This window comes from Vanellus vanellus, assembly GCF_965231255.1.
Source record: "Vanellus vanellus genome assembly, chromosome: Z".
NCBI lineage: Eukaryota > Metazoa > Chordata > Aves > Charadriiformes > Charadriidae > Vanellus > Vanellus vanellus.
Window position 1 is genome coordinate 8,010,403 of NC_138908.1, and position 72,089 is coordinate 8,082,491.

At 41.5% G+C, this 72,089-nt stretch overlaps 2 protein-coding genes across 3 annotated transcripts in view; both read right to left on the reverse strand.

The window, feature by feature from the left end:
- Window positions 1-4,353: 4,353 nt before the first annotated feature.
- Window positions 4,354-31,801, reverse strand: CKMT2 (creatine kinase, mitochondrial 2). 2 transcript variants are annotated; one of them, XM_082497697.1, is made up of 11 exons: window positions 31,747-31,801; window positions 25,882-25,955; window positions 21,417-21,589; window positions 19,933-20,131; window positions 18,655-18,750; window positions 17,661-17,882; window positions 15,183-15,268; window positions 11,547-11,670; window positions 8,924-9,058; window positions 8,443-8,568; window positions 4,354-4,583 (listed from the first exon to the last, which is right to left on the reverse strand). In XM_082497697.1, exons 3-11 carry the CDS (start codon window positions 21,566-21,568, stop codon window positions 4,464-4,466), a joined length of 1,260 nt encoding a protein of 419 aa, XP_082353823.1. In that variant the 5' UTR covers window positions 21,569-21,589; window positions 25,882-25,955; window positions 31,747-31,801; the 3' UTR covers window positions 4,354-4,463. The 2 variants fall into 2 exon arrangements, with proteins under 2 accessions (XP_082353823.1, XP_082353824.1); XM_082497698.1 differs by lacking the exon at window positions 31,747-31,801 and adding an exon at window positions 26,145-26,363.
- Window positions 31,802-42,725: 10,924 nt separating this feature from the next.
- RASGRF2 (Ras protein specific guanine nucleotide releasing factor 2) overlaps window positions 42,726-72,089 on the reverse strand; it is a gene marked incomplete at both ends in the record, with an annotated part of 128,115 nt that continues 98,751 nt past the window's right edge. Inside the window, 10 exons of the mRNA XM_082497146.1 lie at window positions 42,726-42,818; window positions 43,535-43,603; window positions 44,369-44,486; window positions 46,411-46,490; window positions 48,416-48,613; window positions 49,241-49,325; window positions 49,933-50,036; window positions 50,708-50,768; window positions 57,685-57,797; window positions 69,506-69,612. Coding sequence (XP_082353272.1) covers window positions 42,726-42,818; window positions 43,535-43,603; window positions 44,369-44,486; window positions 46,411-46,490; window positions 48,416-48,613; window positions 49,241-49,325; window positions 49,933-50,036; window positions 50,708-50,768; window positions 57,685-57,797; window positions 69,506-69,612 — 1,028 coding nt within the window. The remainder of the gene's footprint in view (window positions 42,819-43,534; window positions 43,604-44,368; window positions 44,487-46,410; window positions 46,491-48,415; window positions 48,614-49,240; window positions 49,326-49,932; window positions 50,037-50,707; window positions 50,769-57,684; window positions 57,798-69,505; window positions 69,613-72,089) is intronic.

A 72,089-nucleotide genomic window follows, 5' to 3' on the forward strand; every position in this document is an offset into this window, starting at 1 on the left:
CAAACAAAAAATCCTTCTTTAAGTATGTCAGTGAGAAAAGAAAGACTAGAGAAAATGTGGGCACTCTCCGGAAGGAAAGACAAGAACTGGTTACCCGGGACAGAGACAGAGCTGAGGTACTCAATGACTTCTTTGCCTCAGTCTTCACTGGCAAGGACTGCAGCCGCACTGCCCATGATGCAGAATGCAAAGGCGAGGATTGGGAAAATGGAGAACCGCCCACTGTAGGTGAAGATCAAGTGTGAGAATACCTGAGGAACCTGAAGGTGCACAAGTCCATGGGACCTGATGAGATACATCTGCAGGTCCTGAGGGAAGTGGCAGATCAAGTCGCTAAGCCACTAGCCATCATATTTGAGAAGTGGTGGCGGTCTGGCGAGGTTCCTGCCGACTGGAAAAGGGGAAACATAACCCCTATTTTCAAAAAGGGAAATAAGGAAGACCCAGGGAACTACAGGCCAGTCAGTCTCACCTCTGTGCCTGGCAAGATCATGGAGCAGATCCTCCTGGAAACTCTGCTGAGGCACATAGAAAACAAGGCGGTGATTGGTGACAGCGACCATGGCTTCACCAAGGGCAAGTCATGCCGGACAAATTTGGTGGCCTTCTACAAAGGGGTTACAGTGGCAGTGGATAAGGGAAGATCAACTGATGTCATCTACATGGACTTGTGGAAAGCGTTTGACACCGTCCCACATGATATCCTAGTGTCTAAATTGAAGAGACATGGATTCGACAAATGGACCACTCGGAGGACGCAGAACTGGCTGGACGGTCACACTCAAAGAGTTGAGGTCAACAGCTCAATGTTCAAGTGGAGAGAGCAGTGACGAGTGGCGTTCCTCAGGGGTCGGTACTGGGACCTGCACTGTTCAACATCTTTGTTGGCAACATGAACAGTGGGGTCGAGTGCACCCTCAGCAGGTTTGCCGATGACACCAAGCTGTTTGGCAAGGTAGACACGCTGGAGGGGAGGGATGCCATCCAGAGGGACCTGGACAGGCTGGAGAGGTGGGCCCAAGCCAACCTCATGCAGTTCAACAAGGCCAAGTGCAAGGTCCTGCATCTGGGTCGGGACAATCTCAAGCACAAATACAGACTTAGTGGGGAATGGCTGGAGAGCAGCCCTGAGGAGAAGGACCTGGGGGTGCTGATTGATGAAAAGCTCAACATGAGCCAGCAATGTGCAATCACAGCCTAAAAGGCATACCGTATCCTGGGCCGCATCAGAAGAAGTGTGGCCGGCAGGTCAAAAGAGGTGATTCTGCCCCTCTACTCCACTCTCGTGAGACCCCACCTGGAGTACTGCATCCAGCTCTGGAGTCCCCAACATAAGAAGGACATGGACCTGCTGGAGTGTGTCCAGAGGACAGCCACAAGGATGATCCGAGGGCTGGAGCACCTCTTCTATGAGGAGAGGCTGAAAGAGTTGGGCTGTTCAGCCTGGAGAAGAGAAGGCACCAGGGAGATCTTGTTGCGGCCTTCCAGTCCCTAAAGGGGACCTACAGGAGAGCTGGGGAAGGACATTTTACTAGGGCATGTAGCGATAGGATGAGGGGGAATGGCTTTAAACTGGAAGAGGGCAGGTTTAAATTAAACATTAGGAAGAAATCTTTTACTTTGAGGGTTGTAAGGTACTGGAACAGGTTGCCCATAGAGGTTGTTGACGCCCCATCCCTGGAGGTGTTCAAGGCCAGGCTGGACGTGGCCTTTGACATCCTGATCTAGTGGGAAGTGTCCTTGCCTATGGCAGGGGAGTTGGAACTCGATGATCTTCAAGGTCCTTTCCAACTCCAAACTATTCTATGATTCAACCATTTTAATTGGAATTTCCATCGTCCCAGCTTGTGTCTGTTGGCTCTTGTTCTATCACTGTGCAGCTCCAGAAGAGTCTTTAGCTTTTCTTTTCTACATCTTCTGATGTAAATAACAGTTGTGGATATCAGTAAGATCTCCCCTTAGCCTTCTCCAGATTGAACAAACCCAGTTCCCTCAGCTTCACATCATACATCATGCTCCAGCCCCTGTGGTGCTCTTGATGTCCCTGTCTAGGACTTGCTGCAGTTTGTCACTCTTTCCTGTACCGCGGAAGCCCAAAACTGGACGTGGTACTCCAGATGAAGTCGCACAAGTACCAAACGGAGGGGTGATAGTCTTGTCCCTCAAGCTGTTGGCTACATTAATATCTAACACAGCTCAGTATGGGCATACTGCTGACCCATGTTCAACTTGCTGTCCACCAGGACCCTAAGTCTTTGCAAAGCTGCTTTCCACCCAGTTGTCCTGCAGTTTGCGTGGAGTTGCTGCATCCCAGGTGCAGGACTTTGCCTCTGCCTCCATTGAACTTCATGAGGTTTCTGTCAGCCCATTTCTACAGCCGAATGCACTGTGGAGAGCAGACCTGCTCTCCAAGGTACCAGCTGCTCTCTTTCTTTTAACACCAGCAGTGGACTAGTTGACCGTGTAACACACTCTGTCATCCAGGTCATTATTAAAGGTATTAAAACAGTATCATCAGCTCCAATATCAACCCCTCAGGAACGCCATTAGTAAACGGCTGCCAGCTGGACTTTGTATCACTGCCTGTCAGCAGTTTCAAGTCAGCAGGAGGAAAGCAAGTAGAGGCTATAATCTGAGCGCTTTTGGCCCACAGTCAAATTTTGTGTTGATCTGAGAGTTTTGGAGATCTAACAGTTAAGTCTTTCCAGTCTTACTTGCTTGCCTTCTATGTGAAATCAGCAGAAGTCTCTTTCCCTCCCCCAGAATTACTATTATTACCCACCATTTAGAAAGCCGGTAACAAAATGCTAGGGAATGTAGCCAGCATAGATGAGAAAGAAACAGCAATCATATGGAAGCTCCAACCTACTTTAGACGCAACAGCTCTCCTTCTGGGCAAGAAATGAGCACACCATGCTGCTGATTTTCAAGAGCTGCTAATTCACCATCTAGCTCTCAATTAGCTTCCAATTGCGATTTTAAAATCTGTAACTGGCTATGGCGTATCTATCCAGTCACATCTCTTCAGATATGACTCACTGAAAAACCTTCTCAAGGAGCTTTGCATCAGGCTGGCATTGTACAGATGTCAGCTGAGAGGCTTCTGATGAAGAATGCTTTGTTAGGGAAGTTTCTACCACATGAGAACTAAAGTAGGACTAACACATGTTTTCTCAATGTTTTCTCAGAGCTTACACTGCATGAGTTTTATAAACTAAACTAGCATTTCTCAAGGCGCTACAATGGGCTCCAAACCTCCAGTGTGGACGCTACTGGACTGCATGTCCTAGACATATCCATACCTACAGTAGCAATGGGCACCTCAGCCATGTAATTTTGCTGTCTACACAGACCTGGAATGTTTTCTCCTGATACTACTCCCTGCTCAACAGCAACACAGACAGTGCATTCATCAGAAGACATTTTGACTTTTTTTTTTCAGGAGAACTGGTGTTTTGAATGTGGTTACTGTGAAACATTGAATATGTTTCAATATGCAAAAAAGAAGGAATCAACGGGACTGTTAGCGTCTGCTGTCTTTTCTTTCCACCAAGCTGCTCACCACATGGAATAGTGGTGAGCACAGAGGTCCTACTGAGAGTGGTGGTACATCCCAAGGCACTTAAAGGAGTGATGGTTACCTGGAACCTGAAAGTTGCAGGAGAAGACTGGGACAGGCAGATTTATGTTGGATACAGACTATCAGCAAACTGATTTGCCTGATGATTTGTGGGGCAACTTGCAGCAGCCCAAGGCCACAGGCCAGAAATGATGACTAAGGGAACCAGCTGAGAAGTCACCTGGTGATTTCTCCAGGAGTGAAAAAGTCTGAGGTTTTGGGATGGCATGGTAAAGAATTTTGTGTGCAGACCAGGCCCGAACAGAGAAGAGACAGTTCCCATGCAGAGATACGGTTGAGTTCCTGATGACAGGTCAAGTGGTGAACCTCAGAGACTGAACGCATGTGCAGCTGCCTACTCCAGTTACCAATTGAACTCACCATGGTGCCCAAGGGTTGCTGAAAAAGCAATGAGCACTTCACAGCACCTGCCCCTGAGGCTGGCAGATATTGGCTGCCTGGACAGTCTCTGGAGAGAAGTATATCTGTGAATGAAAATAGAGTGCTTGTAGGAGACTTCGTAGGTATGGCCATAAGTGCAAATGCAGGGTAGAATTAGCAATTTGTGCTTTTTGCATTACTGAGGTAGTACTTTTCTTACCAGCAACCAAGGAAGAAAGGGAAGAAGTCCCCACAAAGGAGCCTACCAAGGTGGTTGTATTGGGTGCATCCTACTAAAGCTGCAAGGAGACTAGTTTCTGCCAGTGCAGCCAGGCATCCAAGGAGGCACCAGGTATCAGGTAGTGTTTTATTACACAAGATATTTATACAGAGATATACAGGGGTGCCTTTCTGTCAGAATGGCAGCCATATTTGCCATTGGTTGCCACCATCAGCAGCAAGATCACTTCCTGCCAAACTGAGGCAGCGGTGGTGGCACTTTGATGTCTTGACCTCTTTCCAGTTTCTTCTCACAGTCAACTAGATAATTGACCCCGTCAATGACAATCTGGACTAGCTCCACCTGCAACAAGAAGAAGAAAATAGTGGTAATAGAATCTTTAGCTAATGCTGTTAATAGAGGAAGGGAAAATCAGCTAGTACTGCAACGACAGCAGGTAAAGCTGTAAGTAAGGAGGGTCATGGCATAGAGATCACACACCCTCTGGCACAGGGAGTATGGGTCATCCTGGTCCAGCGGAAACTCACAGCAATTACCATCTCCTGTTTGCCCTGAGTTTGGGCTGCCAGCAACAGAAATTTTCACATAGGTCCCTAAAGTTATTTCCAACAAATTCTGCTCCTACTCATATTCCTATAGGAACAAAGCAAACAAACAAAAGTCCTTATAGAAAATGTTTAGGCCTGAGTTGAGAGACCTGTTTCAAATGTGACCACCGTGAGCGTGAGGATCCTCCCCAGATGTTTGCTGAAAAGTAAGGCCTGGTACAGCCAGGGGTGCCCATCTGTTGTGTTCCCCACACTCCTGTACAAGCATGAAGAAACCAGAACAGCAGTGCTGTGAGTGCTCAGTGTCACCAAGCAGTTCACGCTGAAGCAGCTAATGCTGTCATTGCATCTTCCCCGCTCCCAAGCCCATACCGTCACTGTGCTTGTAGGAGCATTTATGTGAGCACAGAGTCAGACAGAAACTGACTGGGATGGCGGTGCCAGGAGAGGAAGACAGAGGCTCATTGCCCTGATTCGCACCAGCCCTGAATGCTGCTGGAGGCACGGGGTAGGAGTCCTTCACATGGCTGGGGCTGGGAGGACGGCAGGACTACCTGTTTGGCCATAGCCATTTAGACTGCCTGAGAAAGCTCGTCAAACCAGTCTTGTATGTCTTCACAGGCATGACCTTATGTTCCCCTGCAGATGACCATGAACCCTGCTGTGGCGATTCGTTAGCTGTGGGGAAAGATGTCTTACTCATTCTGCCAAGCACGCTGGCTTTGCTGAGGCAGTTTTGCCAAGCCCAGGACCAACATCTCTGAAGCAGAGGCACGCATCCTGAACTCATGCTGGCTCTACATCATCCATCACTCCTTTGTTTTCAGCTCTTGATTTACACTGGCAGGGGTGGGATGAGCTCCAGGCCCAGAGCAGCACCGAAAATTGCAATTCTATATGGCAGGGGGTAGCGCTGTCTTTGTAACCTTTTTCAAAATTGCTGAAGAATACAAGGTGCCTTGTCCCCAGCAGACTTTTTCCATAGGCGGTGACATGCAAGGGCCACAGGTCCTGTGGTATTATTAGCCAGCAAGCTATAGCACTGATTATTCTTAATCTTCATGAAATGGTTCATTAGCAACCTTTAATGACTGGCTTGTTAAAACTGAATGTGAAGACTAAATCCCATTGTCTCTTTATTGTGACAGTCCCTGATTTTCAGGGGATTTGTTTTTACTATAAAGCATTTCAGTGGCTTAGCAGTTTATTTTATTGTCTTTTACAGACCAGCTGTGTTGGGAAATCAGAAGTCTGAATTTGCAGCCGCCAGAAGACAAGGAATTTCATATTAAGTTTGCATTGACCAGTAACTGAAACAAAGCAAAAATACAAACAATTTTATCTTGCACCTTTGGGAACATGATTCAGTTCTGCAAACACATTTACCACATAATGGAAAAATATGCCTTATAATAAAACATTTCTATCCCTTTGAGCTTGTTTTGTCTTATCTAGATTTCAAAATCGTCAAGGTAGGGATTGTATCTTATCTGTTGGCTTAATACTTGGAATCCTTGCTGTACAAGGCGTCACTGACCTCAGTAGAAGTCTTCATAAAAGCAGAAATTTGTAGGCTTAGGCCATCTGTCAATAGAACTCATTAATTTATCATGTCATGTAATCATTTTGTATTATTTGTGTTATTTTAGTATGAAGCCCACATCATGATGTTTCAGGTATCAATAAATATCTTTGTCACATACTGGTTTTGCAAATGATACAGCTTAATAGTTTTTCACTCTTATTTATTTTGGTCTAGATCCAAAGGAACATGGCTGCCTACATCAAATTCCAAAATTTAAAATTTCCAACCCCCTGTCCAAATGCCCATTGGTTGTGAAAACATTCAATCACTTGCCCAAATAGGAAAACACAGAAGACCTGACTTGGCTCTGTCTCTGTGGCAGAAAACCCAAGGTGAGCGAGGAAGGGAAGCCAGCTGGCTGGCTGTGGACCAATTTGAATCTAGTTGTAATCCAGGTGCTTCATCCCAGGGCTATATTCATGTTATGAAAGCCTACCAAGAATCAGGCTGAATTCAGGTGTTGGGCTGCAATACCAGGACCAAACCGCATCCGTATCTGAGCTGCCAAAGCCTCTCAGTGCTGTGCTGTTCTGGATAAACACACCTGGACAGCATGCTTTTCTTTCCAATCGAGTTTTAACTGGCAGCAGAGCCTCCACAGTAATTAAAATTTTGCTGCTGGGCAAGCAGGCAGCACTTCAAATCCTGACATGTTCAAGCAGGTTGGCATCTGAGCGCAAATCATGTATTGCATTGCTAGTGGAGAAAAAGGGTCCTCAGGAGACATCAATCCCACCAGGGCTGCCCAGCTGACCATAGCTGAGAGGTTACAACACGCACCTGGAGGGTGAAAGATGTGTGACAGAAGGTTTGAACCCCTGTTTCCTATCTACTAGCATTGTGCTCAAATCACTGGATTTACAGGGTCTTGCAAGGTAAATTTTTGTCTCGGTTGTTCTTGACGTGGCCAAGGGTCAACACAATCCTGGTCTTGGTGAGGAAAGGGAAGCTGTAGCAGTGCCACAGGACTTACAGCCCATGACCTGGAGTAAGGGTTTGGCTCAGGCAGAGCTAGTGGGAGGAGGCTAAAACTCTTTGACACAGCTGTTTTTCCCCCATCCTCCGGTAGATTTGCTCTTAGGAGCTGTTCTGCTTTATAAAATACTTAAATATGAAACTGGAATGAGGTCTGGGACCCAAGCCTCCCAGGAGACCAGCAGCACCACCAGACCGTAGGGTCATTTGCACTCTGGAACAACAGATACTCATTCAAACTGAAAGAGCTTCAAAACAAATGTCTGGGACGAACCCATCTCATCATAGCCTACAGCCCAACAGGGAGGGCTCAGAGCTGACAGTTAAATCTTTTCCCTGATTTAGACCTAGCTCTCCCACGTCCTCTGCTCAGTGCCACACAGGACACGTGAAGATGGCACCAACTCCTCCTCCTCCTCAATTATTCTGGAGTGAATACGGCCTTGTCCTGCTGTGGAGAAAGTGCATGACTGAACAATAAAAGGAACACAACACCTTAAACCAGTCTTGCTTTCAGTGCCTCGTTCCCTGGGTGTGTTAGGACTTGGTCTCTCCTTCTTTCCCCAGCATTTTGCAGCAAATACAGCAGGTACCACCCAATGTGTAGTAGCTAGCTCAGTGCCCGCTGTACCACGTACTAATGTGTCTAATGTCCAGCCCTGCAGAGACCGACAGACACTGATTTCATATCTGGGTAGTCCAGCAGACAGGCAGGTGTAAGAGTTTGCGCTGTGATGCCAAGAAACATCATCCTGAGGGATGTCTGTTACCAAACCCAAACCTTTCTAGCACCTGTGTGCTCTCAACAGAGATCCTCAGCACATGGTGCAAGCAAGTCACATTTGTGGAACTTGCTCAGGGTTGTTTTTTTTTCATTGCTATAAGGGGAATATTTGTCAAGCACTTTCTGTACATTGCTATTTTTCTTTGAGTAAACATTTCCATCGGACCGGGTTCATCAGGAGTAAAAACTGCCATGGCTCCACTGATGTCAGTGGAGCAAACCCATCCGGAGGGAAACTGACTCAGATCAGCACAGCCCTAAGCTAAAAAGCAAGGGGGAGAGGCAGGGAGGGGAGGAAGAACGGGTTACCTCTGAGCGACCCATGCGGTCCAGGTTGGAGATATCATACACATCTGCAACAGCTGCGGTGTCCACTCCGCCAGTGCCACGCTTTTGCAGACGCAGGTTCTCAAGGATTTTTTGAAACCTGGGATCCTGCAGAATAAACAGGTTTGAGCTTATTGACTTTTACCGTGCATATGTGCCGAATCGTTGCAATGCTATTATCCAAGACTTAATAGCATCTGCAGAAAGACAGGCAGAAATGGATAGTTTTCTCAGTCCTTGGATTACAACCTGTCTTGGTTGCTGTCTGCTGAGTAGATTAATTTACATAACAAATACAATAATTTGCAGAATAAAAGTGTGCTCAATTAGTCATGCATTATCCCTGGGACCTTGTTACACATCATGGTAACACGCAGTCACTGTAAGCTGTCATTTTTCATTTGTTCCCTTATAAATCAGAAGAAATTACTTATGTCACTGGCCTTTTAAATGACTTATGTACCTTGCTAAGCCTGGGCAGTTTAACATGGACTCCAGCACGTAAACCAGTTCCCAGGTTGGAAGGACAGGTCAGAACATATCCAAGACGCTCATTCCACATGAACTCCCAGCCCCGTTCTTTAATTAATCTTTCCACCTATGAGGGCAAGAAAAAAAAAAAAAAAAAAAAAGAAATCAAAAAGAAAAGAACAGCATACAAATATCTTATTTTAAGATGTGTGCTTGTAGCTGAGATTCTTTTCACCATCTATCTGTCTTGATGATGAGCTTCACTAACACCAGTGGAGTTGCATAAATTTACATCCGAGTACAGTCTGGTTTGGACCTGATGCAAACATTTGCACTCATCGGGTACCAAGATCCCCAGTGCATATTACAAACATTTCTTCATTGTTTTCTCATTACCACTATCTTGGAGACTCTTTGTCACTTTGTCACAAAGCTCCCTGTCATGGTGGTTTGGTATAGCCTTAGCCCATGAAGCCATATCTTCACATACGAATTACGGCTTTTGCCATGCATTTCTAACCTTGGTATTTTTGGAGCGAGGTTGCAACAGACAAGCCCAAAGGACTCAAACACTACAAAGCAAACAAAAGGAGCTGAAGTTGAGTTTTGTGTAACTTTCAAGGTGGTGCCATGACTCTTGGGGGAGGATAATTGACTTCTAAATGCCTAATATTAATAGCCACACTTCCATTATAAGAAGACAGCGTACCTTGTATATAATGCTTTTTATTAGTAGATCTCTGACCAGAGTAGAAAGGAGAGTGAAACAATTATCTCCAGAAAAATCACAAGTGTCTATTGACCTTTTGAATAAGCTGGTGCTCTGTTCACTCATCTACACTTCCTAGACTTACTTCTGTGACCAAAATACAATTTCAGTTCAGTTATGTTCTCCTCCAGAGAAGAATCAGATACATAAACCAGCTCATGCTCACAAGACCTCTGCAAACATAGGTGAATACTAGCGTTCTGCCAAAAGATACAGAATAAAAGACTCTCCTGACATCACTCATATATTGTGTGAGGACACAAGAATTGATGTTGGGAAAGTAGACCTGATTTCGTGCCTCAGACTCCTGCTCTGGTTGCAGGAGACCGCTTCCCACGGCCAGGTCCATAGGTCCACTTCAGTTGAATTGAGCTAAGTGCAGGAGCAGATGCAAAGCTGGGAACAGCATCCCCAAGCCACGTCACCTGGGCCACCACCCATGTACACTGTTCAGTCTCATGGCTATACCATGGAAACCTAACAGGTCCTAGTTAACCATCCCGATGCCAAAGAAGCACACATTGGGTGCTTTTGTTTTCCTGTGTTCCCAAACACACTACATACTCCAATTCCCTATGGATGCTCTGATCTTACCTTCCTCTACTTCTCAGGGACTACTTCCACAATCAGAGGTTGTAGTTCCCTGCTGTCCCTACTTGGCCTTGTTTTGTTTTTTTTTTTTTTTTTTTGCCTGGGGCTCTGAAGTGATATGGAAGGGGTGCGCAGCTGTCTTGGCTCTACAGTTGCTGGGGGTTGCTGAGACAGGGGTGTCTCTAGAAAGCCAGAGAAACTGTTTTGCCAAGGTGAGAGGAATGAAACAAGTGGTCCAAGACTGGTCCAATATGCATTTCCATACCCAGGAAGAAAAGCGGTGTGATGGAGACAAATGCTGTTCCATCATAGTTCAGATAAAGTAAGTGTGCCAAGGACCACAATGAGGAGAAATACTTGTTTTATGCAGCCCAAGTATTCTTACAGTCTTGGAGACAGTTTCAAGCCCATTTCAGCCTTCCATAGCTTAACCTCTAGGCTTTCCTGTACTATGGCAATCTGTCCAGGAGCAATTTGGATGAGAATAGTGGAGAACAGTGTTTGGCCATGCCGCCTGTCACACTACGCCTTGCTATGTTGGCCGTGGGACACAGTAAAGTCCTCTTTCTCTGTTAAAGTTTGTTTGTTTGTTTGTTTTTCTGTGCCAGAGCAGTACACGGAGCCAACCTGAGCTGTACCTGTGTTGTCTAGACAAAACTGTTTTAACCCAGGTGCCGCCTCATGAAGGCTTTTTTATCTTTGTGAATAGCTAAAGCAAGAATAAAATCCTGAAGCCCTGGCTATCAGTTCTTAGTATTTTAATCACAAAACTCCATATCTCCCCACAGTGAGTTGCAGTGAGCCAAGGGTTTCTATGCCCTGAGTCCTGTGGACGACCTCAGCAGCATCAACTCCGCTCCCAGCATCAGGGGTAAGAACCAGGAGGCTGGGCAAAACAAATTCTTCATTTAAGCAAATCAAGCAATCCAAATAAAATGCTTGATTTATGAATTCCCACATCCTGCAGGCACAAAATGACAAAAAAAAAAAAGAAAAGGATATTTCTTTAGCCAGCCTGTGCTTCTGATTTTAATGGAAAAGCTACAGAGACATTTTGTTTATTTTTCCCTGCAACTCAGCTAACAATTTGCCCATGTTTCCTTCTTTAACTGCATTAGTGTGGGTTGCTATGTGGACTGGTGTTACTACATTTTGTTGCTCCCAGAGATGTCAGCTCAGTATGAACCACAGTAAGCAGTGCTGACAACAGCCCACCAATAAACAAACAGGAATAACAAAATCATTGAGATACTACCTCTTTTAAACCACGGCAAAATCTTTCAAACACCCGTTTCATGTTGCCGCCCTTCTCCATGGAGATCACCCTGGTGTGGTCCTCTTCATTAATCCAGATGAGAAATGTCTTGTCATTGTTATGCCTGGTTGAGAGGGGAAAAAAAGAGTATCTTTAAAAAGACAAGCCCTGAAAAATAATTCTCAGTATCCTTAGTTTTATCACTGTTTTTCAGGGCTGTGGAGAGGCTAAGCGTGGAAAAATAACATTGTTCTGTGGAGCTTGGGACTTGAGCTGCTTCTTGGACCCCTCACGCCAATGGCATTATGCAGGTTTCTCAGGCACAGCAAAAAGACCACTTTTTCTGGTAACATCATGCTGCCATGGTGTCGAGCAAGGAAAAACATGTCCTCTAGCCCAAGCACAGCCAGGAGGTGCAGCAAAGGGAGAAGCCAAGCTCTGCATCCTGTCACCAGAGATGGTTTTTATTGTTTAGAAAACTGTGCAGCTAGGAAAAAAACCCAAACATGCACATGCTGCTGGGGGGGGCAAACAGTATGTCCTTACTGAATTGTATTCTTCTCTAAATCAAATCCCAGTGCTCTCTGTACCACTTGGTAGCACCAGATTGCCGCATCAGTCAAGTTCGATATCTGAGGACAGCAGCTGCACGTTGCTTCCAGACAGCGCATTAGTGATGCTGGCTTGTCAGTCAAGATAAAAATGCCTGAAGAAACCCACTCTTGCTTCAAACAGATCGGTTGTGGCTAGGTTTATTAAGTGCTGGGTCAAACTTGAGGTCACTTTGCCTGGCTTTTTCTCCACTTTCTCTGTCTTCTACTACAGCCTTTCTACAGCACGTAGAAGGTGATTGATGGGATTAGACTCATTGGTACAAACAGTGGAATATTACCAGGTTTGTAACACATGAAATTTGAAAGTTCAAGTTCACTGAAAGTCTGGCTTTCAGCTGGGCTTTTGCTGCACCTCCTTTCTTGTTGCACTTGGAGTTTGCCGATACAACGCTGAGGAGGTGTAAACATCCTGTGCCCTGACATTACGGCCACCCGAGGTCCAGTGACCTCATCATCAGTCACGTACAAATGTTCAGGGGAGGGTTTTCCAAATAGTCTGAGGTTGGCCTGACTCAGCTGCCTCTTCAATTAATTGAGTCTCCTCATTGCTTTAAGGACCGCGGAGGGAGGCCACGCTGAGTGCAGTTAAACCGTGCCATTGCCCCTAGTGAGGTCGGTGGGAATAGTCCTGCAGCCCGTAAAAAGCACAGGATCACAATCATTATAAGCAAAATAATTTCCAGAAAGTGTACTCTTTTTGACAACAATTTCTTGCATGAGAAAGGCAGGTTTTCCAAATATGGCTTACTGAAATACTTTGCAATCATATTATTTTTTTTTCCACTCTGCCTGGTATTTCACATGTAAAACAAGCCAAGTCCCAGGTCTGGTTTATTCAGGAGATCCATTAAAAGTATTTATATTGTTGGTACTTCTCCTGTTTGTTTGTGGAGACAATGAATGGGATGCCCAAATTTATAGAGTCACAGAATCATAGAATAGCTGAGGTTGGAAGGGACCTTTAAGATCATCAAGTCCAACCATTAAGCTGCCCTGACAAAACCACTTCTAAACCATGTCCTCAAGTACCACATCTACCCTTTTTTTAAACACCTCCAGGGATGGCGACTCCACCACCTCCCTGGGCAGCCTGTTCCAATGTTTAATAACCCTTTCAGTGAAAACATTTTTCCTAATATCCAATCTAAACCTCATCTGACATAACTTGGATTCATTTCCTCTCTTCCTATCACTTGTCACCAGGGAGAAGAGGTCAGCCCCCACCTCTATACAACCTCCTTTCAGGTAGTTGTAGAGGGTGATAAGGTCTCCTCAGCCTCTTCTTCTCCCGGCTAAACAACCTCAGTTGTTCCTCATAAGACTTGTGCTCTAGGCCCCTCACCAGCTTTGTTGTCCTTCTCTGGACACGGTCCAACACCTCAATGTCTTTCTTGTAGTGAGGGGCCCAAAACTGAACACAGTACTTGAGGTGGGGCCTCATCAGTGCTGAGTACAGGGGGATGATCACTCTCCTCCTAGTCCTGCTGGCCACACTATTCCTGATGCAGGCCAGGATGGTGTTGGCCTTCTTGGCTGCCTGGGCACACTGCTGGCTCATGCTCAGCCGGCTGTCCACCAACACCCCCAGGTCCTTTTCTGCTGTGCAGCTTTCCAGCCACTCCGCCCCCAGTCTGTAGCGCCTCATGGGGTTGTTGTGACCCAAGTGCAGGACCCGACACTTGGCCTTGTTGAACCTCACACCATTGGCCTAGGCCCATTGGTGCAGCCTGCCCAGAACCCTCTGCAGAGCCATCCTACCCTCAAGCAGATCAACACGCCCCCCTAGCTTAGTGTCATCTGCAAACTTACTGAGGGTGCATTTGATCTCCTCATCCAGATCATTGATAAAGATATTAAAGAGGACAGGTCCCAGCACCAAGCCCTGGGGGACACCACTTGTGACTGGATGCCAACTGGATTTAACTCCATTCACCATATGCTTTTCTTCTTCCTCAGATTTAAACAGGAACTAATCTGAAGCTTGTTGAAATAAAAAAATCCTCACAGATTTCCAGCAGGTCATCAGGTTTCACATGTGATAAGGTTTCGCAGCGCCTGCTCCCCAGCAGAAATAATATTTAGCTCATCACAGTGATACTGGCTATGCTTCTGAACATGAGCCACTATTATCAGACACTGCTTGCAGAACAGTTGGGGTTTTTTTCCCACACAAAATACCATGCTTAATGGAAGTCCTGAACCTGCCTAGGGCAAGGAGGTAGGCTAGGTGACTCCTCAGAATCCTTTTTAGCCTACTTTTTCAGAATTAAATTATCTGGCAACGCCTAGAAGTATACCAGAATGGATGCAGATGCCATGCACTGCACAGTCTCCCCGTCCTCTGCTAGCGGGTGTGTGCACTGATCTCAGATCTGTTAACCCTTTCTTTCCACAGAAAATATTGTATTTGGGCACAAAATATGTCAAGTGTGTTGTGAAAGTAGAAACAAACCTAGAATAAAAAAGGAAATTAATCTCCTTCTGCGTGTCCTCTTTGTCAAGCTCATTTGGAAAGAAAAGGTTGCTTTCAGCTCTGGGAATTAAAATAACAGTCTGTCTCTTGACAGTGGGGAGGGGGACAGGAATTTGCAATGCAGTGTCCTGCAGCTGTACAGCTGGTGGTTCCCAGCTGACAGCATGGCTACAGTCTAGTGTTAGAGCTCCTTTTGTAACCTCGGCTCTGCCGACTGCGTGGTGACTCACGGGCTCTTCCCCAAATCAAATTTTTATCTAGAAATAGAAAAATGGTGATAAAAACCCAAAGAAAGAGCCATGCCTGTGATGCTGTGTTCTATGGTTAATATTAGTGATGGCTTCTTGAATGCAAAGGTCTCACCCATTCTGCTGTTCATTACTGGATTTTGGTTTCTTTTTTAAATTAAGCAAGATTTTTTTTTTTTAAAGTCAAACTGAACATGCTGTGAGTATGGGGACAGAGTGGCTGCAAGGTTAGGACAAGCAAGGAGATTTGTAACACAATCTTTAAAACACGACACAAGCTTCTGCATGTCACACAACATACCAGATTCCTCTGGCATCTGGCCAGTCGCGTGCCATCCCAGCACATGTTAGCAAAGGGGACACTGGCTTATCAAAGAGAAAATGATCCTGGAAACAAAAATGGGGCCAAAGGGAGAGAGAAAGAGAGAGAGAGAGAGAGAAAACAAAACAAAATTCAAGTTTATTCAAGGAAGCAGTATAAGGCTGGCTGATACATTTTATGTGAGGGCAATCAATGTACAAGTAAATCACATAGTAGATCTTGTGAATCTGGTTCCTTCTTCTGAAAACTGAAAGCAGTTTACCTGGGTGATTTTCTTGGGTCTTGCAGATTCTCACTGACATTGGTAATATGACCATGCTTTGCCAAAAATGTTTTTCAAAGGTAGGGAGGAATGGGAGGTGGAGACCTAACACCACATACACACACCAAAGGGTACTGTGGAGGGACCTGACTCTTAGCACCAGAGAAGTTTTCTGAATACAGACATATTTCAAGGTAGGAAAAGGCAACAAGTCCTTAAGGATTGGGAAAAAAAAAAAAAAGCTAGTTCTGAAAAGATATTTCTCCATCACAGAGATTTAGCAATTTATTCTAAGCATGAAGTCAAGGTCGGAATTAAATCAGTGCTAAGCTTGACCTTTTGGAATCACAGACTTGTTCTGTTCCTTAAAAGAGATGCTATTTCTGATTTTAAAAATGTAGTGTTTGCTGTGCCACCAACTTGCCATATTCCAGATAATTTAATTTTTTTTTTAAACTGAGCTGCTTTTTCCCCAAAGCAAATGAGTATTTGATTTTCATGTGTGTACTGAAAAATTATTACTTCTTAATTTCTCAAACACTGCTATATCAAATGCTGTGTGGGGGGTATGGGGGGATGTTTATTGCTTAGTTTCCTTTTAAAATCTAGAGTTTAATTAAGAATTGTGAGGCAAGCTATCCAGAATAAATACGACTTGGTAGACAGGTTCATATGCTTTACTTTTTTATCCCCTTAGTGGAGAATTTCCGGTTTTCATCTTTGAATACCCTCTGGCGGACATGATACCACCAGAACCCCAACCATGCAGGAAAAAAAGGTATAGATTTCTCTTTGCTCATCACAGGGACACAATATTTCCTTCCTCAGCTTGCTCCACTTGACGTTTTTGCTTGAAAGAAAAATTCTCCTTTTTGCGAGAAAACACCTGAGCACTATTAGTTTCTCTTAGGTACATATGGCCCAAATCTTCAAAGTACCAAACACTTTCTGTGCTGAATGCCATTCAGCTAGCACTGATTTGTTCTTACTGAGATAAAATGGTGCTTATTGAAGGCTGGAAGAAAGCCTGATACCAGAGTTTTAAGGTCCTAAAGTACTGGAGTAGGTAAGCAATGATATTAAAGATGGAATCTGAGGTTACGACATTCAATGTCCTGATGTATATAAATTTGCATTACCGTAAAAACAAACAAAACAATGTAAAATGCTGTATCAGTGAAGCCTATTCCACTTCCCATAGGATTTAGCTTTAAGCTGTGAAGGAATTATATTCTCCATAATCCTATTTCCAACTCTGCTTTCTGAGGAGCTTTCTCCTACTGAAAGAGGCAATGAAATAAAAACCTACAACAGGTCATCAACATCTTGTCAATAAACATATCACCAAGGACATTCAATTAAAAAAGTTACTGACCTTACATAAATTCTTAACTCCTGGTTAATCCAGACTGTGACACCTAGTTCCAGGGTTATAAATAGTTATGTTACTTCATCAGCTCCCTTTTGGTTGATGTTATGGATTAATGTGCCATGAATATATCTAACAGGGTACAGCCATTCCTTTGGATATTTAAAATGCTCATTCAAGGTTTGTTTGACATGTCACATGCTGTGACAAAATCCATGATGAAAATCCTTCTGTTTCCATCTGTGTGACAATGAAAACTCTTGTTATGGGCCTGATCCTTCAAGTCCTTAAACACAATTACAGGACTGAGAAAAGGTCACCTGGGTGCAGTTGGCTACAGCCATTTTGGGGAAATTAGAATTAGTGTGGTTTTTACATAAAGAAATTACAGCCAAAGCTCCCCGCCCCGACAGTCTGGAAGACAGATAATATGTAATGCTTGTCTCAATGTGATATTTTTAGTTAGAATGGTTATTAATATAGAAAATATCAATCTTTGCTCAAGAAATTACCAAGAAAAAGTCCTGAATTTGCTCCATTATTTGTCCAAAGAGGTGGAAGCAGCCATGTATATTTGATTGGACACAGGTCCTGCTATCCAGAATATAACTCCACAATTTGGACCTGCACAGTGATGTTCTTCACCAAAATATAGACCCTGGAAGATTTGCCGTTACATAAAAAATATTGACAGGCCATTAACTGTTGGGTTAATGCTGTGATTATCCTCATTAGCTACACAGGAAAGCAGGTACCCCAGAGAAAGCTGAAGATTAAGATAAATGTGAGTAAATGAAGGTGGTGTCAGCACCGGAGTTATACTTACATCAATAAGCTGCTGCTGATCCCTCTCGGACATATTTGTCAAGCTGTAGTACTTTCCAGAGAGGTCTCCTTTCAGCCCAGCGAGCGCAGTGACCACAACATTTTCCACCTCTCTCCTCTCTGCCCTGGTGCAGGCGGGAGGAAGGCTGAGGCCCCGGATGCTGCGGCCAGTACGCACCCGGGATGAGAGGACGTAGCGCTCATCAAATTGACCGTGGGAGATCTGAAAGAAGAACATTTCATTAGTTCACACACAGTCCTCCATGTTGTACTCCACCATTAAAAAAACCCAAATCCCATCATGCAAAAAGAGGAAATGTTTCTACTCAAAACAGAGGGGCATCTTTCTGCCCAGGCATGATGGCCTCTCCATGAGATCACAAATACTCAGGATACAAGGAGCCCCTCAGAGTTTCAGACGTAAGGAGTTTTGGGGTTTTTTTGAGAACAAGTTTCTTTGGCTGAATGAATGTGGCAGAGTAACCAGCCAGTCCTTCATGGTCCCAAGATATAAAGTAATCTGTGTGATTTTTGGAAATACGGATATGGGAGATGCAGGGGGCCAGGTACAGGAGATCCTTTGAAAGACGAAAGCCCAAGAAGATGTTAAATGACAGTGTAGCTGAACTATGAAGGAAATGTCAAGCAGCAGGTAAGGTCTGATCACACGTATGTGGGTGCAGTGGAGTCAACTCCTGCTTTCATTCCAACCTTTTAGACACACAGCTATCTGTAAGCTCATGAACAGACCCACAGTGCCAAGTGAGACTGTGGCCCAAATGCTTACTACAGTTGGAACTGATCCCCCTGGTAGGAACAAGGTAGGAATGCAGCTGTCTTGCTGTTAGGGCCATGAGTGGCATCCCACTTTCCTTCACCCTAAAATTACTCTCTTTGGAATTGGATCAGGAAAAAGAAAAGTATTATATACAATACCATCACTATAAGAAGCAGCCCTGAGCCTTTATTGTCTCACCATTTTATTTCAATCCTACCTTGGATGCATCCAGGTCCGTGTGGTGCTTCATTGTCCTTGGATCATAGCCGTTATGTCTCGCTTTAATGACAGGGTCAAAAATCTCAGCAAACACCTATGGAGTCAAGAGAATCTAGAAAGAGTCTGCAGCATCATAGAAATGCTTAAATGCATCAGCTTCAGCCACAGGAGAAGTCCCATGGCACAGGCTCCTGAGTGACAGATGTAAAGGGGTCTTTGCAAGTGCAGAGAGGGGTAAATATGAGAAGAGACCATGCTTTTGACCTAGACAGTGCTCTGCAGCAGTTTCTCATCTTCACAACAAAAAGAAGATGCAATTGCATCTTACTTAAGTTACAAGCTTACTCTAGTTACCACAGACAGGTACTGGATGTGGTGGCAACCAGGTTAGGTTTCAGGATGTATTACCAACAGAACATGCACTCAGAGTCCCCCGTCAGCTTGCCACTTGTTTTTAGGTCATGCAGGAGTACCCTATGTCTTCAGTGCCATGGGGTACTAGTCCTTGTTAGAGCCACTTGACGCAGGTGTGTCAACACCAATCACAACCACACCTTCATGCGGATGAGAAGCAGTGGCGCATCTAAATGAGTAAACCAAATGACAGGAGCTGATAGTCCAGAATGCCAGATGTCTCAGTCCATCCTTAGCAGCTCAGTGTTTGGGATCTTCTTAGGAGACTGTATAATAACAGGTACCATTGTACAGTAGACTGAAGGAAGCAGACCGCAGAGGTCAGTAAAAATAAGAATTTTCTTCTTTTTTCCTCTTCTCCTCATTCCAGAGTTAAATAAACCTGTCCATCCTAATGCTGTCTGTCTTCAGATTTCATCGTGATCCAAAAGCTGTGGCTTAATGATGTCTGGCACTTCTCAGAAGGCATTTTTGTTTCACTTCTGCCTCTGCTGTTCCACAATGTAATTTCCATATTACCTTTATTTTGTGTGTCTCAGGGTTGCATAGCTTTGCTGTAAACTAGGTTTAGTCGTAGGAAGGAGGGCATCTGCTGGAGGCAGGTAGCAGCTGCTCCTGAGCAGGTGCATTTTATTAACTTCAATTGCAGCAGAGCGGGCACCTGCAGTAACACCTCATATTCATGCATTTCCTAATGTGGAAGAGTAGGGAAAACACCATCTTTATGCACATGGCCTGCCCCTTATGTACTGTCTGGGATACAATGCATACCCTACCAGGAATCTGTCTTCATCTAAGGACCTCTTGCGAAGGACACTGCGAAAACTGAACAAAATACAACAGTATTGTGGAGATGTCTTACCTCATAGGATTCTTCGTCACCTGCAACCATGCCTACGGTTTTAATGAAAGGATGGCCAGGATTGTCAACCCCGGTTTGGATGCACTGGTCCAGGGTGTAGCCATTGGGAGTCATCTTGTCCCTCAGCCGAGAATAAATGCCCGGTGTGAGGCACTCAGCCATGCAGTTGTTATGTTTGCGGAGATCAGGATAGTCGGCGCTGAAGAGAAGAAGAATCCCAAGCAATTAATGCATCACCTTGGGAGAGTAATCCTTGCTAGTTTATGAAGCTATTAAAGGGATCATGAGATACAGAGTGCTCACCACAGTTTAAAAGTATAATTAGTTCTTGGTCTATCTGTTGCATTAAATTTTAGGAAGGGTGGAAGATTCAGGTCACTGAAAGTACCCCACGTTGCACACTGGTGGGCCACCTCACTGACAGGCAATTGCAGCTTTCTGCTACTTGGGGCCATCAGGAAAATGAATCCCACTGAGCTCTGAAAGTATGCTAAGCCCCATTAAGTCACTTCTGAGACACTCTTATTCAGAAATAAAAGAGCTCTAACATTGTTTTTTTCAAGTAGGAAGGGAAATAAGCTTAGCTGAAGAAGTTCTGTGTAATTTGGGGCCCAGGTGCTCTTACAGCTTAGTGGACATCAGTGGGACTGACAGATCTATGGCAGCTGGGAAGATCGTTCTTCTGCAATATCTGATTTTGCTTTAATGGCATTGTTATTTACAGAACGTTGCATCTTGTACTAAGCCAGGGAAAATAAAGATGTTATGCTTTAGCAAGGCATTTTTGCAGACCATATCTACCCTATATTGGTGATGATTTGCTTTATGCACAAGTCCATTATTTCTGTAAAAATATATTTTAACTACTTAAAAAAAAAAAGTCTGTCAAAGCCTGATCTGTATTGTTGTCCGCAAGTATGGCCAGCAAAGTCAATCTACAGACAAGAAGGTCTGTAAATGGTTTCTGATCATCAGCCAGCCAGTTTGTAACAGAATTAGTAGTACTTCAGGTACAGCAGTTATATGGGAGATCTCTTTACTGCTGGCATAATTAAAATATTTTCACATTTCATAATGGTAGAGTCTGTACAATCAGCGAGTCCAACAGGTTGAGCTGAAAAGTGTTCAACAGCTACAGCTGATAAGATAAAATAAGGACTAATTCAGTGTTCTGGCTAAAATTTGAAACATTTCTTAGGCTTGTAATTGTTTGGCAATGCGCTTTTTGAGTGTTGATGCTATCTCACATCCCTGCTTCTTTCTGGTCTTGAAGGCCATTGTTGGTTCTACCTAAAACTGGGGTTATTAATAAAGGGTGCTGTTTTTCAGGTCACACAGCCCATGGACAGACGCACAGGTGGTGTGACTGCACCAGGGTTCTGTAGTTTTGATAGGGGTCTTCTTCCTACAAAGAGTTAAACGTTGCTCCTAGCTCAGTTAACAGGGCGCTGTGCTCAGCTGACTGCCTAAACCCAAGTCCTTACCTTGGAGGGAAGAGTTTCCGTTTTTCCTGAACAGCAGCCTTCACATTTTGCTGGTTGAGGAGGTACCCGGTGGTTAGCACCCCTGTACCTGCGGCTGCAAAGAGTGCAGTGGTTGCACGGCCAGCCAGGAGGCGACAGAAGGTGCTAGCCATTCCTCTCGGAGGATGCGATGCCTGGAAGAGAAGACAGCCCAATGTCAACCCATAAGTCCTCATACTGTCCAAATGAAGAGTAAACCCTCATTTTAATGGTAGCCCTGTAAAAGAAGAAATTTATTTTTAGTATTGGTTTGCATTTACATAGCGTGTTCAGAAAAATGGTTAGTATGTATGTGTATTATTTCTATACCTGTACCTTAGGTAGAATTGGAAATCAGTTGAGTTTTTTGGTGTTGTATTGAGTACACAATTCATGGAATCACAGAGTTTTCAGAGTTGGAAGGGACCTCTAGAGATCATCTAGTCCAACTCCCCTGCTAAAGCAGGAGTGCCCAGAGCACATTACTCAGGACTGCATCCAGGCGGGTCTTGAAAATCTCCAGAGAAGGGGACTCCACAACCTCCCTGGGCAGCCTGTTCCAGTGCTCTGTCACCCTCACCGTAAAGACGTTTTTCCGTGTATTTGAACGGAACTTCCTGTGTTCTAACTTGTGCCCATTACCTCTCATCTTGTCACTGGGAACCACTGAAAAGAGCCTGGCTCCATCCTCCTTCAACCCACCCTTTAGATACTTGTACGCCATAATAAGGTCTCCCCTCAGCCTTCTCTTCTCCAGGCAGTCCCAGTCCCAGCTCTCTCAGCCTTTCCTCATAAGGCAGATGCTCCAAGCCCTTAATCATCTTAGTTGCCCTTCACTGGACTCGCTCGAGCAGATCCCTGTCCCTCTTGAACTGGGGAGCCCAAAACTGGACACAGTATTCCAGTTGTGGCCTCACCAGTGCAGAGTAGAGGGGGAGAATGACCTCCTTCAACCTACTGGCCACACTCTTCCCTATGCAGCCCAGGATTCCATTGGCCTTTTTGGCAACAAGGGCACATTGCTGGGTCATGGATAATTTACTGTCTACTAGGACCCCCAGATCCTTCTCCTCAAAGCTACTTCCCAGCAGGTCCGCCCTTAACCTGTACTGGTGCTTTATGTTGTTCTTCCCCAGGTGCAGGACCTTGCACTTAAAACCCTTCTAAACCCAACACCCTGAATATTGTAATTGTTTTAACTACTTAGGGCCATAATTGAATCTTTTAGCAACAACATCTTCATAGCAACAACACATTACGGAGACATCTTTTCAGTACCAAAAAGGTACAGTTACATGTGGTAGGATAAGGCATTAGCTAGGTTGTTCCCTTCAGTGCTATCACCTACAGAAATTCTTTCATCCATTTCCATGGTAGCTGGACCTTTTAAGCACTTTTTGCTTTTCTTTCTGTATGAATAAACTTGGGGTAGGCGTCAACTCATCATCCGTCTCACACCATGGGAACAGAGATAGGCTAGCATGTTCATAGTGGAGCTATGGGTTTGGGATTACGTCTGGAGTACAGGAGATCTATAAGTCTAGGAGAGAAAATGGTATGTTCTGTGAAAGCCTGAAGAAGACAATGCACATTTTTTTCTTCCAAGAATCAGAATTTGACTAGTATAGCTGGTGACTATGAGTTCTTCAGGAAGGTATAACTCCTGTTTAAATAAAGGACACAAATTCCAATCTATGTCATTGACAAAAGCTTATTCTTAAAACTAAATTCTGATAAATCATGTTTGGGAAATGGACATGGAAGAGTTACAAGAAAACATTAACTTCCCCCAGGATATGCTGCTTCAGTTGTTTTTTCAAAGTTTTAATAAATGTAATTGTTTATGTAATCTCTACACCATTATTTGGAGGATAAACTAAATACCTCAAAGCATTTGATTTTGTTTCCAGAGAACAGAGTGTGCTAACGTCCAATAATTTTTATGTAGATCTGGGCTAGTTAGCCCCAAACCCTGTAATTTTTTGCCTTTTCCACTCCTGTCTAAAGACAAAGGCAATGTTGAGTCTATATCTTCTCACTCGGTAAAAAGATCTTCTCATCCACTTGCATGGTTTTCTGTTGCAAAGCAGTGTCTTCTTTGTACTTTAGTCACCTATGTAAGGTGAGAAACACAGCTGTGTTTCAAGTTTGAGAGTCATTTGTTTCATGTCCTGTATCTTGTTTAAATGATTTTGTACCTGAATTTTGTTATTCTATCTCCTCCATGCCTTCAATATGCAATATACATTTATCTAATTTTTCTTACAGAGAAAGGTGATGCCTGGTTGACAGAAATGCCAATCTTTTTTTCACTGAAAGAATTAACTTAAAATAGAAATGGGGAGAGACCACACAGGAAGGAATTTTTTTTTTTTCCCCTCATTAGGAATACACTGTGATTTCCTTAGCTATTCGGAGTCCTCGAGAATTAGTTGCAGAGCACTAGAGTATAATAAAATACATGCTGACACGAGGCTGGGACAGGAGGCAGATCATTGACTGTAGCCTTATCTTGTCTCTAGGAGTTGGTCCCTTCCATCCATGAATTTGTTTAGGTGAGTTGCAGGACAGGCTTTTATGACTGCAACAGGATTCATCCCTTCCAAAATGCAGTGGGAGAATGTTTGACTGTAAATCAAAATCAAATATGAGGTTTGTGATGGAGGTTTTTGTGCTGCTTTCTCTTCTGTGTATTTAACAGATGGTTCTTGTGCCTTTTCACAGTATAGCATCCCCATCCTACACTCTGGAAATATTTGCTTATGACTAATCTGCACAGAACTATTATTGTTATACCAAAGTGTCTTAGAAACAATACATGTATTTTCATAGCAGCTCTATGTATTTATAGTTCTGCTTCACAGATGCCATCTTTACTGCAAGGAATTGGCTGGCAGTCAAAATCCTGTCCTTAAAATGAGAAGCTGTATCAAAATCCCACTGCAGACAATGACATTATGACTTCAACAACCCCAGGCACTCATCAGCATCTCCATCAGCCTGGATTTTTTGGGAGCTTCTAAATCCCGTGTCACTTTAAGGGGCAAATCTGGTCCATACATGAGATTAAATGAGAGGATTGTGGGCAGTATGTATTTAGAAAGAAGTGTGAGGCACAACAGGATAATTATAATGCTTCAGAAATAACCAGAGCAGTGCACCAATTGACTACATTGTGTACTGCAGGCTAACAGGTAAAGCTAACAGCCTCAGGCAGGTCATTATATTTAGCCATGTCACATATATGCTGGCAAGGCTGCAGTGTGCTGTTTGCTGTTTTCACATAACCGCCATTCCTTGTACTAATGCAATGTGACATGGAAGTCCCATCCTTTGTAGCAGCAGCTATTGATTGACTGGCTGCATATTTTTCTACCTTTAAGCCCTTTCCAATGATCAAGGATGCACAACAGATAGAAGCAACATCCCAGCTGGAAAGTTGCTCTCTGGATCAGCGTGATGTGGTGGTCTAGGACTGGAAGGTAAGCAGAGTGTGCTTTTTGCTAGGCACTTGGCATTAATTTGATCTGTAGGAGCTGAGAAGTACATGGGAGATCTGCGAGGGTGAAGGATGCTAGAAGCTGCTCTCCGTGATTTCTTTGGGGGACAAACCATGCTCGCCAAAGTTGTTAAAAGCTAAAGGTTGTTTAGCTTCTGATTCAGTGCTTCTTGTGTCCTTCGCTTTGCCCTTGCAACAGCTTTTGGGTAAAAGAGCGCCCGATCCTGGAGCAGCTGAGCAGAGCAAACCACCTGCAGAATGGGGTGCGTGAAAAATACCCTGGGCGGCTGTGGGTAGCTTGGCATCCTTGGCTGTCAGGCTGAATGGCACTGTGTGCCTGAGGTATTGGGCTGTAACAGAAATCACAGCCTGTGAACAGAAGAGAAATAAACCACCTGGAAAAAGAAATAGATGAACCTGGGGGAAAAAGAACCAGTTTGAAAAGGCAAAGTGATTTCCTTTGTAACTCAAACAGTGAAGACTTTGTGCCATGGCTGATCTGCAAAATACGAGGATGTTGTACCTCACTCCTTCTACTGAATGAGGATGAGTACCCCCTCCTCACTCTTATTTGTGCCTGTCTTTGACTGGATGTGCAATGCAGACCTTTAGTCCCTAAAGCAGACCCTCTCAGCATGGACAGATTCATTGTCCCCTTCTCCCTTGTTCAGGCAGCATCAGCAGTTTTCTCACCATTTCAGGTCTGATACGCTAAACGGGTCTGTACCTTTGGGACAGACTAACTGACTTGGACACCTGATGAAAGGCAGATTTTATGGTCATAAAACTGTTTTCCTTTTTGAGTTTTAATAAAGTCCCATAACACAAGTATTTTTCTCATTGGCAATGTTATCTTCCATTGTGGCTGCATGCCTTGAACCCTGGACATTCTTGCCTTGTTGGATCACAGAAAAGGTTTTTCTTACCCTGAGGCAGGCTCTACATTACCTGACAGATGCTCCTATAACAGCTTTTAAAAGCCTCCAACACTGGAGATGCCACAGACTGTGTACGTTAACTACCTAAAAAAAAAAAAAAAAAAAAAAAAAGAAAAGAAATCTGAGTAAGACAGTTTTTTTTTTTTTTTAAAAAAAAAACTAATGTCTAACTACACATCCCTTGTTACAGTTAAAGCCCAGCACTCCTCAGCCTAACATTTCCTTCCCCAAACTTTACAGTTCTGTAAGCAGAAGTTCAGTTTCTGTCTTTACCAGTAAGTGCCTCAGCTTTTTAAACCCAGTCACTCCTGCAGAAAAGGTGACTCTGCTGAGAAGGTGACCTGACAAGCATCAATCATAGCATCACGTGGCTGCTCCCTGCAGGAACTGGGAGACGACAGCTGGCCTTATCTTCTGCTCCTTATGTAGGACCTTCTGATTGCAGCGTGGCATTGCCATCGCAGGGACCATCATTTGTCCCCATCAAAGGGTCTAGGGGAACATGAAAGGTAGAATTTCTTATGAGAAGGAAAACATCATCTGGACGGCTGTGGAAAGGTGACTATAATCCTTTTTATCAAAATGGTGTAACTCCTAATTCATAAACAGCTCTTGCCACAAGGGTGGGCTATAGTTCTGAATACAAATGCATATAATACTGCAGCACAAACTGAGTCCACATTATGCCTTGCACAGGTAGCCCGCATACAATCCAAATAGCACAAATAGACTTGCACAAAAACCTGTTGTAAAAGTTCAGCAAACAAATTTTTAACATCATGAGGGTACACAACGAACAAGGCACTTTATTTGACAGGAAACAAGACCATTTTGTTTTGCTTTTCACTTTTTTCCTGCTAAAAATAGCATGATTTCTAAGTAACGCTTTGCTTCAAAACAAACATTTCAAAAAGGTCTGTTTTGAAAGAGTCTCAAACTATAAAAAATTCTCATCAAAGCTATTTGTCAAATCTGACCTCAAATGATTAATAGATCCAGCTGTTTTTGCCCCACAGAACATGTCAACCTGCCCTAACAACAAGTTTGCACCATCACCGCCTCTATGGATTTGGAGAATCGTAATTATTCCAGCCAAAGGTGTCATTAAAGGCGTAAGGTTTTTCTAAGAACACTTTACCAGAAATACCATGCTGTGATTCAGGTTTCACTGCAGACTATCATTAGCCTGACACTGTAAATATTACTCTTTCATCAGGGAAATTTAACCATTGCACAGCCTAAAAAAACTGAAAGTGCACATTTTTCTTTTGTAGGTGTTTTCTAAGGGTCTTCCCTTGTGCTCATGATGATAGAAAATCCATTTTCTTGTACATGCATATAGAGCTGCACAGCTGGGAAGGGGAAAGATTAATTTTTCATGATCAGAAGAACTTCTGTGATTATCAATTTTAACCCTTGAAAAGGAATAGAGCATTTGCCTGTGCTGATCAGGTGTGCTGGAAGGAAAACAGCTCCATTAGGAAAGCATCCATCTTTCCTTTAAAACTATCTAGAAAGAGTATGGTCTGGAGAAGATAAAGGAGTTCCAGGGGTTAATTAACCTGAGTTAAAAAAATAAATACAACTCCTTTCTTATTTTTTGGCCTGCATTTGTTTGCCTTCAGTTTGAATCACTGGCTTTTGTTATTACTTTCGTCAGTTTGTTGTAGAAATTTCTACTCGTTATTTGTTCCACAAGTAGCTACTTAATAACTAGCACTTTTTATCACTCTCCATCAGTTTTTTGTCATATTTTCAAATTTAATAATCACTCTTTAGCTCTTCCCTGAACTCATTCCATTTTGTTTCATCCCCAACATCCTCCCGCTACTGGAATGGTCCTGTCATTCCAGTAATGGTCATAACAGGTCTCCAAAACGGAAGCAGCAGAGCATCTCTGCATCTACTAAGTAGCTTTTGCATTCGGAAATCACATCAGCCCCTTGGGACTGCAACGGTTCACTAAAAGGGGCATGCCGTGGTCATTGCCTGCCAAGTGCTGGCCCCTTTTGGGAGCCGCACGGTTCCCTGAACCGCAGGCAGGGAGTGATGACTGCGGTCCTCAGCATGGCCTGAGGGGCTTCACGACTGGAGCAGCTGGGGAACTGCTTCTGATATGGACGTAGATACACTTCCGAGTGAGATGTGATGGGGTTGTCTGCGATAGCAGGAACCTGGTTAACTGATCAGTCCTGTCAATTTTTTTTACTGTTACTTTCACTTTCCTTTTAAACTGGAATGCTTCCTAATAAGTGGAAAAGTTTTCTCCTCTGTTGTGGGATTCTGAATGTACTGATAAAATATTCTTAAATGGTTCCCAATTATCATTTGTGATTTTCTACTTAAAAATTGTTTCTCTGCTAAATGTTTTATAACTGCACTGATCTTGCAGAAACTTCAAGTTCTTTCAATGCACCACAAGCTGCATGTGAATTTGGACTTTATTTTGGTAACACATAATACAGAATTAGCTGCATCCAAACCTGCACTGATTTTTAGTTCTGTGACCATATCTTCTTCAGTTGTCCAAACGAGGTCTAATTTCTATGGTATTGGACACAATCAGGGAGCGAAGAGCATGAGCTTCTCAAATCCCTTAGCAGATGGCAGAGATACAAAAAATGGACCTCATGAGCACTGCGGTGCCAGCCAGTGCTGTAACTGGGACGGTGCACCTGCTTCTGCTGCACATAGCGTCACTTGGGTTTGGCTCACCAGCCCTCTAATGTGAGTGCCAAGGTTGCTGGCTCTTATGCAATGGTCCTATTCAAGTAATTTATCTCCCGCTTTTCCTTACCATGGTCAGGGCTCATCTGCTCTACTGTCACTCAGCACTTACAACACGTCTGTCTTCCTTTCCTTTGCAGATAGTGTGGTCTTCAGCAGCGCCCCACAGCTGGGCATCCTTTAACTGCTGAAGGTGGAGGGTAAGATGTACATCTCAACTGGTATCCAGCATCAGGTGGATTTTCTATAGGTAAAGTGGCAGGGAAGGTTTTGAGTTTTTTCTTGTTAGTCAAGTGTGCTGCAAGACAATTTGGTGGCTCCCAGTACTTGAATCTGGCCAATGCTTGGAATACTTGCCTTGCACATTTTCCCCTTATGTCATTCTGCTCCTACTTTGGGTACTGACTTTGCCTCATGATAACGGGTTAAGATGTCTTTTGTATGCCTCCAGGATTACTCATGCCTTTGGCCCAAGGGCAGGGGATGGAGTACAGCTCAGTATCTCCAAGAGTGGAATTTGTCACTGGCAACAAGTCCTTTAAAGTTTTATTTCCAAGGTCATTTGTACTTGCACTATCACTTGGAGAAAGCAAAAATACTGTTGTATAGGAGAGAAGAAACAGAGCAATTGGCTGAGAAACAGTTGCTGTGTATCTTCCATGCACCAGCTTCCCTCCTACAGTGAATAGGTTTGATTAATTCCTTACAAGTCAGCTTGTGGATCAATGTCTGCAGCAGTTAATTGCGAAAGCAGTAAATGTAACACTGACTGAAGTAACAGCCACTAAGCTGTATAGCATGTAGTGTTAAGTGTCTGCAAAACCAACATTTCTTCATTTCCATCTTCTCACCACATTGGCACCATAAAGGGAAAGAAAATTCAGAGTCAGCTCGGTCTTGCCTTCTCCAAAGCAGTATTCCCGTATGACTTATGGCCAGTGAATCAGCAAAACCTGTCTGAAAGGTCATGATCTTAGAGGTCATAGCTTTTATCTCTCTGATCTCCCCCAAGACATGCTCAACTACCTGTAACCAACCTTCAGGATATCAATATCCTGCCAGAAGTGGTTTTAAAACTGTATTTTAATTACATGTGTCACCAGTGCAAATCTGCTGCTGGCTGAGAAACAGTCCAAAGGATTGGAACAATCATTTATGGTGGAGGGGCAGTTTGTAACCATAGCTGGAACCCCAGGATGAAAAAAAAATATTGGAGAATGCCTATTTCAGGGCCCTAAACCAGTTTTCCCTCTTATTCACAATGCACCTAGATCAAAGCCTCTGTTAAATGCGAGGGTACCCTGCAGAAAAAGTATGGCTTTTGTACGGCAGGTCCCTCACCAACACTAAGAAGATCCTTCTTTCAAATCAACAACTTAAAACAACAACTTAAAATGCTGCGAAACTCCCCTTCCTGCTCTGGCCAGAGGCTGCAGAGGGTCTCCAGGTTGTTTGATGCACAGGTACCACCGTGCTCAGACTGCCTCGGCCACGTCCCATTGCACACAGGGGTCCTGTGATCTGCACGCAGGCGAAGCTGCTGCATGCCTCGCTGGGGACTTCAGAGGAGAGTGAATCATCAGAAATGCACAAAACGCCTCTTTACCCTTTAAGGAACTTGCAAACTTTACTATGCTTTTATTATTTACAAAATAATGCTTTTGCTATTACTTCTTCACTTTGTTGAACTTCTTTTAAAGAGGAAGTTGTCAGCTCCTTTTTTTCTCTTAATGTATTTGAACACAGGTATTGGTTACCCTATATTTCACACCAGGCAGCACATGTGCTTTTAGCCAAGGAGGGAAGGAAGGTACAAGGGTTACAGTGACATTTCTAGAAATAGAACTAGATTAAATATTTGAACCGTGTCATGGGTGGTATTAATTGCCACACACACCATGTGATCCTGAGCGACATTTTAGAGGAATGGCAGAGTCATAGCTAAAGTTCACACAGACTTATAATCACAGATAACGTAGATGCCCGTCTTAAACTGTTAAGCCGTTTAGTTAATGGTATCACTGCAGTGAGCTGAACTTTCACGTGGTGGAGGGAGGAGGAGGCCGGTCTTTTATACTTGAGAAGTAATTCCTTTGAGCCATCCTTAGCTTGAGCTGAAGCCTACAGATGCCAGTGGAAAATTTTCTCTGCCCGTCTATGGAAGTTGCTGGCACCTTAGAAACATCTGAAATAAATGTCACCGGTGACTACATGCATGAGAGACCATTTTTAGATACCCAGAAAACAGTTTACATATTGCTCTTGGTTTGCTGTATCTCTCTGCAGGTTCAGAGGCTAAGATACAAATTAAAACATTAAATCTCATAAAGAAATAAGGGTGTTTTTTTTTTCAGTTTCTCATAGATCACCCTGAGTGAGACTCAAACCTTTTTGAATAGTCTACATTTAAGATACAGTGTCCGGAGTGTAGAAACAATGCCTGTGCAGACATCGTTCTTACTGTGCCTTAATCACAGCATGGAATATCTCTACAACTAAATTTCAGTTTCTTTCTCCTTGTAATGCCAGAGGTCAGTGAATGGTTATAAAAATATAATAATTTGAAAAAAAAATTATCAAAACTATGAATAGATTCATATTGAATAGAGAAGACATGGAAAAGACTGTGACTTTTAGGTCAGACAATGACCCCTTAGTAACTACCCCTTAGTAACAACATGATTTTAGATTTCTGTCAGCTGAAGGTCTGGCCAGTCAGACCTGACCTGGTGAGACTCAGAAGTCCAACTTCTCCTACTGAAGTCCAACCAAGGTGCAGGGAGCACTTGTCCTTATGAATCAATCTGACACTATTTTACAGTATAAACCCCTGCACCTCCGCAGTACAGAAAGCCACAATCAAAGTCACAAAAAACTTATTGAATTAGAGATGTTTTCTCTGAACTTGTTATACATCTGCAAAGGGACTTACTCTCCCCTTACTTAAACTGTTACTTAAGGGTCAGTGTTTGAAGCAGCTTCACAGTGGGCTGGCACATTTTTGCCTGCACCAAGTAGTTTTGCGAATCAATAAATTACAACCAAATTACACCACATGCTGGGGTGCTTTGAATTCATTTTTAATAAGCCTCGTATTTGAAATGTTACCATTTGAGGACAGAAAAGCAATATAGGTAGTTAAACTGACCTTGAAGCTGAAGGTAGAGACGTCCTGCTGCCTGCAGCGAGCCCAGAGTGTAAAGGGAATAACGAGTTGGTGCGCTGACAGGAGCCCAGGTAATATGAGACGGGGAAAAGGAGGTGAGAGAAACGAAAATAATTGCTGCAGTGGCCAATCCTATTTCACTGGGTTACATGAATGACATTTGCTCGCACAAGGGTGCCCTTGAGGACATAAGTGGGATGTGGCAGGAGGGGGGCATGCAGCAGTTGGGTGATGGCAACATCATCTTTCAAAGGCTTCTCAGGGGGAAAGAGTTCACGTCAGCAAGCGGTTGGCCAGACACTTAACTGCAACGTGATGCACCTCCGCTGATTCACCCTCAAGGGCTCATTTAGTGACAGCCAAAAGAGAAAGGTCAAGAGCAGCTTCTGTGCTGGATTGCCTTGCCTGCCTGAGCAGCTCCTGAGAACCACAGAGAGCAGGATGAATCCACCTGCTCACAACCCAGATGGGAAGGGGTCAGAGGAGGGAACGGGACCCAGAATGAGCTGAGATCACAGTGGGCATTTTTTTCCACCCATTACTTTTTAATTCACAAGATTAGTTCTTGACCCTTCATCAGGTGGACGGGTGCAGAAACGTGCCATGTAAAAGGAGGGTATCTGAAGCCTCCCAGTTAGAATTACTATAGCTACATAGCCGTAAAGTACTGGAAGAAATGACATGCAATGGCTCAGAAAGCAAAACAGAATCGTCAGTTTCATTCACCTAGCTCTGCTCCCACTGGAAGCTGAACATTTATCGAGACTGACAGAGGAACACAGAGGCCAGTACTGTGCAGCTTTTAAAAATCCAAGACTTTAAAATGCTTTTTCGTTTGTACAGTTAATATTCCTTGAATTACACATAGCAATTTCCTAAACCAAAATCTCAGATTTTTGAAACTTTACAAAACATAGACATCTCTCCCCCAGAATGTCATGACTCATTTGGATTAATGAGAGCCATGCATGCCCACCATAGTTTAAAACAAAACAGCCACTCCAGATTAATGCATCTGGTCTACCAAGTACTTGAAGGACCCCTCTTTACCACACCTACTTTTTATCAACCCAACACTATGTTTTTGGTATTGATAGAAAAAAAACCCAACAATTGAGCATCTTTTGAGGTAACATGAGTACAGAACTATGAGCACAACAAATCTACCCCCATGGAGGAACTAGCAGAGAAAACAAAAACCACCTTTTCCTTTTGTATTTGGCAAGAGCTCCTTTGTGGCTGTCCCACATCTTTTTCTCCCACTGTAAGACCCCAGCCTGCATTTAAAACCATCTCTTTGTCAGCAACGCAGCCCCCCACACTCCAGTTCAGCAGGTCACAACTGAGGCATGTATCTCATCTTAAATTTTTGACTCAAAGCAGCCTTTTTCATAAAGCTCGTGAAAAGACAAAGGCCTTTGCCTCAAAGTAGGTGATACCATGAACTGAAGTGCCTTGCTGGCTTGGGCAGATGTTTAAGCTATTTTGCAGCTCAGAGCCTGGAAGAACCGAAAATGCAAACAAAACTCAGCCTACTAAAGAACTTCGCAAACACCTGGCAAACAGTGTTAGCAGGTTTCCTTATGATTTCTGAAGAATGTGTCATTAATACCAAAAAAATAGGTTGGTCCTACTACTGTTCCTTGGTCTGTTTTGTGAGGAACTCAGTTACATAAACAGTTGGGATGCTCAGATCCGCGCAAAATAATGCCCTAATCTCATCTGTCTCTAACCTAAATATTGCTGTGAACTCTCCCAATTAAAATGCTGTCTCGGTTTCATTGTTTGTGCCAGGGAGGTAGCAGTAGCTGAGTGTTAATTCAATTGTTATTCATATTAATGCCATCGGTCCATGCACAGGGAATTCAGCTGAAATTCAGCAATAATTTGTGTCCTGTTGGAGTTTGTTGTGGAAGCTGCTAAACAGAGAAGTTACATATATGGGCCAGACAAAGGTAATTTTGTTTTATGGGAAGGACTCTCTGATTAGGACATTTCTTTCAAAGAAAATGTCTATAAAGTCAAATTTCAATATGTGGGAAGTAATTTATTACTGATCAGAGGAATCGGGGCAGAAATTATAGGCCTAGTTACTCTTACTTAGTATATGTATCAAATTAGGAATTAGAGGTTACTGTATTAGTTCTGAAGAGCTCGCGAGGACACTAACTGCTAGCTCTCCTGCTGTTGGAGTCAGGGCTCTGCTATTGTACAGCTGCAAAGAGCCACTACACACAATATCCTGACAAGCTGGCAGTCGGCTCGCCCCCAGCGCAATTCAATTTCGGTGGGTCTTTAAGTCTTGAAATTTCTAAAGACAGACTTAGAATAATGCAGTGAAGCTTACCATCTTGGGAATAAGTATACTTGTTTACCAAATGGTTACCAGACTGCTTACGGAGGTTTCCCTGAGAGTGCGGATGTTCAATATCCGCTTACATAGACCATAGGCAGTCACTGAGATCTCAACCTGGAAAAAACATTTCATTTTGCAGTGGCACTCAACCACTTACATCCCACTGAAGTTGATGGAATTTAAGCAAGTACTTGGTGCTAAGGATGGGCACAAATTCACTGTGACCGAGTGCATAAGTAGGTGCAGAACAGTCCTCCCACAGTTATGATTACTCCCCAGAAAGGCACCTTAAGGTGCTAATACTTGTCTACTAAATAAAGAGCTCAACTAGATCCAACCAACCTGTTAAAAATAACCCCAGTTATTTTAGGTTATTGAAGTTGCTCTTCACAGGACATCCACCACATACTATAGGAAAGGTTCTCTATAATTAGCAGTGTGTTTTCTGGCCAAAGGGAGGATAAAAGGTTTTCCTAAAAATGGAGTTGATCCTTTGGAAAAGCAGGAATATCCAAATCCTTACAACAGGACCACGTGGCCTTCAACACAATTGCCTAAAAAGTGATTACAGTATTTTTGCCAGCTGTGTTGCAGACTACATTGCACAGTATCACACTGCGCATGTTTTTAATTAGAGCCGCAAGCCTGAAGGTAGGAATTTTCCAGTGTAGATCATGCATGTTAAAGGGGTGACAATTCTATTTCAGACAATTTCAGCCCTTTGAAAAGTTGATCTTGCATGACATTTTGGTGAAGCTTTTGTCTCATTTAAAAAATTATAAACGAGTATTCCTGTTTCACTGGAATGCTATTTTCTCTCAACGGTTTATGTTGAAAACATGATTACAAACATTACTGCCTTACAAGAGGAGACTTTGACATCCTCTGCTCTCTGACCCAGCAGAGGATATTCATTCTGTTGTTCCACTGCTGCTGCAGGGTCAGCCACTGCTGGTGGCAGAGGATCACAGTCCACCAGGCCATCGCTTTCTCCTCAAAAAACATCCCAACTCTGGATCTGGATCTCTCTTACTAGCCTTTACACAGGTGGCATTCTTATTCCTCTCATAAAACAGTACTTGAAATGCAGCAGTTAATTTTAAATGACCAAAATGGTGAAATTAATCAGTTCTGAGATTGTGATTGTCAAGGAATTCAAAAGAGTAATGACTAGAGAAAGACAGCCAACAAACAGATTCAGATATGTTGAACTCCAGACACCTTCCCTCTTTACACCATGCTGATCCAGCATTTTTTGTCATGGAAACTCCAGCAGTTATAATTAGAGAAGGAAAAAGGTGCTCTTCTTCAGGTGGCTCTCCCACTGGAGATGAAATTTTAACAGTAAATGAAATGGAATAAATAAAAGATATAGAGCAGAATAGAAAGCATTGATAGGACTTTGTGTCTTCTCTGGCTGGAAAAGTTACTTCTTCTGATTTATGTGAAACATATATAGGATTTAGTCATGATTTATACATATTGTCCTCTATCTGTATAGATAAAGAGCTCCCAGGAAGAGCAGTGGGAGAGAACACAAGCCTAATTATTACACAAGTAATAATTATTGTTCTGTTTCTGACCCATCCATGTAGGCATATGCACACCATGAGCATATGAGACGTCTGATTCAAAGAGGCTTACACAGTGGAGTTGCTACCTCTAGGGAAACAAACTTGAAATTGCTTCTGCTGCTACACTTAACCAACCCAGGTGTCCAGGGTTGGCTCCAGCAGTCAAGGGATTGGAATGAACACCAGTGATTGTTTCAGTCCTCTTCAAAACTGGAAATTTCAAGCAAAAATCTGCTCTTCTCAAATTTTACTGCTTCTAGGCTCTACACTGATAGGGCCAGAACATTAGAATATAACTTTCAAGGCATAGTTCAGTTTTCCCAATTCTCATTCATCATCTTTCCACAATCAGTCAAGACCAATTTCAGGGTTTTTTTTTTGTTTCTTTTTCTTTTGTTTTTTTTTTTTGTTTGTTTGTTTGTTTGTTTTGGTTTTGTTTTTTTTTTTTCACAAAGCTGAGGGTTTTGAACAACCTGCATCAGCTAGCTTCCCCCTCTTTTTTCATGGTCAAGATTAAAAAGGGTTGTGTGCTGTCAGATTTCCTTGGAGATTTGATCATTTCAGTGAGTCTATAATTTTACAGGGTATTTAGTTGTTTTCTTGCAACATACTATAAAGTAGAAAACAGCTTCCCCCCTGCTAAATAATTCTTATACAATAATCCATGATCTTACTGTGCCCGGTAAAATCATGGACCAGATCCTTCTGGAAGACATGTTGAAACATATAGAAGTCAGGGACCTGAGGAGCCAACGTGACAAATTGTGGCTGACTAATCTAGTCGTCCTCTACGATGGAGTGACTGCATCAGTGGACAATGGAAGAGCTACAGATGTCATCTATCTGCACTTCTGTAAGGCCTTTGACATGGTCCTCCACAACATCCTTCTCTCTAAATTGGAGAGTTGTGGATTTGATGGATGGGCAGTTGGGTGGATAAGGAACTGGCTGGATGGTGGTGCCTGAGGAGTTGCAGTCAATGGCTCAGTGTCCAAACGGAGACCAGTAACCAGTGGTGCCCCTCAAGGGTCCATACTAGGGCCAATAGTATTTAATAAATTCATTAATGACGTAGGAAGTAGGATTGAGTGCACTCTCAGCAAGTTTGCAGCTGACAGCAGGCTGAGTGACCACCAGTTCATTCACCAGAGGGAATGAACTCCCTCTTCCTCCAGAGGGACCTTGACAGGCCAGATGAGCGGGCCTGTGCAAACCCAATGCAGTCCAACAAGGCCAAGAGGAGGGTTCTGCACCTGGGATGGGGCAATCTCTGATATCTCCCAGTAGAGACTGGGGGAATGGATTGAGAGCAGGCCTGCAGAGAAGAGCTTTGGGATACTGGTGGACAAAAAATTTGACATAAGCCGGCAATGTGTTCTTGCAGCCCAGAAAGCCAATCGTATTCTGGTCTGCATGTAAAGGAGTGTGGCCCGCAGGTCAAGGGAGGTGAGCCTCCCCCTCTACTCTGCTCTTGTGAGACCCCACCTGAAATTTAATAGGCATCTTTCTATCTTAAAGAAATTACCCAGTTCTACAAAGGAAAGCGGTAAACAGTGATTAAAGCATATAACAGAAGCTGGAGACCTGGTTTTGTAGCCTTAAAATCTGCTTTGCTTCAATTTGCAAGTCATTTTATCTCCGTGTGACTTGTTTTCCTATTGCAAGAGGAGGGACATAACATACTTACAAAGCTAAAGTGTTATCTGTGTTTACTTGGGTATAAAATGTGGCTATACTATTTCTTTAAATCCAGGAAAGGACACCAGCCGAGAGGCTAGGGATGTTTAGACAGAAGTCCAAACCCAAACCAACAGGATAAAGAAGTTAGGGACAATGTTATTTACTCTCTATTTATATAGTTCATTGACTTTTGACTAAATAAATATTCTATTGAAATGGGAAGTCCTTAAACACCTTCTGAAATGATATTTAAACTCTGCCTACTTGTAACTTCCTATAAAGGGAATAGGCGTGGACGGGGAGAGGTTTTCCTCAGCTGAAGAAGAATGAGTTGTGCATCTGGTTCAGTTTAATCTGTTACATGTCTCATTTAGTTATTTGTGCTGTACACGACACAGTGGATCAGCATTTCTAGTTGTGTATGAAGCAGGCTTCATTCTCCGTTCCAAGTTAAAATCATTATTCCCAATGATGCCCACAGCAGCTGCAATGCAGCATGAGTCAAAAAAGAAACAAAATGCAGTAATTCAAACCATTCTTTCCCAGTAGAGGCCCAGAATTTTCTCCGATTTTTGCCCTTCTTAATAATGGCTTGCCCCTCCCCCTCCCACGTTTCTCTAAAAGACTCAGTAATTCAGAAGGAGTAGATTTAATTCCTCACCATTGGGGGGTAAAAAAATAAACAGATACCATTAAGGACTCTTGCAACTCAGGAAAAAAAAGAATGTTTAATTAGCATACAGGCACAACACCCTGCCTGATATGCCTTACTAACAATACAAAGCAATAACCTCAGGTCAAAAGTTAAGTTACAATACATGCAAAAACATCCGGATTGTGCACTAAGTAACATGTTAGATATAGGTACATCTGCCAAATAAACATACATCTATCCTCCTAAAGAACAAAACTTCAGAGACTATTTCAAAAGTAAAGGTACAACAAAACAACCATAGTTGAGCAGTGTATTGGACACAAAGCATCCTACACAGAGACATTTGACCTTTGGAGGCAAAAACTGTAACAGGCAAATAGCTGAGAGCCAGATCCCCAAATACTTACTTATGAAAAGCTCTCAGTGAAGCCTAAGGTATTATCAGAATGAGGTCTGAAGGATTTTGCCCTTAACGAATAACAATTATGAGTGGGTAAAAATGTCTCTATCGGTGAGAATTTTAAATCATATATCTAAGTTTAATGTTGCTGATAAGAGTGAAAGGAGGAAAGACTGAATATCCATACAAATAAAACAATGTTTTTGTAAAACCCTTAAAATAAATAATGATTATGAAGGAAAATTTGGTATAACGAACATGTCCTGAAATCAAAATCGATGTGGTTAAAGTTAATAAATACTTTAAATAGTTAAGTTCCTTTTTATCCTACAGAACAATAATCAGTATTAAGAACTAGGGAAAGCAGAGAGAGGAGAGAGACCTCTTCCTTGTTTTTAAATAGGGGCGATCAGTCCCAGTATCATCTCTCACTATTAAGCTATGCGTTTGTGTGTCACAGGACTAGCCGAAAAAAGGGACAGAATATACACTTTACTGCCACTGTAAATTCAACAGATCTATGTTTTCTTCCACACGATGACTAGTCACGGGCTCAGTCCACTAACAATACTGGTGAATTTAGTGGGGGGAGGAGAGGGACGGGGAAGGAGGGGAGTGAAGGCTGGGGTGAAGGCAACTCTAACCCCGTATCAGCGTGTGACAAGTGCTCTCTGTCACATGGAAGGGGACGTGTCTGTGCTGCTGCCCAGGTTCCCAGATAACTACGGGCTGGATCCGGGCTGCTACGTACGCGGTAAAAAATACTGCAGAACGCCCTTCGGCCTTTGCTGGCAAATGTGCCCACTGCTGAAACCAGTGGGTGAAAAATGCTATCCCCATTGCAGCTAGCCAGCCCGCACACCCTGAGGCGTTTTAGTCCGGAGAGCGCTGATGGGAGCAGCCCCTCCAATGTGAGAACCGCCGTTGCACCTGACTGGCGCGGCAGGGCTGAGGAGCGAAGAAAGGCAAGTAGATAGGCGCTTTCAGCCCTTCTCTTTCCTGCGAATCCTGAATCAGCTGGGCTTTTTCAGCTCCGACTGCAGAAAAGCGAGTCTGCACTGCCTCCACGGCACGCAAGCTGCGACGGACAAGATCCTAAAAGACAGCAAGATCAAAATGACAAAGTCCTCACGTGGAGACGTCCTCCCTGAAACACCAGAGGCAAACAGTGGGTGTTTGACGACTGGGGTTTCTATCTTTATATATTATATGGCTGTGGTGGAGTGGCACAGAGAAGCTGGTAGCGAGGAGCTCCACAATCCCTGTGCGCTGTACAGGGAGATCACTGCGCTATCTGGTTATATAGATGGCAAAGCCTCACATGAAGCAGGTTGCTGCTGCCTACTAACTACTGCCATAGCTCAAACACTGCAGCAGCTCTGTAGCAGAAGCACTCAGGCCACTCACGTGCGAAGTACACAACCCGACCGCGGGGCAGCCGCCCGGCTCCATGCTCACTGTGTCAGATTTCTGCAGAACAGCTGTTTCCAGCTTTGGTTGGGGCTGCAAGGCTGGCTAGGGTTGGGGATAACGAGACGCGCGCTCGCTTCTTTGAGCAGTGCCCTCCTGTGATTTAATGAAAGCAATGTACCCCCAACCAAACAGATTAATATTAGTCACCAGCAAATCAAACATCACCGTGACCATGACCTTTTTTTTGTTGCTCTGAACACAAATCAAGTATCTGGTTACTCTAGTGATTCTAACCTAAATTGCGCCGCTGACCCAAGAGGTAACTTTTGGCATACAAATAGTGGATGCTTTTCCAGGGGGGCTGAACTACCACGTTGTCTACTGATTTTAAGATACAGATGCTCAGCACCTTTGAAAAAAACCCCACGTCTAATCCTTTGCCTTCCTCTCTGCCCATCTGTAATACTGCAGCACGCGCACAGCACCACCCCTGCGTACTGCAAGCGTTAAAATGCATTGAATGTTTTGAAACTCTGAAGAATCAATATACACACATAAAGTACAAAACAATGAACTGTGAAAAGAGCAAGATGAAGAATTATACCCTGTAACCCTAGGAACATCAAGGAAGTTTGGTAAAATGGGGTACAGGCAGATAAAGCAGCAGTTAATAGCACAGAACAGAGATGCCAATTGACATTGACAGTTGGTACACATTTTCTTTGTTAACAGAGAAACAATAAAGCCACGTTAAGAAATCACTTTTTGGACCACTTTTTCCCTGTTTCTTCATCAGTTCAAAGTGTTTTATGAAACTACCGCATGGTAACTGCTTTTGTACAGAAAATACACAGTAACTTGGTTTTGTGGTCCAAATAAACCATGCTTTTTTTTTTTTTATTTTCATATCATGCATTGGGATGCAATCAGCTTCTTGTCAGTCATTGCTGAAAATAACAAGCACATTTTTGACAATAAAAAAACTACTACAGGTAACATTTTCCATGTTCATTTCTACAGCAATCAATAACCAGAAATATTTTAAAAGTTCCTGGAATTTCCGTTTCTGTTGCTGTCTGCATGTCTAACTGAGGAATTTTCCTGTATTTGTGATGTTTCCTCATGCAGTCTTTTACAAAGAGATGGTCCTTGTGATGAAGAACCTTAATGAAATTTACAGTTGCTAAGGTACATTTATAAATGCTAGCAGTTACACTCAGACAGAACAAATGGAATTTATTGTGCAGCTCTGGGCTGGGCCAGCAATATAATTAAAGTGCAAATAAAGACAAAACCCACAAGCCAGGCAGATCCGTTTTTCATCGCCAGTGTTAAGAAGCATCATGACTGTGGTAAGAAATGTCAGATCAAATAGGCCTAGGTCACAATCTATTTTAAACATCTATCTCCCTGAGAGGATTTAAGGGAGGTATACAGTGATATAGCCCTATTTCTTCAACTGGCTGAGTATCATTGGAAAAGTAAGGACACTTTTCCAGCCAATTTTTTCAACAGTGCTAATACCTGCATTTTATACTATGATGCACTTTACAGCATGCAGTTGAGCTCACTTCCCATGCAGCTACAACAGGCCACTCTTGATCAGGAAAATTTAGCAAGTACCAACTAGCTGTAGAAATGACATTTATCTACCTGGTATGTCACAAAAGCATAGGCTTTGAAAACATTTACAAATAGCACATTTTCTTAAACGTATGCCCATATGCAAATGATAAGTACTAGCTCAGATAAAAATATATATTTTGTGTTTGCTGGCATTCAAAGTTTGCCACTGATGTGAACAATTTTAGCACTAAGTCAGTGCCGAATGGCTGAACAAAAAATAGACATTTTTCAAACCACTGATTCCATGTAAAACGAAACTGTGACTCCAACTCCTGGTGTTCATTGCTGATCACTACCCATTGCCAGACCAGACGTGTATTTCTCTCCACAGTGTGTCCAGAAAGTGCTCTGTAGCCTGACTTGTCAGAGAAGCTGCAGGAGGTGCAGAAAAATAAAGTGCCTTTTCCAGGGCTGTGTGCAACATGACTAACCATCCCCTTCACTGTATGTCCGGATTTCTCGAGTCTCAGGTATAGCTCCTAACTTCGTTTCTCCCAGCTGAAGCTTGCAAGGCTGGCAACTATTTACAGCTATTCAACTAGTTCATTTGCTTGCCATGCTGTAAATACTCCCATTGTGTATTAATGAAAAAAATATTTACAACTCATTTATAGGTAAAATCAGTCACCTTAGAAAAGGCTGACAAGACAGTTAAAGAAGATAACATTTTATAAAGGGTAGCATTAAATGTATAGCAAGTATTTAGGACAACTGCAGAACTGAAGATACTAGATGCTACCTTAATGTCACTCCAAGATAGTAGATTACGGTTAAGATCCTGTTTTTTCAATGAAGTTAACAGAATATGAAGACACCACTACCATTACTGCCTCAGTGAACGCACAGTTACCCATCAAACCAGACCATATCACAGCCATCTCATTTCGCTCATTTATCTTAATATACCTGAGTATATTACCACCATTTAAATCTGTCCCCTTAATTTGTCACATAAGACGGTTGCAACCCATTCACAGGAAAGTCTCCTATTTTCCATTAAATGCATAGTGCCTACTGCAAAACATTATCTTTGCAAAGCGGAAATCACTTAATCCAGGTAGGAGGCATCTTTGTCTTCCACCTCTGATGCTCATTTTCTTTGCCTGAGAGGGAAATGCTGTGAGGCTCTGTATCTCTTATTGGAAAAGAGAGCTTGCATTCTTCTCAATATTTCCCTTGCTGTCTTTAGGACTTGGCATGCATGATTTTGTTCATTGTACTAAAGCTTTCTGTAGACTCTGAGGCAAAGCTGGCTCTTCAGGCGGGGAGTCTGGGTTCAATCTTTAGGGAAAGCTCATACAAGGTATCTTCGTCTATGATGAGTGTCTTGTCAAGTAGATAGTGAGTGACCTGGAACGGAGAAAACACAGACAAACAGGCTGTGTTACGTCCACAACAATTTCTTTGCTTTCCTTTTCCCCTTCAGCCCATTTCGGATCCCAAGATCCCCTCACATTGTTTTCTTGAGAAACACAACAGCTCATTTGAATGGTGTAAAGCTCCACCAGCAGTGCTCTAGGAATCAAGCACGGCCTCTTAGGAGCAGGCAAGTCCTTAGCCAGGTTATCTAAGCCCACGTTGCTCTTCTGGAGTCTGACATGAAATCTTCTCTGAAAGCACAGACTGGCTTTGGGCAAAACCAAAATGGGGTAAAGAATTGCAGGAGGCACACAGCATCAGTAGATGCTTGGGCCATCTCCTGTCCCCTAATCCCAGGATTTGGCGATTCCCTGAGGAATTACGCTTCCAACTGGGCAGGGAGAATACATTTCCCTTTGAACCCGCTCCCTAGTGCCCCAGACCCACGAAGGATGCAATCCAGAGAGAGCTTCCAAAGAAGGAGGAAAAAACTTGCTTCTATATAAAGTGTCAAATAAAGAGTTTCTGCCAGGGTGGGGGTATGACAGCCCCAGAGTACCTGTCCGTATTTCTGTCTGTCCTCTCCTCTCTGTGTGTGGGAGCAGAATACATCGATTTTTCCTTTCAACAACAGCTGTATCTTACAACTAATTGCCAGCACAGCTTTGATTTCGTCAGTAGGTAACAGTGCCTAAGAAGAGCCTTACCTTCTGCTGATGCTCTATGCGGTAGGAGGTCTGCTGGAACTGGCGTATTTCCCTGATAATATGTGAGATCTTTCAAAAGAATAGATGTATATGAGTAAGCACAACTGCATTTTGACTTCAGCTAAGCCACACAAGGCAAGAACTTTCCCTCAAATTATGCAATTCATCCTGGGAGGAGGAAAGGGAAGGGCAGAGATCATCTAATGTCTTCCAAGGATTTCACTGTCCTAAATTAACCATTTATTGTTCAGTCAGCCTCAAGTGAACCACCTTGTTTCTCCCCTCCCCATACTGATAACCTCTCTTCTCTTTGCCTTGAGTGACTGCTGCAATGGGTAGCCATAAGAAGGGCATTAAGCTGAGATTAGAAGAGAAATTTCCATGCTTCCCTCTGAGGAGTTGTTACAAAACATTACACGGTAGCTGGGGAGAAATCAACTTTAAAATGCTTTTTTAGACAGACCTCCGCACACAGGAAAAGATTGCCATTACTACTTTCTGGTGAATCACTCACTACATTCTTTTAATTTTGGTTATTTCAAAAAGCCTTTTGTTGCTCCTTCATGAGCTTCGGACAGCTGCTTTTTCTGTCTGTCATTTCTCAGAGAACAAACTGGAGGCAAATCCACCCTGTAAAAATACTCAGTTTACCAGAAGGTGGTGTTAGAAGACTGGGTCAAGTAATTGCTTTCAAATAGCTAGCTATCATCTTGCATGATGCCAGTATGTTTGCAGGATTTTAGAAGTTAAATTCAAAGGAGTTATAATTAAATCAATAATTAACTCACATAATTAAACACCTGTTGGGGAAGCATATAAGGAACTGAAAAATACCATTCTCATTTTGGAAAAATTGACAAGGCCTTCCTCAGTGAAGTTTGGTGTTCCTTCTTCAATAAATGCCAGGTCCGTCAGGTACATTCCAAGGTAGGGAACAGCAGGTGGGTTACAACTATGAAACAAGAAATCAGCATATTCGCCTGTAGCTAAATTTGCAAACTAATTTTTTTATAACTCACACAAACTCTTTATTACTTAACATACTTCTGATCGATGGGTTACATTCATTTCTAAGACAAACAGCTTCTCTGGCCTCACTTGAGCTGTCTTTGGTCTGCCTGTGACAAATTGAACGTATTCTGTCCAGTATCTAATATTAATGGCAGATAACCTTTAGTAAAATGTACAACGGTAAATTGATGAAGTGAGAGGAAGGACAGGTAAACTCTGGAATCGGAGAAAATCTTCAAGCGTATTTCAATCTTGGCTGACAGTTTCGGAAGCAGATCCTACACACAAGCTAAAAATGCACCTGGACACACTTCTGAGTGGCTGATGTTCTGCAGTTGTGTAAGCATCCTACTATAGCAAGGGTGCATGTACGCGCGTGAGTGTGTGTGAGTGTGCGTGCGCGGGCAGATATATATACATACATATGCATACACATGCACATATATACACATACTTATACATACATATGTATGCATATATGCATGTATATACACATGTATGTATAAATGTATACACATGTATGTATATACCATTCTGTCAAAGTCTATTCAGGCCTTCTCAACAGCGAACACCAAGAAGAACGAGCAAGAGGGAGAGGTGGCAAAGATGATCTAGAAAACTTTGAACAGAGACCCTAGAGAAGAGGGGTTTTCTTTTCATGGAGGGACAGGAGGAGTGGGATCATGATTGTTGCTTCCCTAATGCAACGGTCGCCGCTCCATGCTCACTGATTCTCGCCTCAGCAGAAATAGTAGCACACTTGGTTTTCTGAAGCTCTGGCGTAAGAAGAACTGTAGAGTGCTGGCTGTACTGTTAACATTGTCAGCAGACTGCTGACAACGCTTAGCAGTCCACTTCATTCTGGGTATTTTTTATATTATGAGGATGATTGTTGTACACAGGCAAGCAAGATATTAACTGAAAGCTGTATAAAAGTACCTCTTCATATACTGAGAGTAAAAACATTTTTAAACAGGTGATTAGCTCCCCAACAATATTTTTTACAAAAAACTGACTAACTTGAACGGTATATATTTTTAAACGTTCCAGTAATTATTCTATTAGTTCAATTCTTTGCTTCTCTTGAGATCATTTAAAGTAGTTGTACCACTCAGTCCTGGAAAGCCTACTTGTAACTACAGAACTTGCCAAAATACAGCTTTGCATGCATGCAGCTGGAGTCGATGCATAAATTGTAGAACCCTTGTCATGGTATATTTCGGATACCAAAATTACATAAGGTCAAACACAATCTGGCAAATTCATTAAAGAAAAAAAATATTCAAGGACTACTGTACAATAAAAAGAAGGCTGTTTTCCACAGTGGCAGACTACAAGGGGCTGGGAGGCTATAGGAAAGGAAATGTCACTGTGCGTTTGTCCTGTTCCCACGTCCCTCTCATCAGCTACTGTCCACTGTCAGAAACAAGATAAAGGGGTGAATGGATCTTTGATCCAACTCAGGCTTAGTCCTAAGTCCTAAACTTCTTATCTGGAACAAGGTCTTTTTGGAATCTTGGTTTTGAATGAGAAATTGTATTTATAAACCTAGCTTTACACTTATTGAAAAAGTTTATCAGTGTAAGTAAAACCCCAACAGGGAACATTCACACAGAATAATAGTTTAATTTGTTTCAGTGATTCTCTGGAGATATTATATTTATCTATCAGGGGTACCAAATCACAGGATATGCAGCAAAACAAGAAAGCCAAAAAGAATAAAACTAGAATTTAGAAGGTTATTAGGTAAAAATATTATCCAATATAATATTAATTATTAAAGCTTAATCAAAGCAAATTCATCTTTCATGTGTATTATCCGCTGCTTACAACAAAACACAATAGTATATTGTAGGGGAGCATACTTTTTGAGCGTTTCTCTAAGGTTTTTAAATCTTCCTTCAGATGATACAGTCTTCTGAAGTTTGTCCATGAGAGCTTTTGTCTAGAAAGAAAATACATTACAAATATCATTGCTGTTGTACATAAATGACCGGGATTAGATTTTTAGAAAAGGTGTAATCACTAAGCATCTTCACCTAATTTTCAAAAGTAATACCATATGCATTAGGAAATCAGCTTTATTGTATTTCCTAGTGTATTTCTGAAAATGGAGATCAGGCAGCATTAACGATTTTCTTTTGAGTGACACACAGAACCTGTATCTATGTTAATATTATTAGCCTGCAAATTCAGGTAAAAACCCCAAGTTCATTAAATTAATGGTCAGCAATTCAGTTTACTGTGTATACAAGAATATTAGGGACTTTATCTTACATGTTGCTGAGGATCCTCTGCTGCACTTACTGAAATTAGTGACCGTAAAGGATGTTTACTGTCTTGCAGTTTGCACTAAGCTGGTTTTGCCTCCAAGTTTCTGATAAAAGCGGAATATGTATTTGAAAATATATTACTGTCTTATGCAAATTAGTTTCATTGGGCACCATCAGAGCCTGCTTACTTCATAAGTGAAAAAATTTTGCTTTTCAGTCTATTTATGCTATAGCATTGAGATAGTATACACAATAATGAGAAATTTGTCATTTTTGAAACTGAATTTCTAATTAAGAGAAAGCTGTAGGCAGAAACAGACATTTTCTTTTTCTCCTAAATAGCAGGCTGATGATACACTCAGATTATGTTTCCAATAAGTACTGGGGAACTGTACAACAATATTAATGTGTTGGGTTTGTTTTTTTTTTAATTGAGATGTTTATAAATCAAACAAATTCCAAACATAACATTTTTTGCAGGTAAACTCTTTTGTAACAATTTGTATTGAAAGGATTTTAAACATATTTTTAAATAAAAGGATGTAGCACCAGCTATAAAGCAGCTGAGAAAAAGTTGACTGGAGAAGGCAGAACGGTCAGAATGTATTTTAAATAGATTTATTGCTTGGGCTGCTTTGGTGCATTTCAGAAGCTGCAGAATTATAAGGAGGAGAAAATGCCATGACAAAAGCCCATCTTTTGCATGTCAATCAGCCAGATCTAAAATGTGCAACCTGAAATCTTCCAATTAGCTGGAATAAACTCCCTATCAAAATACTGCCTAACCTACAAGTGATTAGCTCTGTCCTACTGATCTCCTTGCTCTGTTATTCCACCATACTAAAATATTCCTTTCTTTTTTTTTTTTTTTTAAATAGTAGAAAGCTGAGATTCAAATCATCCAACTGATTTCTTAAAATTATTTAAAACAGATAACACAAAAGGCTGGATACTCTTCACCCTGGCTAGTCTTTTTTTGGTGTGTCTTATTTGTGCTACTGGCAGTCATTCCCAGAGCCTTAGCTGTGCTGCTGAGAGTCTCAGCAGCAAGGTGAGGATTAAAGGGAGGTATTCGCTGCATCTAAACTTGGGCGTCTAAACGAGAAAGAAGACTGGTTGTCTACAGTCTCTTACCGGGCAGCAAAAAACTCACCACCTTGAGAAGAAGTGCTGACCTTTCTACCAACTTTCTGCACAGGCAGGGAAGTATGACTCCTATTTTAGGCATGTGAGCTGACTTGAGTTATAACTAGTATCCATCTACATGTATATATCTAAAAATATCTAAATATAGTTTTCTCAAATATTTCGGTACTTCAGGCTCAAGTCGTAGTCTTAGGCACCTACTGATTCCACTGAAATCTGTTTGTTCTCACAGATATTTAATTAATGATATATATATAAAAAGAAAGGATAAATGAAATACAAAAGACCTTGACATGAAATACCAGTATCAATTGGTGCTTCCAGCAAATAGTCAGAGTGTTGTAAAAGCAGAAATATTTATGGGAGGAATCCTATCTCAACCCATTGTTCTCTGAACAACACACCGACAAACAAAATCTAGAAACCTTACTTGTAATTATATCTTTCTTACCTGTTTGGATACTTTACCCCAAGTTTTCTTAAGTCTGTAGATTGCACTTCTGTTCAAGGCTGACGTGATTTCTAACACACCGTTATAATTGTGCATACATCGACAAATATCAGCTACTGCTACCCACTTTTCAATGGAGTTGGCTCGGGAGCTGACATCAGCGTAATTCATGATTTGGGAGGCAACAAGGTTACTCATCTGACCAAACCAACAGGAAAAAAATTAGGACATTTAAATATGATCCCTTTCAACATATGACTATTTAATGAACAAGGCAGAAAAAACTAATGCACAACAGAACTTATGGCTCTTAATAAAACCAGAGAAAGTGTATTGAGAACAGCGTTGTAGGGAAGTGTTGGGGAAATGATGCTATGAGAGAAAGGTAAGACACACAATGGGGAGTATCTCCTAGCCAACAGCGATAAAACTGATTCTGAAATCTCTCAGTAAAATTCAAGGAAAATGGTAAAGAGCAAAAATATGGATGGGGATACAAAGGGCATTCATTAAATAGAATCAGTGTCATGTTTTCACTCTCTGGAGAAAATTTAGTTTCTTTTCTAAGCAACAAGGCATTGTAGTACGGTTTAAAATGTTCTACTCTATTAAATTGCCATTGAAATTCTGAATACCAGTTCTTGAAAATCAGAATTTTCATGTGCTTTGATTTAAAAGGTTAATCGCAAAAAGACTGTAACATTCAGTCACTATCAGTTAAGAAGTTATGTCACATTGTATAAAAAAAAAGGTATTTTTGTTCCAGACATCATAGATAACGTCAACAGAGTTCCGAGAAAGCAATCTATATTTAATAGTACTTACATCATTAAAATGTTGACTAGTTTTCATAATATAGGGTGTTCTCTCATTTTTATCCACTTTCATCCAGCCCTGCCCAAGAAACTCTCTAGACATTGAGGGGAGAGAAAAAAACAAACAAAAATGCCCTCAATAAACACAGTACAGATACTCTGTCTGTAACTGTAGCCTAAGTGGATTTCAAATATACCTCATTTTGTTAGAAGCTAATAACACAGCTTTACACTAATTCCAGCATTTCACGATACCATTTTTAATGCTGTCTGAAGCAGTAAATATTATAAAGAAGATTTATTCTTCTTTTAATCCCCTCCCCCGATGCCCCCATCCTAATTTTCATCATTTTGACCCTACTTGAAATTGGTCTTGTCAGCTTATGTGGTTACATCCATGTTAAACTGCTGTATGAATGAAGCTGATTTGACACTCCCTCCTGAGAGACTCAGCGCTTCCATACTTCCGTACACATTCACCCTTCACTAGCCCAGAGCCTCAGACCACAGCAAAGAAAAGTCTTTCAAAACATGAAGAAACTACAGGGGATTCAGAGGCAATGACAGAAACAGCTGAAGGACATTATCCTGCTACGCATGCAAGCCTTTTTGTCAGCAGCATGAATTAGTGTAGTGCTTAATACTGCCAGTCAGTAACTCATCCACCGTACTCACTTCAGTCACTCGTAGGAGAACACTTACTCATAGGGTATGCTTCGGAAAACTACATGATCTAAAAGAGTTATTTGCTCTGCAAGCTCCATGGCCGACAAAGTCTCAAAGCACTCTGGTTTTGGACAATCTGACTGCAAAAATAAGGACAACACTTAATGATCTCTTTTTGCATCAAAGGTCATTTCAAAGCACGCGGTATTAAAAACTTCATATGAACTCTCAAAACAGAGTTGTAATTAACTTCTTTGCTACAAAGAAATAAGAATTAAGAAAAATTGCTAACAACATAAGGGTAAACATCAGGCTGGAAACCCATAAGAAAACAGGCACATACCGAGTCATGAGTACATATGTAGGTTAATTAAAGTCATTGTGCATTCTGCGTTACTTTCCACATAACCACTCTGCACCTTGTTCATTGCCCACACTCTTCCTTGGATAAATGCAATGCACTTATGAGATGATGTGACTACAGTTTGGAGGATGGGCACTGTCAGTCAAGGCCAGCTATGGTTCTGATGGCAGCTGAGAAGGCAGACACTTATCATTTCATATATATTAATATCTTTCCCCCCTTTTTTTTCATCGCGTGATTTAAATCCAAATCCTGAGGTTTTAACCCTTACATCTTTGATATGGGCTCCAAATTCTTACTTTCTCTAAGCTGAAATGTACATTCCTGATATAAAAGAACAGTATTTCTGTCCAGAGTTGTAAAGCTGCAGTTGTGCTACATTTTACTGACTTAGAATCACAAAATTTCGACAGGAATATTTATGTTTAAATTTGAAGATGAACTTACCATCTGAATTATATCCTCTATTTTTAAATGGGTATCATCTTGATCATCCTGGGAAAGAGCCCTGAAAAATTAAGTAGCAGAACATCCTATATAAATAAAATTGTCTATGGTTATGAGAAAACCTTGTCACAGATAGGCAATCATGTTTATCTGAAATAAATCCTAAGACTGCAATTGAAGAGGTAAAGAAAAAAATCTGGTACCTAAAATCTTATGTCTTCTTTTAAGTAAAAGTGTACAAAATAGTATGACTTCGGAGTCATGTAAGGTAAAATGATGGTCATAAAGGCTTAAAATCTCTGAGCTAAGAACATCATATACTGTAGAATGACAATAACAACTGTTGATTATAGTAATAAGGTTTCTACATCTATCCCACTTTGACTTCAGTGCAAAGAATTGTGGTGGACAAAGAAAAATTCCCTTTTCAACTGGACTGGCAACGCAGAACCACAACTTTATAACAATAATATTTAATGAGAAGCTCTCTATCCTGAATAATCCTAGGAAACCTAAAGGTGGAAAATTACATCTCAAGCCTTTTCTCTGATTTTAAAATACTGTGCTAAATGATATTTGGGGGAAATGTTTGAAAAATCAACATTTGAGAAGTGAAGAAAGCCAGCAAAATAGCCATGCATAAAAGAGTGATTCACTGGGAACTGTTCTTGTTTATTGGCACTACATTTTCCTATTCAGTGTCCCACACAAATAGCTGAGTGTGGAAACAGACAACAAACTGCTAGCAGATTTTACTTGTATCAAGTACATGACTTGCTTTCAGTAATGCAAGTGTTAATCCATGCTTCCAATTCTGCTATAGAAAAACTGTGATTATTAGGGTTATTTCAGAGTAATGGGTCAAAAATGAACTCAGCAGAATTAATAAGTATTCATCAAACACCATCTACTTTGATGTAGTATCTTGGCACATAGTTCTAAGATCTTACCCCTTCATTTGGAAAATACAGACTCAAAGAAAACTTGAATAGACTGGATTTATATTATATATAAAAGAGAAAGAACAGTATGTTGGTATGTACAAGACTGCCTATAAAGACACCAATGATATGGCAAGAAGTTACTGGACTGATTCACACCAGGGGAGATTTAGCTTCAACATTAAGTTCCATTTTCCAATTGCAAGTATAGGTGAGCACTGAAATGGACTTTCTGCAGAAGTTGTAGAGTACTCATCAGCTGAATTTTCAAGGGAAATTTTCAAAGAAGATCCAGTTCTACTGATTATTCCAGAGAGCACAGCAACTGGAACAGGTATTTTGTCACGGTCCCTCCAGTTCTTTATTTTTGCACTCTGTAGTAACAGACTTTCCATGTACCAGCTGTTGAAAGGGTTAAAAAAAAAAGGATTATAGTGCCTGGAGACTTTAGCTATGAGTGTAAGATATGGAATTTGTACTATGTGGGTGGGAAGGAAGTGTTAATGCTTAGTACACTAGGTTCTTCTGTTGTGGGTTGCTGTTGTTTCCTTTTGGGTTGCCAAATCGGAGGACTAGGTTAAAATCAAATGCAGATACACAGAGAAAGGATCTAAGAAACGTCCTTGCCTTCATTTGCTGCCTATCAAATGCACACAAAATACCCCTTTCTTCACAGGAGTTGGAAACACCTTATGTCTGATGGGCAAGCCGTGCAAAGTCTTGAATGTCTACTTCTTCAGGAGAACCCGAAGCTTCTTCTCCAGATAATAACAGTGTGCAGCCTCAGCAACTGTAAATACACTGCCATTCTGTCTTTCCTGAGCAGCTTATTTTGTGCTGTATCTCATGACCGATTGCCTGCAGAAAGGTATTGTTCATCGTATGACAACAGCCTGTGCTTCCTGGCAATAACAAAAAGAGAGGGCTTGCCCTTCTGCCCCAAGTGTTCTCAGTAATCTCGTAAACTTATCATTTGACTTCCTTACATATAACTTTATATTGGCTGGAGTTCTCACCTTTGATACCAAAATTATTCCATTTGCTTAATACAAAATAAAATAGGAAACATGAGATTCTTAAAAGGCTGAAAATACTTAACTTTTCCCCATCTTTTCTTCCTGATACTCTCTATCGTGATGTCTCACATTTTACCTAGACTTCCAGTCCCTCATCCTAAAGATATGACTGGTAGTTTTTCTCTAAACACAGTGGTCTCGTGAAAAAAAATTCTCCTTTTATCCATAAATGCTCTACATTTAGATCTGCAGAGGACAATGCATCTCTAGACTGGATAAAGCTACTTTTGGACAGCAGCAGCTTCCACTTCAGTCTGCACTGTTGTCAGCTTTGGGATACCTAATTTCAACAGAGGTCTAGCAAGACACGTTGAGCTGATCAGTTCTGCTTGGGCAGTTCCCATTGCACTCCTTGGAGCTAAGGTAAGGTAAGAAGCACGGGTCCATGTGAAGAGTTATGAGAGAAAGCCAAGGTAAGGAGAGATTCTGCCAGACTGTTTAACAGGATGCCTCTCGGAGAGGACTGAATGGGGCAACATCTCCATCATTATCCTTACAAATGAAGGAAGTAAATTCATAAAAATTAACTTTCTAATTCTTAGAGTCAGCAGCTAAGATTAGACCTCCCTCTCACTTAAACTGTTCTTCATGCCTGACTAGACCAAATATTAAAGTAATTTTCTAGTGGAAAATGTTAACATCAGTCTCCTCATTCCTTTATGGTACATAAAATATTTTTAAAATATTTTAAAAGCTGGTGTAAGTTATAGAGCCTGAAATGTACTGTCTGGTGAGATCATACAAGGCATAAAACTGGTCATCCATCACATTTTGTCCTCTGCATATCCCTGGATTTCATTTACATTTATTCTGAGGGAGGAGAAGGAGAAGGGGATGGGGATGGGGAAGGGGAAGGGGAAGGGGAAGGAGAAGGAGAAGGAGAAGGAGAAGGAGAAGGAGAAGGAGAAGGAGAAGGAGAAGGAGAAGGAGAAGGAGAAGGAGAAGGAGAAGGAGAAGGAGAAGGAGAAGGAGAAGGAGAAGGAGAAGGGGAAGGGGAAGGGGAAGGGGAAGGGGAAGGGGAAGGGGAAGGGGAAGGGGAAGGGGAAGGGGAAGGGGAAGGGGAAGGGGAAGGGGAAGGGGAAGGGGAAGGGGAAGGGGAAGGGGAAGGGGAAGGGGAAGGGGAAGGGGAAGGAGAAGGAGAAGGAGAAGGAGAAGGAGAAGGAGAAGGAGAAGGAGAAGGAGAAGGAGAAGGAGAAGGAGAAGGAGAAGGAGAAGGAGAAGGAGAAGGAGAAGGAGAAGGAGAAGGAGAAGGAGAAGGAGAAGGAGAAGGAGAAGGAGAAGGAGAAGGAGAAGGAGAAGGAGAAGGAGAAGGAGAAGGAGAAGGAGAAGGAGAAGGAGAAGGAGAAGGAGAAGGAGAACCACCTTTTTTTTTTCTCCAGATAAGACTGTTTATCAAAGTTAGTCACTGCTCTTCAAGCTGAACTCTACATCTTCCTACTTCACCATCAATGAAATTTTACCGAGATTTCAGGGGTTAGTAAATAAGGCTGATAAAAACTCAAGCAAAACATACTTCAGTAGGTTTGCCTAGCTTTCAGAACAGATATTGAATAAAAAGAAAAAAAAGCTTTTACCCTGCAGAGAAACCCTGTCAGTCCATTCAACAAAAATCTCATCATGCAAAAAGTACCAGCTGTTCTGTTTGATGACTCAAGAAGGCATGAAGCAGCTCAGCATCTCTCATAAACACTTTCCTTGCCATTTGTATTCTAAACAGAGTCTTTCCCAGAGCTGACCATAATATCTTCAGAATGCAAACCAACCTTTCCTCCCCCTCTAATCTCTGCTATCAAAGGGACTGATTTTCCAAGAAATTTATATGCACATACACACACAGACACTCAAGGTGTGGGCCAGTTTGTAAAAAGAGACATTTGTACCCAATATCCTTCAAGGAGACAGTCCGCAGAATATACCCATAGGTAGGATCAGAAAGCATGAACTTTCTTTCATGAGTGTTCGAACATTGAATTTATCATAAGAAATGCTTTTCCTAACCTCATTCTGAATTCCTGTACTTTTCAAAGTCCAGAGCAGACTACGAAAATGGAAATGTGGGGAAGCCAAGACCTACAGTGAGGGTTGACATGTTTTGATACACCAAGGCCTTTTAGATATAAAAGCATGCAGCAAGCAGCTCTTGAGAACAACTAAAAAGCCTATTTTATGACACTTAGCAATTGGGCAAATGACTGTTTTCACGAGGGGCATGTCAACTGGCTCACCCCTCCTTCCCATTTTCATCCTGTCCCAGAGAAGCCTTTTGAATGAAAGTTTCATCAAAACTTCCAGTTATGACAAATCTGTGCTTTCACATAAAAAACCATGCTGTCAAAAATCTTCAAACAAATTGATTTCTAATAACAGTATAAAAGCCCTTCAGTTCTAGGTGGGTAATTTATATTCCTCCTCTAAGTAGTTTATATGAAAGCCCTCTAGCTAGAAAACCAAAAAAATAACATCTTTCCAAGGAGGTTGGTACATGGTGGTGACAGACGTAGAAGCATTTCTGCAAACCAGACACTGGTATGTGAACCAAAAGAGGAACACAATATCTGGGAGCACGTCTGCACATTTCTAAACCAAGAAAGACTCTAGATACCTTTAGGACATCCAGGGTGGGATTCACAATCTCTGCAAGTCACTGCCTATGTTCTCTGTCTGACAAAGGAAGGTGTCTTCTATGATTTCTGGAGCAGCAGTCAGGATGCCTAACTTTAGATAATTTTGGTGGACAGAATCTCCTTCATGATAGGCAGTCACCTTGGAAGGAGTGCTTCATTAGCTGTCTACTGTTAGTTTTATGGTTAGGTGCTTCAGTTAGACACAGTGGGTCCCACCAAAGAACTTTTTCTAAGTCGATGCAGAGAGGAAATGTCTTTCCCCTCAACCTGTCATTATAACCTATGGACAGTTCAAGGAACTCAAGAAATAATTTTATTTCATTACAGGCCTTCTCTTAACATTCAGAACATTGACTGTAATCTGCCACGTTGGCAAATGATAGAAAATCTGTAATCTGATGCAGAAAAAAAGAAAACAATGATATGAGAGATACACTGTTGTAGAACTTGGTGCATTTGTGTATTTCACCTCAGCTGAATGATTTTTTTTTTTTCTCCAGTATCAGAATTGTTCCAATACACTCTTTCTCACAAGGTTACTGAAGTAGTTCCCATTCCTGAAAAATTAATTTCTCCTTACCAGCTGACTATTAACAAATTTGACATGCCTGGCAAATAACTGCCTCCTGTGCGGCTGGAGAACAAGCCCAAGCACTTCAGATTACAGTTTTGCTCAGCGTAAGACTTTGGGACAGTTTGTTTTATGTGATAACATTTTTTACTTGGAGACTATGTCCTGATGTCCTGTTGACTGTAGCTCAACAACAGCTGAAATTAAGTTGTATTTATGCAACAGCTCCCATCTGAATGTTTATTTATGCCACACTCTTATTTGAGAGTTTATGGGCAGTTTGTGGACATAATAAACATATGGCTAGAAAGGAAAGAGAGGACAAACAGTACCTACCACTTCACAGAACAGCAGTCAAAGGATGCAAATGGGGGCAACTCACATCTTACACAATTACCAAGGTCCCATTTTTTGATGCTACAGCTAATGGAAATCAGCTAATTGGAAACTGGATACAGGAAAGTGCTAACAAACTTGTGTGTTAAAGGCCTATAGATCTCTTCCATTACTCTGCCAGGAACAGCCAATCCAGGCTTATTTTCTCATATTGTCTTAAGAAGCTAAAGGTCTTAAGATAATTTCTCCCACTGTGCACAGTCTGACAGAACCTTTGCTGTCACACATATTATTAAAACCCATTAACCTAATCCTTTTTGCTCTTCTTGCTTGCCATTTCTTCCAAGGAAATATATAAAGCAAGCTTACTATTCTTACTTTGAACCACAGCACATGCAGTATAATTAAAAAGGGGGGTTATTTTTATTTATGTAAAAATTAAGTAGGATCCCATTGAAATGAAGTGCTTTTATTAAGAACTTTTCTTTCATTCTTATCCTTTGACTTTTTTTCTCTCCAGGTGAACAACTTTCCCCTCATTCTTCTGACATTCTTTTTCACTTAGGTATCTGATGGGGAAACACATCAAATGGTCTTAGAAAATTCAGACAAACTGCATTTATTGCACCCTTATTGGCTTTCCAGCACAATAGGTACAAAAATACTAACAAAGCATGTCATAGATTTATCTGTCAGTTTCCATTGTACCCTATTTTAACAACTGCTTAGTCTTTAAATGTTTACTGCTCCTCAGTAATGTAAAACAATTTACATGAAAATCAGTTGCTATAAAGTATTCACACTTAGTAGACAAAATTATTGTCACTGATAAATGCTTATAAAGACTTGTCTCTTTGGCATGACTAGACACTCAAGTATGTAATACCAACACTAAGTAACAAAATAAGGTGTTCTAACCCTAATTTAAATAGTCCTGTTATGCAGAAGCTTAAAGGCCTTTTATTTCATGGCACTAATTAAATAGGAATCCCTCTCTGTAAGCTACCCCAAGAACTTGGGGCTTGGTGTCAACATAAAGGAAGGTGCAAGCATGGTCTTGTTAGGATGGCATGACATGTTAGGCTATCATCAGCCGCTTGTGAGCTTAGCAGAGTGGGTGGCCCATTACTGAGGCAGGAGTTCCTCAAGGTATTTTAGGTCTTGTTGCTTTACTAGGCAGCATTTTTCCCTTCTGCATAAAGACTGAACCCATGGCTGCCAACGGTACTGCAGCAAAATTTTCTAATACGGGCATTTTTATGAATGAAACATAAAACACACTCTGTTTTATAGCTAATAAAACACTTACTAATCCTTCAAAATTAAATACTCTGAAGAAAAAACAAACCCTGTGAATTCTATGATACATGATCCTCTAACTATTCCACATGCTATAGTTAATGTACTAAATTACCAGAAATGTATTTACCTCAGTATATTTGCAGTAGCTTTCCTTTCTTGTGGCAGAAGGTCAGGGTCTCTCAAAACTTCTTCCAGCAAATTTAACACATTCATTTTCAGCTCATTGTTCAGCTCAAAATCCTACAAAGGAAAACAATTTTACTTCCTTTTGTTTTAACAATGTTGATCAAATAACTGAAAGGATATACGTTCGTGAGTTTTGCCCTTTTTTTTTGCTATTAGATTTGGAAATATTTAGAAAACTTGGAAAGCTGTTGTGGTGAACAGGCTACAAGAGTGGGAGCCTGAAAGGCTGTAATTTATCTCCTTTTCTGACCTTTGTATTCTGTGTGGAAATGGGCAAATCACTTAACCTTTCTCTTCTGAAGGAGAAACGGTTCTCACCGATACCCACAAAATGCCTTATCCTCTCTTCTCCTGGGATGACTATAAAAGCAGAAAAACAGTTTAATTGCAATACTCAGGCCACTGCCTAGTTAGGTTGGATACTAGTTTTTCACTGTTTTCTTGAGTTTCTCTGTTTATCTGCCTCCCACTCTTTTTTTTCTTATGTCATACTCACCTTTTTGGGAAGGTCTGCTTTTTGTTCCAAGTAGTGGAGTACTCAGTCTAATAAGCTCAGGAAATCAGATTAGTGCTCTCTGGCACTGCACATAAGAGCTTCAGCATTTTAATTATTTCTGAGTCAGACTGATATCTGATAAAGGAAAACCCAACAACCATTTCTGTTGATTTCTCACATTGGAGAGAATCAAAGAATAGAACCATGTACAAACTTTAAGGTGGAAAGAAGACTCCAAAAATGCTTTTACTGAGCTTAAAGATAGCATTTCAATAACAAAACTAAACCCAAAAGCTTCAGTCATCTAGTACATCACAGATCTTCCTTGATAACCCACAGTTACTTGCAAGCAAGACCACGTTTGGGGCAAGTCTCCGCTTGCTTCCATGGGAATGGAAGCCACTGTTATCGAAACTGGGAACTGTTAATTTTCCCAAAGAATCAGCTACAACCCTTTCTGTTGCAACAGGCTCCTAAATCAATAGGATTTCTGGAGATACCTGTCTCCGAGGGAAACCACGCCTGGGGAAGACACATGTCCTCACACCATACATTTCACTTGAAGGGATGCGGGAGCATCAGAGCGCACGCAGTCACAAAGGAAGGTGATGCTTAGTTTGGAAAAGGGGTGAAATACTTAAGACGAGGAGGAGGACACATGTTCATTAAAGAAAGTGGTGTCACAGCCATGCTTGTAGGACTTTTTGGGAAAGCTTGTTGCTCAAAATGTCAGTGCTCAGAAGTAGCCTGCTGTCACTTGCCAGCAATGCCCTGGGCATCTCCCTCCTGTTACAAGCATATCATTTTACCCTTCAAGAGTCTTCTCAACTTGGCCAGAACTAATTCATATTTTGAAACCAACTAGTATCTATGTCTTAGTTTTTTCTGATGTTTGTCCATATTAGAGGACAAGAGGGGGAACCTACAGGAGAAAAGGAACCTGTGCAGTATTAGGCTTCGAATGGTTACATATGCCTCCAACACTAGCAAAAAAATAGTTCTGGGTGCTGCGTTGTGTTTATTTTATAAAATAAGTTTTCTCTGGCCATTGTCCGAAATCCCTCCTGTAGGAACTGTTTTAGCTGATTTGCAAAAGACGACGTAGGTTTTCATTTATTTATTCAGGGTATGGAAATGACTCTATTCAATGAAAGCATGAGGAATGTAACTAAATTACATGCAGTACTGTTCACTCCAGTGATTTTTAAAAGAAAACCATTTGGAATACGAAACTATCAAAATTTAGCTCAAGGCGAAACCCTGTGTCTGCACAAGCTTAAGCAACCAGCATAATCAATAATAGTATCATTTGTCCTATAGTTGATGGTGGCCACTCTATAAAAGAAGCTGGGTATCTTTGCTAGTCATGCTACAAAAATATCATCAATGAACAGAGAAGGTATCCAAGAGCTGACAAACCTAACATCCTCATTTTGCACGTTGGGTAAAATTCTCACCTGCCACTGTAAATGGGCAGATCTCAACAACATGATCAGGATTTAGTCTCCCAATATGTTTTTCAAACCACAACTGGTTGATTATTTTCATTGCAGTATAATTTTTCTCAAGGAGCCTTGCTTTACTGCAACTAAATTTATCACCAAAAGTTCTATATTTTAACAGCTATTTAATTTGTTACTCAGGATGGGGAAGCCTCACCTATGAATATTGGACTCAGCAAAAATGAAGAACTTCCAGTTTTGCATGTTTACAAGCTAATTCTTATAAGTAATGAGAATTAATACATTGTACGTTAACAGCAAAATGTGTTTGTTGAGTAATCTCCACAAGACGGTAGTTGTGGAATTGCTGGAAAAACTCATACTGTTGGCAAGCTATAGGAACACTTTGTTCTTCAGGTTAGGGTTATCTTCCACTTCAGTTACACTGGCTTTGGAAGAAACCTCATGGTGGAAAAATCCACTTCTCTAAACTCAGAAAAGCAAGAAGTCCTAGACCCTTTATCAGCATAGCCAGCCCAAACCATCAGGGATGACACAGATTGATTAGAGATTATAGACAGGGGATGCAGTGGTTTGTGTGATTCCTTCAGTTCCAGCTGCTGTCACACCTCCACGCCAGCCTGACCATGACGAGAAGATGTCACTTCACAGCTCAGCCCTCCCAGAGGACAGACCTGGCCATGCAATTTCTGCAGCTGTCGTCTTACCACCCAAAATCTCTTTCTTGTGCCTGGAGGTATTCTTTTTTACAGCAATGCTCCAGGAGAAAAAAAAAAAAAAAGAACAAAGGTGAGATTCAGAAGTAAAACTGGAGTGCTAATCTGTTTTTCCACTGAAATTCACAATCTGGGGGGTACCGAGATGCAGTGTGATGAGCAATACATAAAAAATCTAGGGAAATCACTGCACTTAAACATGTAGATGTACTTAACTATGTAGAATGGTTATCATGAGAATTATACAAACACCAAAATACTTAGCACCCAATTCAAAATACAATTTATAGATAAATAACTATAAACTCATGCTGATTATACCTATCTGTATTATGGGTGTTATACATGAATATATGTTATATATTAACATATGCATATTATATCTGTAGTATAGGCACATAGATATCTATATTTAGCTATATATAGGTATAGTTGTCTTGTATATATATGTATATCACATCTCTGTGGTGACATTTTTATCTGTTGTATCACCTGTGCATGTGTTTCACTATTTCTGCCAGCTGTTGGAAGAACTCACAACAAGACCCTGCCACCATCCTCAGCAGTGAAGGCTGGCAAGACTGAGTAAACCCACTATACTGGTTCACATTTCAAAGAGACTTTTAGTTGAAATTTACACATCACAGAAGGAATAGTCAGTCAGACAGGAATTTTCCAGCGGGGAGACTTCAGTTTGATGGTGGTGTAATCCTTCATGAGAGGGCACATACCTCTAATATATTTTAGCATCCATAGTACCCTAAGGATTTGTAGGTCTTATTCATATTTTCATTTCGCTTAAGCAGAGAAATTAACTAATATTTCCAAGCAAAATTTAAACTTTTATTTTTAAGTCCATTACTGTCAGCAACAGAAGTTATTTCTTCCCTATTTATTTAATATTTATAATGCAAAACCACTTATGAAATGTTCAGATATAGAAAAAATGACAGCTGATGAGTTAAGTAGGAGGTCTGCCCTGGAGTCACCTAGGATAAGAATAGGATGTATGAAGTTCTCAACCAATCAAAAGCACTGTGCACCATGTTCAGCACCACTTGATGAAGTTTCCAGCAGCAGAAAACTGCAGCAACAGAGGGAAGTGCATTAATTTTGCTGTTACCCCCCTGCACTATGAAAGCAAAAGCCTCCTTTATAACTACAGAGCACCGAAGTCAGGGTGATTACGTTTTAAGTAAACTCACAACCAGCCTGTTGATCTCTACCATGCAGAGGATAGACAGCAATATTCTCTTCATAAAGTGCAAGCACATTCCCTTGCCAGGAGGAGCTAGGAAAGCTGTTCTGCAGCATGAGAAGTGCTTCAGAAGCAACCTATCCCAGCTGACTCAAAAAAGACGAAATAAGAAAAGAAAAAAAAAACAAGGAGGGGATGATGGACTTGGTATCACTGGCCAGAAGCAAAGAGACTGCAGCAGAGGCAACAGAAAGCAAGAAAATGAAAACTTAGCTATGCTGGTGAAGTACAACTAGAAATACGTAGATTTACTATCAGTGGTTTATACAGAGAATATAATTTTCAAGTTTTGACGTGAGCTCAGTGAAACCCCAAAAGCTTTTCCTCCCCTCTTTCTTTACATCTTCCTAAGTGAGAGGAAATATTCTTCATTTAAACAATGTGAGCAAACATTGAATAACCCAGACAAATAAAAGGGAGCTAAAACCCAAGAACTTAATTTACATTTGAGTACATCAGTGGTAAGGACTACGGAAAACCCCGGAGGGAGGGAAGGAAGGGGCAGGAGGGGAGAGGGGGAGGAATTGTGCATGGAGAAACCACGCAGAAATTCTAGAGAGAACTCTTTCACAGAGTTGCATCATCCAGCTTCAACATAACCCTGCACGCCTCATGCAAAAATAATCTCACCTAAGTTCAGCTCTGAAACTAGAGCCAACTTTTCAACTCCTCAGGCACCTGCTTACAAGGCAAAAAAGCCAATTGGCAGGCTGGCTTCGGTGCCCTGTGGTTGCCATTTGAAGGGGAGGAGGAGGAGTATGAGTTGTCAGGATAAATGTAGCACTACTCCCTCGTGACAGTCTTTGCTGAATGCATTTGGATGCATTTTATTAGTTTCTCTCCCTTTTCCATTCCAATTTTCTGTTACACAGTATTACGCTTGAGGAGACCAGAGAATGGAAAGTTCTCCAGATGCTCTGGCCAGCATCGGTGGAACGTGCCACCCACCCGAGTATCACACCCTGAGCTGGCAGGGCTCGTCACGGACGGGGGGAGGATGGCTCTAGCCAGCTGACCGAGACTGCCTCCCAGGCTGGAAGCCTTTTTTCAAGCAGGGAAGGAAGGCAGCTGATTGCTTTCCAATTCAGATTCCCAGCCTTGGCTCGCACAGCCCAGGCTCCTTCACAGACACTCCCAGATGTAGCTGCTATGATCATTACAAGCAAGAAGACTTGATGCACTGAAAAGTTTTCCTAGCCACTTCTCTTCATCCTGTGAATAATCACATAGTGAGAATTTCTCAATCTATAAACCACAAATAAGAGAACCTGAAGAGGGTTGTGTTACATGGAAACAGGGAGAAGCAGAAAAGAGAAACATGGGGAAAGAACAAGAAGCGGTCACTTTTCTAAAATGGAAGGCAAAGTAACCAGAGAGGTACCAAGTAAAAGGAAATGTCAGGCAAAGAGAGAAATTGGTGGGACTTTCACATAATAGCTGGAGATGGGAAAGTTTTGAGAGGCATCTGGAAGAGAAAATGCTCTGAGGGAGAGGAAGGAAGAGTTAAATTAGTGAAGGGAGAAGAGAAGTCTAATGAAGGATTAAAAATTCCAGATGCGAAAGGGAGGGAAATCTGCACATAAAGCTAGAGTTTTGGATGCCTTTATGAGTACATTCACTAATTATTACCTGTACAAAGTGGAGATACTGTGTGCAGACTCATTGTCCTTTCCCCCCACCTGCAGTAGCAAGCTGAAAATGGGAGATGGGCACGGACACTGAGAAAGACGAGCATTGCTACTGGCTGTAACTGGCTGCTTCAAAGTGACAGGCTAATGACAAAATCCTGCTGGGAGCCCAGTACTGGAGACATCCAGGAGGGGAGAGTGATCTACTGAAAGACCATTTACAAGGAATTTGGAAAATTTTTAAATAGATCGGTTCTGCCCTACAATTTTAATATATCTGCTGTCATGCCAAAGTGTAAACAGATAATTATTTCAATGTCATCAGTGGGGTGACTCTTAATCTTGTACACAGCAGACCAAACTGTATGAGAGTTAACTGAAGTTACTCCAGCGTTACGGTCCTCTACAACAATATTTAATTTTCCAGCACAAAAGCACATTTCAACTATCACATACAATTGTGCTGAAGCAAATGTTTCAAATGTAAATTCACCCGCAGCAAAACAGTTACAAATGTGGCAGGCAGAGATAAAAGATATTATAACTGGATATCAGGAAAAGTCATCCCTGAACTTGAAGTAAGCCTGGCTTCAAGAAGCAAGCAAAGGACAACAGCTTTGTCTTGCAGTTAGCATCAAGTGCAAAGAGGCCACCATCATTTGGGGAAGAGTGCCAGTCCTGATTACACAGTATCAGCATTAGCCTGTCACTCCTGATGGAATATAAGCAGGTTAAAAGTACGAGCTATGTTAATAGCATGACAGTAATTCTCAGCACACGCAATACAAACCTCTCCTCATCCAAGCACTGTGTAATGCTGTAGTACAAAGAAACCTTGAAAGAAGAATCTAGCCATTACGTATTGTCAGATTAAAGTGTTCAGGACAGACAAGAAATGTGACATCCCTGCCTCCAAGTCCTGGGATGTAGTACGTTCAAGAGCTTTGCAGGAAGACCTCAGTGAAGAACGACCTGTCAGGCTCCAGCAGAAGTGGGTGCAGAGTACCGCTAATTAGTTTGACTGATTGCAAGCTTGGCTACCATTCTGGGGGTGACTCACGTTCCCTGAAGGGTCGTGGTATAGCAAATCCTTATGCTTCTGCGACGTTTGGACAGAGAGTAGCAACAATTAAGTGCATTACTATTCAATGCATATCTGTATTCTGCAAAGAGTGTAAGTGTATGCAGGCTGGATTTCTTCACTAAGTGACCAACGGCATGCTGCGAGGCTCACTCAGGGTTCCCTTGCCCTGCCTCTCTCTGGGGCAACCTCTTTGTTTCTTCAGTTCGCAATTTGTATCACGACATCTGTTTATTTCAGAAAGAACCCCTGAAATTTCTTTGCTGTTTCAAGGCAGAGGCCATGGTTCCTAGGGTTTTATTTGGAATGTTGTTAAAATACAGCACATCTAGCTATTGTACAGTAAGTCTGGCTATAAGTGTAATTTGTTCACCTTTCTACAATAAACAGGCATCATATTTGTTACTTTATGCCTTTAAACATGAGCCAAGTGGGGCTCGTGTAAAGAAATTTTAATCTTATTTTTTATTCCAATGTACAAAATGGAATTGGCCAATCAACGTGCACCAAAACTATATTACCTAACTGAAATCATCTTTGCTTCGACAATTCGCTGCATACTGGTGTCCTCCATAATCCCTAAGTGCTATCAATAACTACATCTGCAAAACCTTCTATTGAAAACCAGCTTCGTTGGTATGAGCAAGAAAATGACTTGCAGCAGATTATTTCACAGCTGGAGCAAGACAGGCTTCAGGCACGAGATCATGACCTATACTCTCAAAATTCAAGCCTTGATCTTCTCCCCAGATCTTGTGGTAACTTCATAACTCACTGACACTGTGTGGCAGCCATCTAGTTTGTAAGAGAGTTAAGATTTGCCAGTTCGTTCCAGCTGAGATCTTCAAAGAAGCCAAAGGGAACAAGCACCCAGATGTCATTCAAAACTGGGAAGTCTGGAGAAGCCAGCCTCTCTTTCTTCATCAGCAGATGCGAAAGCTTTCTCCTTGGACAAGCTCCATTTCAATCTGCTTGCCACAGAAGCAGAAAGAACTTGATTTTGTAACATGAAGTGTTTAGATAAAAGACATGAAAGTATTGTTAAACCAAGAAAATGAGGCTGCAAGACCTCACTAGGATAAGGAAAATCACAGAAAGACTTCCTCCTCTTGGTCTGCTTTTTCCTTCCTATTTTTCCATCTCTACAAGAGTCAGTGGGAGTTTTATCCTCTCGAGCCCTTTCTGTTCCCATCGATGCTCTTGTCTGCACAATGACTGTCTGCCTTGTCATTTGTTTTCATTGTTTACAACAGGAGAATCCTACGCTGTTCCTCCCAATTACATTTTAAAAACAAAATGTAAACATGAACATTCTGTTGTTATTTTGGGCAAAAAGAAATCTTTGTTGGCTTGTAGGTGTCTGAATGAAAAAGACAGAGTAGGGAAAAAAAAAAGAGGGATAGGGAATGAAAAGAACAAAAATGTGAATTAAAAAAAATGGAAAACCTAAACGAGCCATCTTTCACGCTGTACTGGTTTTGGCTGATGAACAATACAGGTTGGATTCCTCTTGCTCAGTGTGGTAAAACCAAGAAGTACGTGTGACATTACATGAGGACGTTTTCTTCAAAATTTTTATCTGTGCCTTGGGAGCTCCTGAAGACATTAATTAGTTCCTTCTGCTCTCCTGAAAGGGCTGCAGATATGGCATTATCACTGTATATTTACATGGAATTTAAGTGAGGCTCCTACAGTGTATAACCCAAGTTTTAAAAATAATGAATCCTTGTTCTAAGCATTGTTCAGTATGATTTCAAGATAACAAACCCACTTTATGAAAGTACATCCTCACTGAATAAACTGAATTGTTAATTTTAATGATTCGGTTTTCTGGCCACAGACAAGTTTACATATTAAACACTGTCCACGCTCAGATAGATTTTAAAATACACATGCTTTAAACAAAAAACACCCCTGAAACATCCACAACTGTGGTTTTGACACAGTTGCAAAATACTGTAGGAAGCTAATTCATTCCATAGCCCAGCAGAGAAAAGACTCTCCAAACCCTGGCCAAGATTTTGCTAGAGAAAATTGAGGAAACACAAGGCTTTGAACCATTTGTTTGGATAATTCCTCTGTCCCTCGGTTCGTGCACTAACCCTGACCCATGTTATTATACACTTGAGAGCAGCACACTGAAGCGAGCCAAAGGGATCTAGAGGGAGGGATGGAGGGCAGGGAATAACTAAGTGGGATGATATATGTAACAGCACTGTTAACAGATGGTCGTACGGTAGTGTCTTTACATTGCACACACTTCTGAATGTGGCCCGCACACTCTTACGTGACACTGCAGCAGCTCATGCGCTCTGGGCACTAGAACACAATAAATCAGTATAATAATTTAGGCAGACAAATAACTTGTAGAGAATTGACTGTCAGTGGTGGACCAAGGAGCATCACAACAGAGTTAGCTATGCTGCAGGGTTGCTCACATGCTGCAACACTAAGCATGTCTGTAGTAGCATCTCGCACCTTAGAAAGAGAAGTAAAGGAAGACCTACAGTTTACCTGTCTAATGTCTTCGCACCTCTTTGCATCTAGTAATACGAAATAGCGTTTTGGCAGAAAAAATGTGCGCAGTAGGTCACCTTTTATAGCGGTGCATGCTAACAATGACCACAAGGACTTCAGGCACACCACAAGGAGAACAGTCTACTAGACAGTGGAGAAGCTTGTCCCACAGAAGACAGAAATTGCCTATTTGGTGCTGGGAGGTTTTGCAGCAAAAGCAAATTCAAAGCCAAATGGAGAGAAAACAGTATCAGTAAAGCATAATGAATTGAACGTTTATCTTTGCAAATGTACATTTATTTTGTTAACTTTTTTTTTTTTTAAGAGAATAAAACCTGCCCTTGGCTACTGCTGATGGTGAAGGATGTTTCAAATGCACTAAGTGGCCAGAGAATGATGCAAACAACTTACAATGTAATAATTGTAAGGTATTGTAATTTGGCAGGTCTGTTATCTCATAGAATTTTAATGCATACATTGTTTTGTCATTTTGGAAATCCAATAAGCATTTCTTCACCAGACACTGGTGGCTAAGTGTTCTCTGGCTTGCAGTTTGTGTTGTTATTGTAAAATGAGGCTCTGAGCTACTGCTCTCCCAGGACCGTACATCTTTACTGCCAACATTTCATACTATTTGGCGAGACAGTAATTCTTCACTTGCCTTCCTTAAAGTCCCATATTTTTTTGGCAGAAACTAGTCAGTCATTCTGGTTTGCCGAGGTTTTCTGTCCTTTCTCTCTCCCTAGTCTCACAAGTAAACAACACAGAAAGCTGATTACATGCTCCGTTGCTGTAGCATTCACTAGTTTCTATTTCAAAACCCTCACATTTTAAAATATTTTCTATATCGGAATACTGGATTAAGAGAGCCAGAGAATTAAAATCTGCCACCCTTGCCATAGAAAAAAAAGGAAGCGGGAAACTAGGAGTCCAGGTAATAGCTTGTACTTTGAAAATGCACACTGTTGAATTTATACTTATTAACTTTGTCCTCTTAATATTTTTAAAGGAATAATCATTGTGAATATTATGCAAAAATTTGCAAAAGTATTCAGGAAAATATTATATTTCTGCATATCATGGGTACTTTTGAAATGGAAACAGAGAACACGTATTTTTAAGGAAAGTATATTTTTGGTAAATTGCTACAATGATAGATCTTGCACTCTTCGCAGTTACTTTGAGTTTATGACAGAGAATCATCACAATCAGGGTCAGCTCTGAAACTTAAACTTCAGTCTAACTAATTGTAGAGGGTTGCTTAATGCAGACAAAAGTCTGATGACTCCAAATATATTCACAATCACATTAATTAACCATCTTCTAATTAATGTAGAGGTTCAACGCAACTGACAGCAGTTACCTAATATGACCTGTGGCAGGCACACAGCAGGTATGTGCAGTACACTGCCATAACAGAGAACAGTGATAACAGACTGCTGCCATTCCTGTTACAGCTCAAGATTTTGCCATGCAATGATTTTCATTTAATAGGGAGTCAAAGAGAACTTGGTGTACATAGGTTGTTTCCAATAACTCAAAATGTTTAAACATTCCCATGATACCAAGAGAGGTTTTATAAATCTCTTCTGGGTTGTTCAGCTTTTCAAACACAACCAATTTTCCCACTTCCGCATTTCTTACTGACTTCATTCTCTAGCAAAGTTAACCTCTATAAAAATTAAACCCATTACATGGAAAAAAGGGAACTGAGTTTGACATAGGACAGTTTGACACTGCTGCATGTAGCTATGCAATAAACCATTTTTAGATCAAGTGTTCTTGATTATTACCATGGAGTAACAAAGCAGTCTGCAATTGCAGTGAGGTACCTTCTATCCAAGGTGCACAAAAATCTCATTTGCTTCAGAAGTTCTCTCACTCTTTCTTTTTCCTTCCCTCTTTATTTCTTTGCCTCCTCCTTTCTTTCTTTCTATCCCTCTTTCTCTCCTTCCCTCCTTTGTTTCAATAATTTTCCTCATAGTCTTCTGCATGCATGCCAAAATCTTCCAACATTCACCTCACCTGGCAGCTTAAAGGACATGGCTATCCACGGAATTCTGCTAGCTGCTCAGATTTCTTTGTTCTCCCCTCCCTCTGCCAACAGAGTTTTATGATTACGAATCAGACCCACAGTGCTGTCACGGCTGTAGAGGGACCAACACGGAGGACTGGTGCCTCTTTCTTTATAGGCGTCACAACAAATAAATAAATAAATAATCTGTATGCAAGCACAAGTATTTTAACCCATTCAGTCAAAGCAACTGAACCAAGCTGCCTACAGCATGAACGCTGACAATCTGAAAGATTAATCCTACCTGCTCATTATGTATTTCAACACACCTTGCAGCAGTAAAGCACTCACACAACGTTACCAGGAATAAAGTAACTGGATATTTTCAGGAGAGCTTTGCAAGGCTAGACGAAAGATTCTTCACTTGCTTAACCCTGTTTTTATAAGCTACTTTACCATATTATCTTTACAGCACTGACTTTCCAGTTTGACTTTCGCTACACTATACAGCAGAACTCCTAAAAATATTTTGTAGGGAGAACATATACGTATTACAGATGGAGAAGACAAGAGTGCAAAAGGAGAATACCTGAGAATGCTTGGAGACCCAGTGGCGCAAGACATTCAGGACACGATTCGTGGCTGCTCTGCGTATTATGAACTCTTTGTCGCACATACGTTCAGAGTTGTTAAATCCTGTGCGGAAAAAACACACATTGGAGTTAATGGAGGTAGCAAAAATTCAAATATGGTATGAAATAACTCATAGAACATTTATGTGTAATAAAAGGAATGATGCCTATATAGACTTTCAAATATGATCTTTTAGACTGCTGAAATTCTGCAAGATCAGTAGACTACAACCTTGCCCATCGCAACTAGTACACACACATACTTGGGTCAGCATTCAGTTTTAGAAAGATTAAGAATATTTTGCATGCATAACATCAAGGTCTCCCTTGGTATACAGGAGAAAATAACAGTAAAAACAAGGACCAGACCAAAAACATACAAGGCCTGTAATCAAGAGGTTTACAGAAGGAAAGTGAGTGTGACTTAGAAAAGGGAAAGTGGTAAATTTCAGAAGTGGTAAAGAAGTAGGGGAGGATAGCAGTTTAAACACAGAGGAGAAAAATGTCAACATGAGAAGCGTTCATTTGTAAGAGCAGTATTGTACAGGCTCTGCTAGTCAACACAGACTGTTCAAATAAGCTATTTGGTTTTTACCACGGCAGTGACAAGAAAGTGGGAAGGTATACAGAAAACACATGTACAACCCCAGCTGCCTGAAAACAAAGATTTGCCAGCTGCAGCATTTCCCCACATATCTTCTAAAGACAACTTTTTTTTTGTCAGCAATATTTACTTGTAAAGAATTGATTTTAAAAACAAACAAGAAACACTAGACACACTTGCTTCTTCCTTTTCTCATTCTGCTGTAGTTGTATCCTAAATACAATCTGTATAATAAAATAATTATTACATTATTTTATAATAATAAAATGATGACATTACAGCTCCTTACTTTAAAAAAAATGGCAACTGAAGATACACTTGAGAACTTTATATTTTTCTAAGATTTGTTAGATTTGATCTTACACTACACTGTTTTCCATTTCACCCAGTGCAGTGTCCAGGGAACAACTGGAAATACCCTTCCACGTGACCAGTAAGTACTTTGCTATTTTTTTGGCATAAAATTTTTTCTAAAGCCTGTGTATTACTATAAATAGCAAAGGCAGATTAAACTTCTATTTATTCTGTGAGAAACCCATTGGAGGTATTCTTAGAGGCTAGTATTAGTTTTGCTTTATTTTGCTAAAGACAATCCAAAAAATCCAAATTGCTGCTCTATATTTTTGGCAAGATAAGCAGGAAAAGAAAAGTTTAACTGCAGTCTTACATATTTTACCCCCAATGTATTTTCCATGCTTATGTTTTTTAAACTATGGCATATTATGCTGTAGTTGACATCTAAGATTTAATATCAAAGGAAGTTTCATATTAAAACATCTTCAGGAGTTTCATTGCCCATAAACAGCAAAGTAAACAAAATCTCTGAGGCTTTACTCAGTAAAAGGTAACCTAGGCAACATTTGGTGTGTTAATTTTCTATGCCTTTCACAGTTAACCTCTTGCAGAAGCAATTAGGCATACATGTTATAAACTGTTCAATTAGCCACTTAATTGCAGCAATGAAAGTCACAATGAAAATTATATATTAAAGCCGTGGAGTCTTTATCAAAGTAACATTAAGGAAATGAAGTTTCAGTAAGCTGGAAGGAAAACAGAAAGAAGCCTACAGAGACAGTCTTCAGTTAGCTGCAAAAAGAATAAAAAGAGCAAGAAAGGAAAAAGGAAAACCTCCAGAGATCACTTCAGCAAAGTTCTACGGTCCTCAGAATTTCATCAGTTTTTAAGCAGTAATTAGCTTGTTGCAGAGAATGAGCAACATGTTCACTGAGATCCACATTGCCGGTACTCAGTGTTGATGTCTCAAACCTATAAATGGAGATCTCCAGTTTTGTAAGAAAAGAACTTAGCTGAACATAGATGCACATGTGAATTTAACTCCAAGTGGGTGATTCATTGTACATCCTCAGGTACAAGATTTCAAATAAATAACTAAATCAGCAATTTTTATTTTTTTTTTCCCAAAATAAATCTGGTAATCTATTAACTCCATTCTGACCTTGTTTTTAAATACCAAACAACTCAGAAAGCCAGGATGTATTTTTTTCTTTCTTAACACAACATTTATTATTTATTGTTCTTTATAGAAACAAAAAAGAATCCACAAGTCCTCAAGCAACACTCACTGTCCAAGACTTAAATCTGCAGATTGATTTTGAAGAAGATCATGTTTATGACATTTTCTTGTGGAAATGGAATGGAGCAGAATACTCACTATTCTCTGTATACTGGCCTAGCATCCTTCCGTTTGGACGTCTGGCTTTACCTCACGGTTTTCCCTCAGGACTTGTTTTGAGTAACAGTGGACCTCAGGTAGGCTCCATATGCAGTGGCTTTGACAACAGCTCAGCGGAGTTACACCTTAAGCCACAGCCAGGTATGCTGGAGGATACTACATGGAGTCCTTGGACCTCCCTGAGGCAATTGAGGCTGGAGCAGGACAAAGCTACTGGGACTTGTGTTCAGCAAAACAAGCCTCT

What these genes read in the sequence shown, in the direction of transcription:
- CKMT2 (XM_082497697.1), bottom strand. Translation starts at nt 21,568, where the DNA reads ATGGCTAGCACCTTCTGTCGCCTCCTGGCTGGCCGTGCAACCACTGCA. An exon ending in AACTGCCCAGGCTTAGCAAG is followed by an intron (nt 8,569 to 8,923) that starts GTACATAAGTCA and finishes TTTATTCTGCAG; the next exon opens with GATCCCAGGTTTCAAAAAAT. An exon ending in ACCGCATGGGTCGCTCAGAG is followed by an intron (nt 4,584 to 8,442) that starts GTAACCCGTTCT and finishes TTCTTGTTGCAG; the next exon opens with GTGGAGCTAGTCCAGATTGT.